The sequence below is a fragment of the Panicum virgatum genome, chromosome 9N (assembly GCF_016808335.1).
Source record: "Panicum virgatum strain AP13 chromosome 9N, P.virgatum_v5, whole genome shotgun sequence".
NCBI classification, from domain to species: Eukaryota; Viridiplantae; Streptophyta; class Magnoliopsida; order Poales; family Poaceae; genus Panicum; species Panicum virgatum.
Genome location: NC_053153.1, coordinates 16,086,817 through 16,139,413, shown reverse-complemented (window position 1 = coordinate 16,139,413; position 52,597 = coordinate 16,086,817). Strand labels below are relative to the sequence as shown.

Below are 52,597 nucleotides of genomic sequence, written 5' to 3'. Positions count from 1 at the left end.
CCGGTTCGGGTCAAAATGTCGAAGACATGAGTCAGTGTGAAAGTTGGCTTTGTTGACTATTGCTATGCTCACATGGAAAACACTACCACCGAATGCAGACATATATACTAGTAAACTTTGGGACTCGATTTTTTAGAGAGAGAGAGAGAGAGCATGAGAGAGAATGTGTATTTTAAGATGGTAGATTTGGACAGGGCATCTTTCTGTTTTGATACTAGTGCAAGAGTAAACATTACCTAACTCAAATGCATTTTGTCTTCGGAAAAGGGCATTTCTCGTCCACTTGGCTGACTTCAAACCTAATGCAACTGCGCAAGCACGTCCGTTTATCTAGATGGATCAGGATCACATCATTTTCTCGGGCCTAAAAGAGAGAAGTTTGAACCTATGTACATATGGTTATTATAGACTTACAATATAGAATTCTCCATGGCTTTTTGTGGGAATTAAATGTTTTGTACAAAAACTTTGGTATTTATCTGGATTTTTTGTTTTATGATGATGTGTCTAGTTTTTTTTTTGTTTGCGATGCTTCTACATTATAAGTTTGATATAAATTCAAAAAAAAACTTATTTTTTTCAATATATAAACCCTTAATATAATAATTAGGATGGAAATGCTTGTCAAAAGGAAATTCTAATCATGTGGGGTGTGGGGCTCCATTGTATAGAATTATCGTGATAATAGAATTATATGTGTCAATGGTTATACTATAACATGCTCTCTCAGTTATTTTGGCTTTTTTAGATTTATAGTATGTATTATGCATTTAAATATAGATAGGAGAAACTATGTATCTAGAAAAAAATAAAATGATCTATAATTTGGAACGAGATGAGTATAAGATTTGTTCCACATTTTTTTCTATGCAAATGAAATGCTTTTTAGTGAACTTGCGTAAAAGTCAGAAGTCTCAAATACGAAATTTTTTCTTGATAATATACTACATTTGTTCATGGTGGTTCGACATTCTAAGTTTTTTGTTCCAAGAATGTTCGAGATTCTAAGTTTTGATCTAAAAAATTATTTCTAGGACAAAACAAACAGAGTACTGCATTTATCTCCATTTTTTTTGCAAATGAAATGCCTTTTATGTGAACTTGTGTAAAATACAGAAGTCTCAAACTTTATAGTAATGCCCAGACGCCATTTTGTTTATTGATAACTACTACATTTTGCTTGTGGTGGTTTCGCATTCTTTGATTTTTCTTCCCAAGAATGTTCGACATTCTAAGTTGGATCTAAAAATTATTTCTAGGACAAAACAAACAGAGTACTACTTGATGGATGCTCTATTATGATTGGGATATAAAATCCTTAGTATGACAATTAAGACTGGAATGCTTGTCGGGAGGAAATCCCCAAACAGCCTGTGGCGTGCGGGGCTCCGCTGATACGCTGTAAAGCATGGCCGCGGCAATAATACGACTCTATATATACATATATCTATATCCATATGATTGGTAAAGATGCGTTATTCGCTGCGTTCGGCTGGTATAGAGGCTTCCAGCGCTACAGTGATTTCCTCTCATACCACTCCAGTCACCAGCTCCAGCCAGCCCAACAGTATTTTTCTCTCACACCATTCCAGCTCCAGCCTGCATGTAAACGAGTACGTGTCCGTAGGCCCCGTGGATCCTGTAGCTTGCAACTTGCAGGCGTGAAGCATCCACCACGTACGGGAGCTGCTGAAAGGTCAAAGGAAAAGGACAGGGACCTGCACCTGGGCTGGAATCTCACACGCATTTTCCCTCCGGCCTTGGCAACCGGTGAAATTTCACCGGAAGGTTTTCTTTTTCCTTTGTTTCTGTTTTCATTCATTGTAGCGACGCCGGCGTGCGCCGACGCGACCTTCTCCCGTTCAAATCGCTTTTAGGATACTCGTGAAAAATGCTTGTAAATACAATGTACGCGTGTGTTACCTTGCTTACTTGTCATGCTTCAGTGTTTTCTCGCACTCGGTCACGGATCACAGGTACCACTCATTCTGATCAACATTTCTGCTCGGAAAAAAGGTTGGTGATCTTCACGAGTGAAATAAAACTGACAGAAAGATCATTGCTTCCGCGTATGTCCCAGGCTCACGGCCACTTGGCTTCAATTCATACACACGCTCCGAATCAAATCATTCACTTCACCAAAGTTCATGCATCATGGGTAAAAAAAGCTTCCGAAGCTAAACTGTCTTCTGTTACACAAGCTACGGGCCAACAGCTCAAGTACTCGCTGCTAATCCTCCTCCAGGTTGATGGCATCCTTGAACTTGCCATACAGTATCTTCTTCAGCTCGGCCATCTGGGCGAGGATGGATTCCTTCTCCTCCTCCAGCCTCTCCAGCTTCTTCGCCGCGTCCTCTTTCATCTGCTCCAGCCTAGTCTCAACATCGTCCCTTGGCATGTGGGCAAACACTTCCCCAATCTGGAAGCGTACCACATCTTCATCTGACAAGATGAGCTCGTTCCCAGCATCATCAAGGTTTTCATTTGCTTCCTGCAACGCAGGGTAAACAAGAAAATGGCATTTATGGTTCAGGTGTTCTAGGACTGTTTTGGGACTTGCTTCAAACAAAGGAATTCTCATAGGAAATACCGCGAAAATCTTGGAAGTTTTTGCATTATAAAACTTTCGGCAGGAGCTGACATAACAAATTAGCTGTACAGATAAAAATAGAAGCACTAGTCCACCATGTTCTGAAGTGATGTGAAATAAGGTTCTAATTTCTCTGCTACCACTTACCGATAGTTACTTCTTGTGAAACGAAGTAAAAAGAAAATATGAAACATTGTGATATTTGTGACCAGTACCGACTTTTACTACCAAAAAACAAAAACATTCTACTTATCATGGATTTAGATCTCATCTGTGAAATCTATAGAAAGGAAATACTTCAAGTAAACTGGAGAATATAGCCAAACACCTAATCTGTATACATTTACCAACATGTAACAATGACCTATCCACAGGACGACGCAAACTAATCACCATGACAGCCCATTCACAGCAATTTCTTAGCATAATATCTCTCGCGATAACCAGTTCAGAAGACAACAGGCATGGTTACACATGCTACCTCAATTGCTGAAAACTCTCCTCTGCTTGGGATACTAAATCACCAACCTTTAATGCAACCATTACGACATGGAGCAACCAAAATCAAATCAACTGATTTTAAGAAACTTGATATGCAGTCATCAACTATAGAAATTCTTCAGCAACCAAAATCAAATCAACTGATTTTAAGAAACTTGATATGCAGTCATCAACTATAGAAATTCTTCAGCCATCCGCAAGTCAACATGGAATCTTTATTGCAATTGTCAAGAATGTGCAAAATAAAGATCTATACCCACCCCAAAAAAAAATCTCATTTGAAAGTTCTCTGGCACTAGGCAGAATGTATTTGCAAAGGAACTTTGCAAAGGAACTTCTGTTGCTGAATAGGCAAGATATGTGCAAGAGCATGAGTTGAAGAAAGTAGTATTCATCATTATGTACTATGTAGTAACTACAATTAGCAACAACTGTTTCTATGAGGTGGAAGCGCTAAAGCACACCAATTAGAATCTAAAGCCACAGTGGGGTTGGCAAAGGTGATTGAAATGTCAAAAGAAAAGATATAAGCAGTCCCTCCAGAATCAGGATCACCCAAAAAATTACCTAGAATTTAAATTCAGCATTTTCCCCTAACTTCCTGGGCAATACCTCAAAACTACCCAAGGTTTTTCTATTTATGTGACTGAGAAGAGTGCCATGGAAAAGCTAAACTCTTTCTGTAACAAAATCCATCACGCAAGTAAAATTATAGCCAAGTACGCCCATCAAACAACCATAGATAACATAATGACATTGCTATTTGGTAATGACATAAATATTCATGGAATTCAGATGCATAGATGAGTGAATCACAAAACAAGTTCAATTCTCAGAAAATGACTGTCCAATGCGAATGAGACTCCTCCGACATTTTCTTTTCAAGAAAAGTGAATTGTACATCACAAACAGACCAACATAAACCCAAGAACCTAGAAACCCATTGCATTGGTACCTCACTACTTGTTAAAAGAGTAAATCTGCTCAGAGGCTACAGTTGGCCCTCCCATTTCAGCCTCACTTTAGACAGGCCAGTTAATGCAAATAGCAAGAGATGATGCATGAAGAAGAAGAAAAATGGCACGAGATCTACCTTGGCGAGCTTGATCTCGTCCTGGAGCTCGTGGAGGCGGTTGTTGAGGCGGCCGAAGCGGTTGATGTTCTGTTGGTCCTCCCACGTCACCTGCGCCTCCGTGCCGTCCCCCTGCGGAACCAATCCCCCAGCGCAACGACGAATCAGGCGGGCGTGGATACGAAGGAGAACAGAGCAAATTGCAGGCAGGATTAGGCCTAGGGAGGGGATGCAGGGTTGGGGGCCTAGGGTTTGGCCCCCCGTCACTCTACCTGCTGCATCTTCGAGTCGCCTGGGGTCGCACCGGCCGGAGATCAGACCTTCAGAAGCGAGGTCGTGGTCTTCCGCCGGGGTTCGGAGTAGCAGTCGGCAGTCGCCGCGAGATTTGGTCGGGGCTCCAGGCCTCCAGCACTTAGCCGAATGGGGGAGAAGGGTTTTGAGCATGGTTTTAAATAGCGGTTTATGATAAATAGCGGTATATATTTTTTTTAGGCTAAGAGGATATAGCGGAGGCTATAACAAACTAGAGTAAAGTACATCAGCGGTCATCAAACTTAGAAGGGTGTGTCATATACGTCCATCAACTCCGAAAGTGCATTTCTGGGTCCCTAAACTTTTTAAGTCGTTCAGCGAGCTATGACAAATAACGGTTTATTATTAAATCATGAAAAATACAAATAATAGATGCACAAAAATACAGTAATTAGCGAATTTCATAAACATAAATATGTTTCTAGAGCTATGGCAACATTATTTAAGTTGATAATGCAATAAAAATCATACAATCAAATATTTATTTGTTGAAAAGACCAAAACAATAGCACTAAGCTAAGAATAAAGACTATAACGGAGCTAAAGTTATGCTATTTAGCGCAGCTATAGTCCAATTTATCGCTTATAGCCGCCATAGCGGCACTAGTGCAAAATAGTGTAGTGGGAACTCTCTAAAAAGCTATAGCGGGGCAATAGCGAGGCTATAGCCCGCTATTTAAAACCATAGTTTTGAGGGGGGCGAAAATGACAAAGAAAGATAAATTAATAGGACAAGAAATTTAAATTTACCTTTAGATTCCACTTATAAGTATTTTTCGGTTCAACTCAAAATTTAATTTTAGATTAGTGAGTTAAAAATTATCGATGCTTGCAAAATATTCCATACTAGATATATATAAATTGATTGAAAAAGAAATAGCACGCGATCATAATAAAAGATATCATAAAACACTTTGGCTAACTTGCCGTTAGCAAAAAGCTAATTAACCAATACAAAATTAAATTACATGTATGTTAAACAATTAAAAAGGCGTGTTTGGAACGGAGATACACCGATTGTTGAAAGCTTTGGACAAAATGGGCTAGATTTTTTGCAACAATAGTAGATTCACCGTGATCCATGTTCTTACAAATGTCAAACCATTTGACGAATTTAATCTCCTAAGACTAGCATTTTCTAGTCTATTGAAACAAAAATTAAATCTTGCAAGTGGCGGATTACATCCAACATTTTCTTTCCTATTCATCTCATATGGCGGATTAAATCTTTTGGAAAACTTTCGAGTTTCAAACATTTTAAGAATAATTAAAATACTTTGGATGGATTTTTTGAAACTATTTTCAAGTATCCCTAGGAAATAGGATATTTAACTATAATACAAGGATTCTAGTGGATTTGGAAGAAACAATGTTGGTGTTAATTTTATTCTAAAAAGTTGGTAGCCGAATTTCTACGGGAGAGTAGAAAAATTATACTACCATCTGCCTACATATGTAACTCCTTCTGATTCAAGATTTTCTGTTTCTGAACACTAGGAGAAAAAGGAGGATTTTGGGTTTCTGGTCCTAGGATGAAAAGGAAGAAAACAGATACCCAATATGATTTTAGGAGGAATGTTTGGTAATAGTCTTGGTCCTCTATGCTCTTTTTTGGTGTTCTTAGTTCAATTCATCTTCTTTTATTCTTTTAAACAAGAATTTAATAAGAATTGCTGTGAGGGTACGATGAAGGCGTTGTCCAAATGAGGCCTTGTTTAGATTCAAAATTAAAACTTCCAAAAGTGTCAAATCGAATATTATGGTTTTTGCATGGAGAACTAAATACAGACAAAATAAAAAAACTAATTGCACAGTTTGCTTGTAAATTTGGAGATGATTGTAATGAGCCTAATTAGGCCGTAATTAGACACTAAACTGCTACAATAACACATACTCTAATGATGAATTAATTAGACTTAATAAATTTATCTCGTAGTTTACAGACGGATTATGTAATTTATTTTGTAATTAGTCCATGTTTAATACTTTAAATGTGTCGAAATATCCGATTTGACATTTTACTTTACTACATCTAAACAAGGCCTAAATTTGTAAGACAAGAACCAAGAAGAGAGGTGATGGCTTTGCCGTGGTATTGCATTAGAGAGTTGACGACAAGCAAGGTGGGAACACATAGTTGCAAGCAACAAACATGAAGGGGGAAAAAGGGGAAACGAAAGAAACGAATGTGCTGGAATCATGCCCCGGGAGGGGCGGACAGATGCTGGTGCAGCCCAGATGGGGGGCATAATGCAATATCTAGACTCTTTAGAGCAATTTCAGTAGAGCTATTAAATTTGGGTGAACAAACTTCTATTTAAAAGTCTATTTTTAAATTTTGCTGACTCATATATGGCCCTCCACTCCAGCTGGGCTGAGTAATCAGGCTTCCAATTTTTTAACCTGACAATTGGCCCCCACCTGTCATTCTTTTCCCCTCCCCTGCCCGTCCGAGCCCAGCCGCGTGCCTTCCCCCCGCGCCGCCGACGCGCGCGCCGCCGCCCGCTCGACCCCGCACGGCCCGCCTCTCCTGCCGGCGCCACCTCTCCTGCCCGGCGCCACCTGGGCTCCCTGCAGGTGGAGACCGAGATCTCCATCCGGGCCGCCGCCGGCGACGATGCGCAGCAGTTCTTGCGGACGCCGGCTCCGCGGACGCCTTCGACAACCACTACTTCCAGAACCTGCTGAAGCAGAAGGGCCTGCTCTCCTCCGACCAGGGCCTCTTCTTCGGCGCCGACGCCGGCGCCACCAAGGCGCTCGTGCAGGCCTACAACGCCAACCCCCAGCGCTTCCTCTGCGACTTCGGCCGCTCCATGGTCAAGATGGGCAACATCCGCCCGCTCAGCGGCTCCGCCGCCAGATCCGCAAGAACTGCCCCGCCGTCAACTGATCTGCAAGAACTGTTGCGCACGTGTGATCGTTTGGGCCGCTCCCCAGGGAGGTCGCCAGGGCCGGCGCGGGCGGCGCGCTGCGGTTCACGCACCGGCTCCTCTCCAGCCGCATGCTTCTCCATCTTTGCCGGCAAAACTTAGTTCCAGTTGTAGAATTGCTTCACTTAATCTCACTTAATCTCACTAGAATTTCTTCTAGGTGCTTAATATGCCAATATCTGCTGTAAAAATTTCTTATTTACTTGCCTGGAATTTTATTCTTATACACAGGATGAATTTAAGTTGGCGTTTGATTTGCTGGTAGCTGAAACATCATTTGAGGGCTGCTTACAATAGATGTTCTAGGAGAATCACTACCTGGTTGTTCATCTTTAGGCAAATGCATGGCACCCCCTATAATCCGAACCTGATATAAACATGAATACCTTATACCTTTATGCACAATCTTTGAGAAGACTTGGTTGCTCAAGAAAAAAAAAAAGAATAACACGTACCCTTTGAGCTGCCATGTTTTGTTCATGTCTAACATTTGTGTTCATTCTGTTATAAGAATAAAATTTCCCTTGCCATGTATATATTATGTGTATATTCTGACAAATATTTCTTTTTTGTTCATTGCAACAGCAACTGTGTTTTCTCATGAAGCTATTCTTGCCATGTCCTTCCTGCTGAAAGACCTCAAGTACCATCAACAACTACCAAGAAAGGGAGAGCTGCAGAAGGAAATAAGACTTAGTGTGCGGGCTGATCCAGCTGTTGCATGTAAATATTAGATGTAGCACCCAAAACAATGTGTTCTGTGAAGTATACTAGCAGAGTGGCCACTTGCAATGAAATAATTTGTCAAACACTCACACTACAGATTATGCAATTCTGAACATGCACTATAGCCTTTCTGATGCCTGCAAGTTCTGAATGCAATTATGCTAATGTTATGTTACCTGCAAGTTCTGAACAGATTTTGTTCAGATTTTATACAGATTTAATCACTGCAGCCTTCCCAATGGTAGACTGCGCACAGATGTTCTCCTGGTTGGTCCAGGAACTCAGTTTTCAGTAGGTTTTGGTATAGATCTCGTTTCTGCGTATTCTGAACTCACTTCAGCTAGCAGAATTCAGAGATTTCAGAGAAAACAGTTTTCACTTCTGAATAATGATGGCGTGCATCTCCTGAATTGGGCTGAACATCATGCACTCTACTTGTCATGTACTCACAATATATGTATCAAGTAAATGTTACAGGAATAAAAGTGTGGGGTTACACAACTCTCAGCTGATCAGAGTATCAAACAACCCGGCAGTTGAACTGTTGTTGATCTGAAAATTCTGAGATACTGTGTTGCAGGCTTGAAAAAACTGGAAAAACTGTTACTGTATTTGTGTCCATACTGTGAAAATCATGTTGTGTCACCTCATTGTTCTGCTGGTGCGCCTCATGCTGCTCAGTCGAGTATGGGGATGACAGATGCATCTCACTCTCATGTGTCTCACTCCAGTTCAGTTCAACATAGCTACAATCCTGTAGAATATGCCAACTATTATTATAGCTATCCACAAGCTGCAAATGATTCTTCTGTCCACCAAGGAGCACACCAACATCCAGGTGCAGCTTATCAGCCTTTTACTTCATTTCAAAATTCAGGGTCTTACATTGATCCGACAAGTAACACATATTATAAGAACAACACATGGGATTCTGGAAGCTCAGGGAATAATTATTCCAAGGGCCATATGCCGCCAGTCACATGCTGATAAGAATTTCAAACAATAGTACTGAACAAAATCTGAACATTCAGTATTTGGAACATCTGAACAGACAGCCAAGGACATTCAGAATCTGAACAAAATCCATAAAATCTCTAAACATTCAGCTTACAAACAATAGTACTGAACTAATTCTAAGGTAGAGGAGCTCCTCCTACTTCATAGCTCCATTCGGATGAGGCCACGAGCCATTAGGTCCTTGATGGCCCTCCGTGCCAGGGAGCCATTGATCTGCAAGTCAAGGGCAGCGTAGTATCCTGCTCAGAGGATGTTCAAGAATCTCCCGTTCCTTCGCTGCGTATCCTGCTCAGAGGATGTCCAAGAATCTCCCTGACGGCGGCGTAGTATCGGCCGGCGCAGCTGCTCGGACGGCCGGTGGCGGCGGCGCCTCGGCCGGCCGGCAGCGCCTCGGCCGGCCGGCAGCGCCTCGGCCTCTGTAGTATCTGTCTGCCTGTCTACGCCAAGCTGTGGGGGAGAACTGGAGGAGAGAGCTAGAGGCGGAGGTGGAGGGAGGTGGAGGAGGGCGACGATGAAGAGCGATAGGGACGGGGCGGTGCGGGGTGGGGGTGGGCCGGCGGATGCCCGCTGCTGGTGCGGCGAGGCGGATCGCGATGGCGACGGCCTCGGCGGCGGCGGGAGCGGGCGCCGCACCGGGCGACGGCGGCGAGATCGGGCGCTGCAAGGTCAGGGACGGAGCTGTCGCACATATGGGTGGGCATAAAACCCCAAACCCGAAGTCCGAACCCGAAAAACCCGAGCCCGAACCCGAAATACCCGAACCCGAAAAACCCGAAACCTAATTCGGGTTCCAACCCACGGTACCCGAAATTATTACGGGTAATTCGGGTATTGGGCCACGGTACCCGAAAAACCCGAAAAACATCCCAGCCCAAGTTTATTTCATTGCAGTTTCAGCCCAGCCCATCAAGCTCCACCCTAACCCTAGGCAGCCCATCAGCCGCCCAGCCCAGCACACCCCATGCCACGCACTGCACCCCCCCATACCAGACCCCGCGCCGGCGCCGCCCCAGCCCCCAGACCAGACCCCTACGCCAGCCCCAGTAGTGCAGGCCCCTAACCCTAGGCGGCGACCGGCGAAGCCCCTTCTCCCCGTCGCCGCCAGCCCCCGTCTCCCCGTCTCCAGGAGCGAGTCCGCGCCCACCGGATCCGCCTCCTCCACGCCCCCGGCTCTTGCAGTCCCGTCGGCGGCGGCGGCAGGTGGCCAGGAGCTCGAGTCCGCGGCCGCCGGCGCCGGATCTGCCTCCTCTCACGCCCCCGGCTCCCGCTTCAGGCTCCCGCAGTCCATGGGCGGCGGAGGGTGGGGCCTCGGGCCTTCGGCGGCGGCGGCGGCAGTCGAGTCCGGGCGCGTCTCCTCCGCCACGCGCTCCACACCTGCAGCCTCCAGGCTCCAGTCCTCCCCTCGCGTGGTCCGTGGAGCTCGACGCCAACGCCCCGCCGCGCATCTCATCCTCGTCTCGAGGAGGAGGTGGCCGAGGTGCCGACCGCGCCACCGCCCAGGGGCCCGCCAACTGCCACCGTGGCGCCGGCCGCTGCCGCGGCGCCCTCCGTCCAGGCGCTCCCCGGCCGCCGCCACGGCGCCCTCCGCCCATGTTCCTGCCGCACCTCCTGCAGTCCCTGGCGGCGCATCACGACGGTACACCAAAGCCAGCACCCACCGGCTACCGCAAAAGCGAGTGTGCGACGGCCGACGGCGGCGCCGACCTTACCCCCGCCTCCTTGTCGATCTACAGGCCAGCAGGCAGCAGCGGCTTCTTCTTTTTCGGGTATTTCGGGTATACCCGAACCCGAACCCGAATTTTCGGATACCCGAATTGTCGGGTTCTTCTTTTTTCAAACAAATTTCGGGTAGCAATTTCTAAAACCCGAAATTTCTAAAACCCGAATTACCCGACCCGAAATTTTCGGGTTACCCGAATGCCCAGGCCTAGTCGCACAGGTCGGGGACGGAGGAAAAAAAATCTGTGGGCTCACACTTAGGCAGCACAAATAGAGGGCCATTAAATTAGGGGAGTGGGAGGAGAAATTTGAAAGATCTACCAAAATGGCAGCCCATTTGTTCTCCCTGCTGGAGATCAAATTTTTGTACCCACCGATCAAATATGGAGATAGAAACATATTTAGTCACCCTGCTGGAGTTGCTCTTATACAACTCTTAACTATTTAAGATGTTGAATCGAGCTTTTTTTTTAAAAAAAACTAAAGATCGAACTTATGCAACTCTTAACTATTTAAGATGTTTTTTTATAAGAATCCTTAAGATGTTGGATGTGGATTATATCTAGACTGATCGGTTTTTTTTCTCTCTCTCTTTCTAAGAGTATCTCAATAGTCCTCTTTCCCCGATAAACTACTATTGTTAGGAAAAAGTTGTGCTCCAGCAGTTTCCTGATACATCTTCCTTTCCGCCAGTAACTATCGGTTTGTCCTAATATTTTACCCCAACTTCTTTCAATAAATGAAAAAATCATGCTCTCCTAATATGTTATTGCATTGGGATAAGATTATTGAGAGACTGTAAAAATATCTCTCCTAATAATCCATGAAAACAGTATTGGGACATTTAATAATATCTTTTTGGGAAGTGTTTATTAGTGAGCTGCTGGAGATACTCTAATTCCGCACCATGTCTTCTACTACGCCTTTTTCGAATGCATATGACAAACTTCTACGAATGCGCACGGTAAACTTCTAGGCAGCCTCGTTCAGTACCACCATAAGCCGGGCATATTGGGCACAATTATTGTCTGAAAAAGAGTTTGGCATATTGGGCACAATTATTGTCTGAAAAAGAGTTTGAAGACACATCTAGTACACGAAAACAAACCAAATCGTATCTGGTCAATTCTTTACTTTTGACAGTACCTAGCAAACTGGCTGTGAAACCAAGGCCAGTGACAGCTCCAGAAACAAAGAAAATGATGTATGCATTGATCCGAACAATAGACCATCGACAAGTTTTAAAATGAATCTAGGGGGTTACAATTTTGTGTTACAATAATTCACGGTACAGCTGAAAGGAACTTTGCAATCAACTCTAGTCATCTCTTACAAGCAAAGGCTACAAGTTTCTCTCTCTATATAATTTATGTCCAACCAAAACATCAATGATACCTACAAGTATCAATCACAACTTTCTATCTATACCACTATCGATGTATAATAAATAAGAAAAAGACATCCTAAAGGAATCGAACAACATATACTATAACATCAAAGAATACATGAATGTGACACCAAGGGCTGGCTCTCTGAGCCAGCCAGCCACTGCATATTGTAAGGCTGTCAGGGAGACTTATCTTTAATGACCTATTGGAAGGGGCCAACAAATGGCTTCATATTGGGGGGGGGGGGGGGTGGCGGTTGAATTTTTGCACGGTGCCTTCACAATGCAGGAGCCATTGGCCGCCCATATGTCAGCACCATTACAAACTCTTTTGCGGAGGAGCTGGTCATGGTCTGAGTTGTCTGTGTTGCTCTTCCCTTCAGCCACAGCTCAACTAAATTCCGAAGAGGTTGCGCAGGGTTCACTATCTGCTCGCAACACTTTATTTCCACCTGTAAGAAATATATTAAGAACTATTCAGACTATTACTAATGACTGGTAGATCCTACAGCAGTCCTCCACAAAGCCCAACTGAATAGAAGAGTAACATTGCAGGTATATTAAAAAGAATTGAAGGATATGTCTACAAGGTGAAAATTATCGTGCTAAAGTACATCGGTAAGCTACAAAGAACAGCTTAAGATATGCAGTGCCATGTATGATTTGCACCTGGGGGAAAAACATGAGGGAAGCTAATATTTTTCAAGTTTCGCTTATCATTCCAGATAGCCCTTAAAGCATCTAGACCCCAAACTTAGAACTTATCCATATGATGCCCCTTAATAGAGGATGCCATTTTGACTAGTTCAATTGACTGTTCAAATTGAAAAAAAAGTATCCCATATAAAGTATGAAGCAATTGTTTCGCCTCAATATGACAACCATGTTGTCAAAATATACTGATAACTCAAATCCCAGTCAAGCATTGGTATTTCTTGAATCTTAATAGGAGAAGAATTAAGTATACACAAGCAGTTGGCCAGCAATGCACGAGACACTTGGGACTCATATCTCACCTCAGACTCACTTGGAAGGCTGAGCTTCTGCACAAGGTACTTTTGGATAGATGAAGTGGGTACATTTCCATCTCTGTGGTAATACAATTAGCATATCAGACTTAATGAGAAATAATAGTATATCAATTCACAAAATAACACAAAACCCAGTTATCAATATCATAAACACATGATGCTACAGAACTGAATATGATCATGTAATTGTACTGCTGAAGGCATACCATTCACATTTACAAATAGGTAAAAACAATGCAAGTAATTTAATTTCACTATCAGCATATGCTGCATCTATAAATGAACATCAGGTATCAAGAAATGGTGGAAACAAGAATAGTCTGAATATTCAAGTCCACCTTAGGACCAGCATTTACATATGCCCCCATAGGCTTATAGATAAAAGTTTATGAACAAAATGTTCTTCATTTTCTGTTGATTGTGCTGCTTATAGCACATCTTACTGCAATGTGTAAAAATTCTTTTCTTTCTTTTTTTTGTAACCCAATTTCCCTATAGGGTCCCTGTAAAGGTATCAATGCAAATGTATTTGTCATATAACCTATGAAGTATCCATGTGCTTATTTTTCCTTCTAACAAAAGTTCCTAAATTTTCTCTCTAGAGTTTTGTTATTGATTCTCGTTAATGTATCCACTAACAGTCAGCTGTAATAAATAAACAAGAACTTGACTCATGAGTATGGAAAGATCAAGGGCATTAAGTTGTTTATGCATCTTAAGAAAAAGCTGAGTACAGTTGAGCTCACTTTATTCGCAAGTAGTGGGAAGGTATCTGTGGTAAAGGTGGATCTCCTTGCCTGAAAGTAATTAGAGCACAAGAAGATAAGAAAGAACTGTGTTGCTATTTACTATTTACTTGCTGGATGTTAAGACAAAAGGATTCCATGACGGATTGGTAATGCTTACTGGTCGAACGAGGCAATCAATGAAAACCATATGGAACTGAACTTCTTCTCATTCTGTGCAGCTGCAGCGTCAGGCTTTGCATCCGCTGGAGCTTGAACCTCTCTCCTCCTCCTCCTCCGAGTAGGACCCTGACCTCTCCTTTTTGGCAGCACAGGTGTCACGGGAACATCTTTCTTGTCATCCTCAATTTTGGACTTCTGCAGATTCTCCCTTGCTTTTGTTTTGCTAGCATATGTGCTACTGGGAGAGCCATTGAGTTGATCTCCCTTAACAACTGGATTCTGTGAACTTGACCTAAAGGACTTTGTCCTGTTCGCAGCTTCAACTAAACAATTTAAAGGCTGCCAAAGCTCAGCCTTGTCTGCCAACTCCTTACTATCACTCTCGGTATCTTTATTGGAGGATTGGTTAGATGCCTCCGCATTTGATGGTATCTGCAGCCACAAGGATCAAGTTACATCTAGATGCATATTCCTCTAGCTATTGCACCTTTCGGAAGTTTAAGATGCAAAATCATGACTTCACAGCTAGGTCTGTTGTAACTAGCTACTAGCATGAGATGCAGCTGATACGGATCATAAGGAGTGTGTTGTTTACCTGTCTTCTTGTTTGCAGTGCTTTGTTTGAATTAGCGGGCAAACTTGAACTGTGAGAATGACTGTCACAACTGTCAAATTCCTTTTTCACAGGATCTTCAGTAATTGGACCAAGGCCATGCAAGGCAGAAGCAGCAGCTGCAGAAGCTTTCCTGGCAACTGCTCTTGTTCGCCGTCCAGTCAAGCCTGTTGATTTTACTTTAGGTGTATTGACAACTAGTGAAGAGATAGACCTCTCTTTCCTTTTAGTGGGAAGTGAAATAGGAGATGCAACTTCTTCTGCCTTAATCTTCTTTCTTTTGAATGGAAAAAGTTTTGATCTTACATCTTGTAAACTATGGTCAGCTCTGAAAATCACAAAATCCAAAAAGCAAAGAAGATTAGACTCTACAGAAGATAAAGAAAAGAAAGAATTATTTTATATTAGAGTATTATGTGCAGTGTGGGTTTCTGTTTCAAATCATACAGGCGAAATAGGGGTCTATGTCAAACTACATCCGCAAAATGAAATGAAATATGGGAGAAATATAAAGTGCAGTGGTATCCTATATTCCTATGGAATGTGGAAGACATATAATAAATAAAATTAACGATTTGCATCTTTTTTGCATCCCTCAGGATATGACATGGAAACAAGAGTCAAATCACAGGATATGACATGGAAACAATAGTCAAGTCACTCTATGATTAGGATTCCTGCAAACTTAATCATTGCAGTAAAAAATTGGAGTGCTGTCATACAGGAATAAGTGGATAAAATGTACAGAATCATGAGTACATGTATACCTAAGCTTCTCAGTAGGAGTGCAGCCAAGATCAATTTTACATACTGGGCAGCATTCTACTTCCTCATCACTGAACTTCTGGTATATGCACTTTCTGCAAACTGCAGCCGAATGCAAAGATTAGATCTTTACTTTGTTTAGAAAAAAACAACTTTGAGATTAAAAGGAATCAGCTATGCTATTTCCACAGCAAGTGAAATTATGACACTTAACGCTCCAACTGTTGAAGTGAGTGATTGGATCTTCAACAATGTTAATTCCCACTGTTCAAACGTGTAGAGATAATAAGTTCACCATCCATGAATTCGGCTTGGTTATCCATAGAGCTAAAGCTAGTTACTTTCCTGGATGACTGACTGGCTAGAGGCTTTGTAATCTTTTCTACTTTTCTCTCTTGTAATTCTGATTCCAAATAATCTACATTAATCAGTAGGGCCCTGCCCCTCCTGTTTTCATCAAAAAGGAACAAGCTCCAGCTGCTTTTGTTGCTGTATTGTACATAGGATGGGTCAGAAACCTACATGTTAAATAAACATTTCTTTTTTTTTTGGGTGGGGTGGGGGGCAGAATCTATGGTGGTAGTCATCAGTGTTGAACTCCATTAAAATGGAATCACAAAACCAGCAGCAGTGTAGGAACAGCCACGTAGCACATACTCAAGGTGTTCCAGTATGTAACTAAAGACGGCTTGCATTAGGTAAGATGAACAGACACAATTCTTCAGATGATTTCAACGAAAATACCAATTAAACAAGCAGGTTTGACACCAAACTAGCACATTCCAGCAAAGATCCACGTTTGTAATCATAAGGTACCATCTTCCTGTACCTATTGCACACTTGCTCTGCTTCCTCTGCTTTTTACGAGCACCGTCTTACCACTAGCTACCACAGACTGCACAATGGCAAATCCTAGTGACCAAATTACAGAGACACTACGTATGACACTGCCATTGCAGAGGATATAGCCATATAGGGGACACGCCGGGAGTTGGAACACGATCATCTCACACGAATCGCACGTGTAACAAAGCTGAGTAGTGGATATTGTAGGTCGATGCAAGAACACTGTCGAGGAAAAGAAAACATATGCAGCTTTCCAGAATCTCAGATAGAATGTTTAGCTAATAGAAATGAGGAAGAAATGTAGGGAGAGCTGCTGCCATTTGCGTGCCCCGAGAACAAATAAGATGTCACCCAAACAGTCAGTGGTACGAAGCTTGAAGAAGAAGGAGCTAGTCAACCACGGCAAGCAAACCCGAAAGGAATGAAACTAAGTCATACAGAATCACGTCGATGAGCTGCGCAGGAAGCGGCGATTCTCGTGACCCGGAAATTCGCGACCCCGTCCCCGTGTACGTAGAGGCTAGCTACTGCGATGAACAGAGCTATAACTGACGTGAAACTTTAAGGGGACGCAAGAACAGAGTCCTCCCCAGCGGAGCCCACGTGACGTGAAGGCAGGCCCACCACCAATTCCTCCCCGGCGCGGTCGTGGGGCGGCGCACGTCCCGGCGGCGGCGGCGGGTCAGAACCCCCACCACGTCCGGGAGCGGCGCGGCGCCCCGGGGGGGGGGGGGGGGGGGCGGGGGGGTGCGGGCGACGTGCGCGGACGGGCCGGATCCTAAGGCTCCGGGACGTGGGATTCGCGATGTTACGTGGAGACTGGAGAGGAGCAGATAGGTCGGGTCGGGAGGGACTCACATGTGTGGAGGCACTCGGAGATGGTGGTGGCGTCGCGGAGGAGGCGGCGGCAGAGCGGGCACGTCATGCAGCGCGCGAGCAGGTCCCGCTTGACCATGACGAGGCCCCGCGGCCCCGCGGGCGCGGGCGCCGTCGCGGCGGGGGAGGAGGAGGAGAACGCGGCGGGCCCGCCGCGGCGCCGCCTCTTCCTCCCCCTGGCGCCCCTCCTCCCCTTGTCCTCCTCCTCCTCCTCTGCTGGTGCCGCCGCCGGCGCCGGCACCGCGGGGGGGTCCGGCTCGACCGCGGCGTCGTCAGCGCCGGGCGCGGGGTCCGGCGGCGGCGCGGGCGCGGGCGACGGGGGATTGTCCGGCGAGGTGGGCCCGGGCTGCATGGCGCATGCGGTTGGTAGTCGGCGCGGGGCGGGGGCGGGGAGGAGAGATCGAGGAGGAGGATGGGGAGGCGGAGACCCAAGCAAGCAAGGGAAATGCGCTGCGCTGCGTGCTGCGGGGAGAGAGAGCGACAAGGGAAAAGGTGGGCACGCAGGGCAAGCCAAGTAGCCGCAGCGCAGGCAGGAGGCCTTCCTTCACGTTGCGAGCCCCGCCGGGCAACGTGGCCGCGGTTGCAAGGCCTCGTTGTTTATTTCCTTCCTCCCGTCCCTCTACTGTATCTTCTGCATCTACAGCTACTCGCTTGTTGTCCATCGATGGGATCACCTTAATGCGGCTCAAGTATAAGGCGAGATCTGCACTACTTCCTATATTAAATATTAATAAACAAGACAACCGACGGCCGCTAGGTATTCACGTAGCTGCAGCGGGTGGAGAATTTGGAGATGGTGGGGCGACCGGCGACGTGGTAGCGGCTGCAGCAGGTGCATCGCGCACAGCGACTGACCGGTCGAGATTTATGGTGGCCGCGTATGTACGCGGCCTGTACATGTACGTGAACGCCCGTACCCGCGCTGCCGCGGCCGGCACGTAGTACAGCACAGCAACCCGTTGGGCGTTTGGCGCAAGGTGCGCAACGGCGTGCATGCCGCTGCGTGCGATTCTATGCTGCGGTGCGGGATCTGGTCAGGTCAGACGGAATCCGCGCGGCGTGCCAGCCAGGCGGCCTGATCAGGTTCGGAGGTCAGGAGCAGCAGAGCGCAGAGGATCCCCCGCCCCTGTCGTCCCGTACGGGCCGTGCAGCTAGCAGCCGCCGCCCGCCGGACCGGGTCGTGGGTCTTGTGGCGTCGGACGGATCCGCACCGCCAGCGCGCCCTGTGCTCGATGAAGCCGAGCTGGTACGGAATTGAACCGGGATAGGTGGAACCAGTCAACCAGATCGATGTAGCGCGGCACGACTACGTTGTTCGAGGACAATTCCGTTCCGCTTCCAAGCAGGGCAACATGATGATAGCCTAGCCTGGCGAAGCCAAAGTGCCAAACCTGCCAAGGATAATATAGATGCCTCACGTATACAGGAGCAGCACGATACGGAGCAGCAGCGGCAGCTGGAGGACTACGGTTTCCGATCCCGCGCGCTAGGCATTGGTTTGTCCCTGTCGTCGCCGCACTGTTGTTTACCAGCGTGCTCATCATCACGCGTGCTCCGATCCTCAGGTTCGTCCGGTGCGGTTGGCTACATCATCCACCGTATACAGCAGCAGGGGGTGGCTGTGCGCTTCGCGTGCACGCGGCGTCTTCGTCGTGCTCGCCGGAACAGCGCGCGAACGTTGCCGCGTACGAGATCGATCGGCAGCGTGCTGCGGGGACCGTTTTTTTTTTTCAAAGAGAGAGAGAGAGAGCCAGAGAGGGGAACCCGCTACAGCTAGCTTGCTACGTTAGGATACGTAGTCTTGTGCAGGCACGGCAGCCCCGCCGGCCGGCGAACGTGCTCGTACGTTCAGATCGACACGCCGTGCCAGCCAGAGACGGGAGGAGGACAGGAACAGGACAGCCCTCGCGTGCGCGGGACGCCAGAGACGATTTTCGGCGAGGGGAAAACGGCGGCGACATGTGCACACGCGCCGCCGCCGCCGCCGCCTTGCCCTTCGTGTGCAAGTCCGGTACAGCGGTAGCCATCCACCGGCCTGCCACGACTTAAGCACCGAGAAGAGTCCAACTTGAAGCACGCCCTGCACGACGCACGGACGCAGTGCTGTTTGGCCAGAAGCATCATCGGAAGTCTGAGATGGCCATCAACGAACTCGGAGGCATGTTAGAACCAGTCAGTCTTCTTTAGTTGGTATTTAACTATGTGAAAATATTTTTTGTTGATTGAGCGGTATGGTAATGAAAATTTAGCATTAACACTACTTAGCAATTGGCATTAACTTCTCCCTCATCATTACTGCTAGTTATAAAACTAATTGCATAAGCTGGGGCTAATTCTTGAGACGGGTCTAAGCCTAATTAAGATATTATTAGCGCTTACTGTAGCACAGCATGAGCAAATCATGGACTAATTAGTCTTAATGAATTCGTCTCACAAATTAGCTTTCATTTATAAAATTATTTTTATAATTAGTCTATGTTTAATTTTTCTAATTAGTATCCAAATATCAGATATGACAAGACTAAAAGTTTAGTCTAGGAATCCAAATAGCCCTTGGCTAAAGCATAAATAGAGTGGCAGTAGCTGGCTAGTACATGACCAAAACGGACGGAGGCACGCCACGGCGGGAGGGTGGGGATACGTGCTCATCTTTGGACCTCACGCTGTTCGCAAATTCATCTTCTAAAAAAATATTCCATTCTGATCATCGATATTCCCTCCTCTATATCCAGTTCTCCCGCACCCATCAATACTATATATCTCCCTCTATACCAACTACAACATGTGGGACCCATGCGTTATTTTTTTCAGCTCCATGACCCCTCTCTCTCCCTGCCGCCGCTCGCTCATAGCCCCTCATTTTCGCGCCCCCCTCCACTGGCGCCGCCGCAAGGCGGAGCTGCGGCGCGAGGCGGTGAAGACGCGCAGGCGCCGGCGGAGGCACAGCCGTAGGTGGAGGCGGAGGCGTGGATGCAGCGGGGCTACATGAGGCGGAGCTGCGGGGCGGCGCGAGAGGTCGGAGCTGGAGCTGCCAGCAGGCGGGCATGAAACGGAGGTCGAGGGGCCGGTGAGCACATGAGCAACGATAGCGGTGGAGGCAAGGGTGGAGGAGTGATGCCCTCGTCCTCCCCGGTGGCCATCCCTCCCACGCCGGCCACCCTTCCGTGCCGCCCTCTTCTCTTCCCCGCTGCCACCCTCGGCTCCTCCCTCCCCTGCCGCCCTCTGCTCCTCCCTCCCCTGCCGCCCTCTGCTCCTCCCGCACGCCCTTCTTCTTCTCCGAATCGGCGGGCGGCTCTCCTCCCACGCGACGGCCTCGGCCCTACTCGCCGCGCCCCCCTCCTCATTCGACGCGACCCGCGCCTCGCCTCGCCCCGCCGTGCCCTACGGAGCCGCCCCGCCGCTCCGCTTGGCCGCGCTCCGCCGCTATGTGGCCCATGGCCGGCGAGCTGGCACGGCTCCGGCGGCCAGTGGCAGCCTCCCCCTCTCTCTGGCGAGCTGCGTCCCTCCCTGTCTCCAGCGAGTTCCATGGGCAGGCGCGAGGAAATGGTGGTTGGTGGGCCCCGCACGATAGCATACGCCTGGAGTGCGATGGGAATAGCGGAATGGAGGGCGTCTGCTTGCGTAGCGGACCCTGGTGCAGACGTTTTTCCGCTAAATGCATCCTAAAGGATGGGGGTACTAGATGCCTTACCGCACCCGGTGCAGACAGCAGCCTCAGAACCTCATGCAAGCACAAGGTGCCCGCGCCGCGGTGGCGACCGGCGAGGAGCGTTGGCCATGTCGCATGGTTCGGCGATCGTACCCCGGGCGCAGCAAATTATCGCGGGCGGCCGATGTGTCAGGCACACAAGGCGGGATGTGATGAGTCTCCTATCTGTCGCCCAACACCGGTCGCGCACGCCTGGTGCTTTGCTCGAAAAACGTCGGGAGATTATTGTAGGTCCATGTATACTTATGTGGATAGCGGGGGCCACAGTGTACTTTGGTATTTCCTCCGTCTCTAAATAACTGTAGTCGTAAAATTTATGCAACATTTGTATCTTCAAATAAATTTATTAAAAAATAGATTAAAAAATGTTTGTAATGATACTAATTATATATCATAAATATATTAATATACTTAATATATATTTAGTTAAAGTTATTTCTCAAGTAAAAAACAATAGATATTTAGTTGAGTAAATTGATTCCTTGATTAACAAGGTTGAGCTTTGTTTTTACCCTTTTTTCAATTGAATTTGGTCATTTGGACCAAAATCGAAATTTATTTTGATTTTCCGCCCTTTCGTTAGGTCCGTCCAGAGCTGCCGTTATCCCTTCAAGTCAGCACATGTAAAAAGACCACACCGACAGACCTAACGGAATGGTTCAAGAACCAAAATGAGTTTCGATTTTGGGTCAGATAACCAAATTCAAATAAATAACAAAACTTAACCTTTTTTAGGATCAATAAAAAAATAAGAAAAGGTAATAGGTACCTGTCGCCGTCACGCCGTACGTGCGCCGGCGGCCCCCCGCGGATCCGCTGCTGCGGCGGCTCGCTGTCGCTCTCGTCCGCGGTCCGCCAGACCGCCACGCCACGCCCCCGCGGTTGGTCAGTGCAGGGCCGCCCGGCGCCCGCCCCAGACCCACGACAATTACGCGTAACCACGGCGTACGTACCTGCTGAAACCAAGCGCCTCCGAGAAATGTAGTGATGTTTTCTCAAAAAAAAAAGAGAGAGAGAGAGAATGTAGTGATTTGTCCCAGAGGTTTAAGGTGTCACGCCTAAACGCTCCATCAATTCCTGGATGGGTCAACTAACGGCGCGTTTATCTGCGTTTTTTAGGAGGGTGTCACTAGCAAGAGGAGGGAGGAGCAGCAAGCATCTGCACGCACATAGTATGTGTCAGCATGTTCCAGTGGGCCTCGGCCCATAAAGATACCCTCAACACTTTCGGCCCCGTTCAATAAAGCGGCCCAATCATAGCGTCCACCCTTTGACCTTTGCTGTGCCGGGTTGCTGCTGCACATCACGATTAATAATGTTCTCTGCTTTGCAGCTGACTAATCTGTCTGTACTTAGCGCTTAATTGGCCGAGCTCCGTCGCTCTATTTTCGAGCTTCTAGAACAAATGGTTGGCCTTAATATTTAGCGTTTGGTAGGTCGAGTTCCATTATTTTCGGGGAACATGTGGCGGCCGTCAGAGAAACGCTCAGGAATGCTGCACCGCCTCTACCCTGAACAGGCGGCGATCAGAACAGGCACGAGCTTGGCTGTCGTCGACGAAGTTATTGAACTCTTCAGGAATGACGAAGTATGTGGCTGTACGCAGTAGAGTGACTCTTGATCAATATTTTTAGCAAAGAAATTAAAGACCCTCACAGGTCGCAAGTACACGTACAGTAATATGTTCTCTCTTATCCCGGAAGAAAAGGGAGCGACTCTTAGATTTTACCGTATCGGCTAATGACACGTGTGCCGCCGTGGGCTGATCGTCATGCGGCCAATTTGAGTTTTGCTACTTTCATGGGCCGTCTTGGGCTTCCGTATCTGGCGTGCGCAACATCAGTGTGCAGCCAATAATTTGCCTTGCCCTCACTCGCCAGTGGATAGCTCTGTTGTAACCAATCTAAAAAAATTTGCTATACTTATCAACCCAACCTAAATAGTTAATTCCTAACTCTAACCAAACCTATCTCATTACAGGTGGATAATCCATAAAAATTCATGGATTCTACTACATATCGGCATGCTAATGGGTAACCATGAAAACAGATAGAAAAAATCACATTCCGTCCTATCCCGTCCCATCTTATATGTATTTCTATATCTATCTCGCTCATTTCAGTATTTACGGAAAATGTAGAAATGAGATGAAAATAGAAAGGATGTATCCCGCCCATATTTACGGGATCCCATTTTTATCCGAGATGATCCTGCATTAGTCCCGTATTTATAAAATATGAAAAAGATTTATTAGGCATACTATATAATCTCTCTCCTATTCCTCAACATCAATGCACTCCGCGTTTTAAATATAGGAAACACGAAGACTTAATCATATATTTTTAAGACCATAGCTTTCACTAAAGAGCATGTAGTATTATATTCACGCGAGACAATAATGCATTCCTATAATTTCCGGCTCCCGTCGATTTCTATAACCCGTATATCCTGTTCCCATTTTCCCATCTCAATTATTCTGCTCCAGCTCTCGTTTCCCGTAATAAAATACGTAAGCGAAAATAGTTAAGGATCCTATCCATTTTCATCTCTACTAATGCGGCTACCCACCCCTTACCCACCTCACCCCAATGCTTATGCAAATCAAATGTCAATCCACCCCCAACCGAATAGCTCAACTAAATAGCCCACCCATCCTGTCTCATTTGATGCTTATACCCTTGGGTATGGCTAGACCTATTAATTAGAATCCACAGCCCATACTTAACTATATATAGAGAAATTTAGTGGCTTCGCTCTTGACACAGGGTCTATATATAGTTCTAGCCATACTGTTCTACACAGAGTAGCTGCCCATCATATTGAGTCATCTCAAATTTCAGTCAATTTCTATAAAATTTTATAGTGTGAAAACGAGGTTTTATTTTCAAGGTCCGGTTCTTGATGTGGGGTCTACATGTAGTTCTAGCCATACTGCTACACACAGTGAGCTGCCAGTCATACTGAGCCATCACCATAATTTTTTTTTCAAAAAAATTATAGTATGAAGGTGAGATTTTATTTCCAAAGTCCGGCTCTTCACTTGAGATCCACATATACTTCTAGCTACACTGCTTTGTAGAGAGTAGCCGCCAGTCATACTGAGTCATCTCCAATAAATTTCAATCAAATTCGTTAAAATTTATCGTGTGAATGCGAGGTTTTATTTCCAGGATCCGGCTCTTGACCAGGAGCGCGTGTAATCCTAGCCACACTGCTTTGCATAGAGTAGTTGCCAATTATACTGAGTCATCTCCAATAAATGTCAATCAATTTCAATAAAATTTGTGAAGTCTCTTATATCTAATTAGGAATTGTTCGGATGGTAGGACAAAGGGAAAAACAGGACTGTCCGTGAACTACATTTCTGTTAGAACATTGTATTACGTTCCCAATATATACTACGGTTGATTGTGGTAAAAGGTTTGGATCTGAAAAAGAAGAAAACAAAACAACAAAGATTGCATGTTCGTAAATGAGTTCTGTCATTTTAAAGGTTAACATTTTTTGCTGCTTTTGTTTTGTTAAGAAAATAGTTTGTAAATTGCAAACCGAGGTATCTCGGTGGGTCTGTGCTATGAAGCGTGTTCCTCTATGCGCGATGACTTTATAGGCTTAACGATCTCACACAGTTTTCAAACATGACATGCATGATTTATTAAACCAGGATCTTCTTTTCCTTCATCATTGCTAAGATGCTCTCATTTTTTACGGCAGTATTTACATTACAAAACACTTGAAGTCTAAATGCATTTATAAATTGATATGCTTAAGATGCTTCCTACGCTGACCATGAGCGCCACCCCGATACGGGCGCGGCGAAGCGCGCTGCTCTTCCTAGTAACAATAACCCACGGAGGATCAGAGTGCATGCGCACGGACCTAGCTCGGGTCTAATTGTTGCTGTAGTTGACGCCGATCCTCCGCCCCTGATCACCACCGACTCCGCCGCGCGCGGCGCATGCAGTGCAGTGTGCAGCTCAGGACGACCACGAGCAGCGCGATGAAAGCGGAATGGCACTGGCGGAGGCTGGGGGAAGAATGAAGCTGGGACCCATTACTACAGAGTCGGGAAACTCATGTTATTCCGATTTCCCAACCAAGACTGCCAGGTCGGGTTAAAAGTGGTGCCCTTTTGTCCCGGGTCTGTCAACCGGGACAAAAAACACTATTTTATCCCGGTTGTTAGCTGGCGCACCCTTTTATCCCGTGTTACCAACCGGGACAAAAGGTCTATTTTTTTCCTGTTTCTCCTTTTTCAATTATTTTTCTATTTCAATTATATTTTTGCATTTTAATTAAACTTATGTATTGGAATTCAGTGTGTAAGATCTCCACTAATATATACATATATATTTACTTATATAATATTTGTCCTAGATAGTTTCCATATATAAACATATATATACACATATAAACATACATACACATATATATTTACATAGATATATTATCATATATTTACATACACACATATATATTTACATAGGTATATTCGTTCTTAATTACACATATATGCGTATATTATCATATTTGCTATGATTGTCAATGTGAGATTGTCCATCATAGTAGAATTCACCTTTTGGATCGATGACTTACTCAACAATAAATCTGGATAATTGTTCTTAAATCGTCATAATATTTTCCTCCGGTATTAGTTTATTGCGTATCTCCTCGACCTATGAAAAAGGAGGATAATTAATTTTAACTAATTAAAATACGAGTTCAAACATTAACAAGTTTTTTACTTACTTCCTCCTCCCAATCTGCCAAGGCCCTTGAAGGACCTACCAGACCGTGGATGTTCTCGCATACATAGTACGCGCATAAATTAGTGTCTTGTTTCTACCTCATACACTTTAAGAGAGAAGAATTTATCAGGTATTTACATGAATATATAATAAAACTAATGAAACGTGCAAAAAATCATCCAAGTGCGTACCGCAAAATCTGTCTTGATCTTTAATTTCTTGTCGAATTTGCCTGGATTATTTTTAGCGACTTTTTTCCAAACCCTGTGCATGATTAGAACAATTATAGTCAAGTAACAAAGTGATTCAAAGTATCGGTCATCGAGGGAGTAGTGGTAGAATTACTTTTTCATCATGTTAAGAAGATCACTGTATTGTTTTGGAGGTCTCCTTAATAAGTCCATAACCGCCATCATGCTAATGTCGACAAGTATGAGCATTAGGACCCAGTGTTCACTGCAAGATTATACGGAATAGTTAGGGTTTAAACAATTCGATGATACAGAATAGAAAGAGTTAGACGGTAGGAATCACTCACGCAAAGTTGTAAGAAAACAATATCATTTGCTTGTTGTGATGAACGCTTAAGTACTTGAACAAGTTTTAGAATATCTCATCGGAATTGTCACGTAGAAGCCTCCAATTGCAAGTAATTGGGTCGATGAAGCCGATGTGAGAGTATCCCTTTCTCCTGCAAGTTTGTATCTCCATTCTACATGATACCGAATAAATCATGGGATCGGTATGTTGAGATCATGCAAAATAATACGTAAGAAGAGTAAAATACTTACAGAACCCACAAGTCGACCAAAGAGATGTCGAGGTCCTCTTGATGGAATAGTTGGTAAACTTCTTCCCAGTTTATCTATATAATGGCCTCCCACCGTAAGAAATCGTCATCTTTAATCTTTGCGCCCTGCATGAAGTTGCATTCGGCCATCGCACGCATGTAGTGCTGGTGCAGCTTATATATCTGCGTTGGAAGCACAGTGTAAGGATCACCGGGGTGCCCGACCCTAGAGGGGGAGGGGGTGAATAGGGTCGCTAATCGCTTTTTAACCTAGGGCTTAAACTTCTTGCATAAGATAAATCTAGCACGTCCTATACATGCTAGTTAATACTAAGGTTTATCTTTGCTACTCTCTACTTACCCCTGAAAACTTGCAACCTATAGCCAATCCTAATCAAATTAACTAGGAAAGTAAAGGCATGCAAGATAGAGTAAATGCGGAAACGTAATATGATAAGTAAAGAGGTAAGTGCAAGAGGGATGCAAACTCCCGAGTAGACACGGTCATGTAACGTGGTTCGGCACAAACGCCTACGTCCACGAGACACCGAGGCTCTTCCGATCACCGTCTTGCACTACGCCACCAAGGTGATGCCGGCAAGCAAAGGCAAGTGCCCACAAGACACTGAGTCTCGTGCACCGCCACCGTCTCTCTCGGTCACCCGGCCGAAATCCACTACGGAGCTTCTCCACCAAGGAGGGGGCCTCCTCTTCCCCCGCACAAAGTGTCGTTGCCACTCCACACCAAGCCGGAGGGTCCCACGATGGATCACAAGGATTGCTTGCCGCAGCAAGACTTCTCTTAAGGGAGCTCTCGCAAGAACTAATCCCTATTACAAGCACTAAGCACTCGCACAAGTGTGCTTAAGCCTATATGATGTTCAATGAAGTTCTAAGGTGGTTGGAGATGATCTTTGGCTCTTGTATGCTTCCTTGGTGTCCAGCACTCTTCAAATGGCCGGGGGATGCCATATATATAGGCCACCAAGTCTTGTAGCCGTTGCTCCAACGGTTACCAGAAACTCTGCGTATCATCGGATGAACCGATGCCTCTGACTGAGGTGGCGTTGGTTCTTCCGGTCACTCATAACCCGAAGTAGCCGTTGAACTCCTAACAGCTGACGCAGTGATCACCGGTTGAACCGATGCATCACCGGTTCATCCGGTGCTTAAGAATCTTCTCATGGGTGCTGACGTCATTGCACCGACGATATACTCCGATGCACCGTCGGTTGAACCGGTGCTGAAGAAACTTCTCCTGGGCACTTGACATCGTCTCTGGTACATAGTACGCCCAATGCACCGATGCCCTTTCTTGGACCGTCGGTTCAACCGGTGCCTATAGGCTGACTTGGCTTCAATTCTGATGCATCCGACCGAAGAGCTTTCAGGGCGCTGCCCTGAGACCCCGTAGGGGCGGCCCTTCGGGCCTTGCTACGCCTATCTTCTCTTTCTCTTTGTCATCACTTGAACCTAAAAGCCTGAGAATGATCATCTTAACAATCATATTAGTCCAAGTGTTGTGTTGTCATTTGATCACCAAAATCACTCGAAATGGCATAAATGGTGCCATGTTCGTTTCACACAGACACTACTTCGGGGGTACAAGAGATTTGCCCAGCTCATACGTCCATTTGACAACCACTTCGGCCTTTGGAATATCTTCTCCCCATGCAATCTGAGCTGCCGTCAGGTTTGCTTCTTTCAAAAATATAACAAAGTGTCGTTTCTTTTGGGCTCCGAGCTGTGGAACATCGGACGACGACGACTTTGATTGTCTCTTCTTTTTCTCAGTAGTTTTGATAATTGTGCGGTCATAGTCTGAAGGGGGATCTTTCGGAATGAATTTTCTCTTATTTTCTTCGCACATTCTCTTAAAAAATTTCAAATCTCCTGGATTTATCACTTTCTCGGGCTTCGGCTTCGGCTTGAAGTGCTCTTTAACTCTTTCTTGAGTTATTCGATCGCATTCTTCAAGGCTCATGTCCCAGGGTTTAATAGGAGCCCTCTTGGTTTTTTTTCTTCTTTTCCTTCTTTGGAGGCTCCTTAGCCGGTACAACTACCTTCTTTGCCGGCGGCTGTTTCTGTTTCTTTGCCGGCGGCGGAGGGGGTGATCAAGGAAGTGACGGTGACACTTGAGTGTTAATCGGCGCATGAGATGATGGTGATGGAAAATGTGCTGGTGAACCTTGCTGAGGCAGTGCTGCCCTTGGGGAGTTTTGCGGAGATGACTGCCTTGGAGAGGCATGCTGAGATGCCGGTCTTAGTGTTTGATCATCCGACTTTAGGACGATGTAGCGCTTATCCCATAGGATGTAGCCATGAATGGCTTCTGCTAGTCTCCTCTCCCCATCTCCTCTAGGAATATCAAGCTCGAGCGTCTCCCAACCCTGGCACACCTGCTCCACGCCAACTCTTGTGTATCCTGCCGGAATTTGCTGCCCGTGGTACACGTCACCTGGTTGGGTTGGCATGGGGGTACCGGACGCAACAGTGAACATTAAGTTCTTAATGGCAGTCTGCAGGTCACAAGGTGTACGCTGGGTGATCTCATCTGCTAGAAATCGCTGTGGGGCCGTCGCTTCAACTGCGGCCTAGATCCTCATTGTCTCGATGGCGATGTCTGTGGAAGCGCAGCTGCTTTTCCGCCGAGACAGATGATCGGCTGCGACATTAGGCTCTGGAGGCACCGATTGCGCTTGCTGTTGCTGGCTCATTGCTATGGCCACTTGGCGTTGAACATCTTCCTCCAGTCTTTGATCGTGTGACATGAGCTGTTCCTCTAGCCTTCGCAAGTGCTTCCGCTCATCATTTTTTCTTCTTTGCCGACTTCTATATGATTCAATATAATCCCTGAACCCATACTTCCACAGAACCACGCCTTTTCCTCTTGTGCGGCCCGGATGTTCTGGATTCCCAAGGGCATAAGTCAACTTATCCCTCTCTCTATCCGGCTGGAATGTTCCCTTGGCCGCTGCTTGTGTGGCCTCATGTAGTCTCTGGGCTGCTAGCTGGATTTTTGGCCCCAGTCAATGGGTCCAAGCTTCCCCCGTGACCATAAAACTATGTCCTTGACCTTTCAGACCAGTTCATGGTTGCAGGTTCGATGCCTCTGTCAAGCAAATCCTGCTCCATCTTCAACCATTTGGGTATTGCAAGCTTATAACCTCCTTGCCTAGAGTGTGATGGTACACTTTCTTCGAGGCATTTTCTTTGTCCTTCTGCACCTTCTGAAGTCCAAGCTCTAAAGACTTATATTGCACAAATGCATCCCAGTGACCCCTGAGCTTTTCGAGCTCGCCGGTAAACATGGGCGTGGTCCCGGTCTTGGTATATTTCTTCGTCAAAATTTTCTTGAATGATTGCAGCTGTTCGGCCATCTTGCTCAGAGTCCATCGCTTGCATATCTCTTCTGATTCAGCTGGAACCATGAAGTTCTTCTTAAGCTCCAGCCAGCACCATTCTTTTTCTCTTTCGGGTACCATATTCCGTTCCTCGCTTGGATTGGAATAGCCTAAAGCTGATCGGGGTGTGGTCTCTGGCAATACATCCGGATTGTCTTACGAATTTTTTGGCGGCAGCTTCTAGAGCGATCGGTTCACCATCTGGACCAACTTCCGTTATAATGTACCGCCCTTCCAGTTTCTTTGTCGGGCCTCGCTTCGTCTTTTTCTGCTGCGATGATTGTCCAGACGGCTATAAAAAACATTCATATATTTATATAGTATTCATATAGATTAAGATGAAAATATGATTTTCAATACAAATAAATATGTACATTAGCACTTTGTTCACCAGCAGCGTCATCTTGCTCTGCAGCAACGTCATCCTGAATGGATGGTGCCTCAATTCCGTCACCGAACATATTCAAATACATGTCGATATTGCTGCCATCATCAGCTTGTTCGGGGGCATCTCCTTGTGCACCACCACCTTCGGCAATCATATTAAACAGGAACCGTTTGTCTTCCGCGTCTGTTTGTTGTCGCGGGTCCATCGTAACTAAAAATTAATAAAAATAAAACCCTTAAGAAAATTCTCTAAAAAATGCACATATTTGCGAGGATTGGATCGAAATTCGTTTAGATGGACGAGGTCGAGAAGGGGACTACGTTTGGATCGTACAACATTTACATGGACGTTTAGATGGAAAATACTCTAACCATTCCATCGGAAACATGTTGGTAACGGTTGGAAACGGCCTTAGGAACCGGTTTTCCAAACGGTCGGGATCGGTGAAGAGACAGCGAGAGAGCGTTGAACGAATGTGTGTGTGTGTGTGCGCGTTGGTGAGTGAGTGAGTGAGCTCGAGAATTAATATAAATGACACATTTGAATTAAGAATGAAGAATACATGTAATTAAAGTCTTGGATTGACATAATTAAATAATAAATATATGATAAATTAAAGGCTTTGAATGACATAATTAAATAATAAATACATGATAAATTAAAGTCTTTGAATGACATAATTAAATAATGAATACATGATAATTAAAGTCTTTGAATGACATAATTAAATAATGAATACATCATAATAGAAATTCTCTCTAATTCTCTATTTCCTTCTCTATTTCTCTCTAAATTCTCTCTAATTCTCACTATATCTCTATAATTAAAGAAAACACTATGTCCATAATTGAATTCTAATAATATATCTATAAATCAATTCTACTTAATATATATTTGTTTACTATTTTCTACTATTTTTTATGATTCTTCAACAATTTGCTATGATTTTCTACAATTTCCTAACTATTATCTATTTTTTTACCTATTCTCTATAATTTTTTTAACTATTTTCTATAATTTTCTACCTATTTTATACAATTTTCTACCTATTTTCTACAAACTCCTATCTATTTTTGTCTTTTTCTAACATAATAAAAAAAGCTGACGTCAGCACATAGTAGTGCTGACGTCAGCAAATGGCTTACGTCCTTGGGCGGCGCCGGCGGTGGTGCGTGGCGTGGGGTCGGCGAGGCGGCGGCCGAGAGGGGCAGCGCGCTGGCGGTCAAGGTCGCGGCGGCACGGCGGCGGTCGAGGGCGGGGGGCCGGCACGGCGGCAGGCGAGGGCGGGACCGGCGAGCTCGGGCGGCTGGTGGAGGTCGAGGGCAGGGGCCGGCACGGCGGCAGGCGAGGTCGGGGCCGGCGAGCTCGGGGCGACACGGCGGCGCGCGGGTGGAGGACGATGGCGCTCGGGGCAGTGCTCGGCGACGACGACGCTCGGGGACGACGGCGCGATAGGGTGGCGAAGCTCGGGCGGTGCGTCCTCTGGCTGTGGTGGTCGGTGGTGAGCAGGAGGCGGTTCGGATCAGGGGGACGACGGCGCGCCGACGCAGACAGTGGTGGAGCCACGGGGTATGCCACTTGGGCCGCGGCATACCCTGTGGGCCAGTAGATGACTGTGTTTGAAAAAATCTTCCGCTTCCTATTCTCCTAGAGAGGGTATGAGGCACGACCGCGCTGGACACCAGCCGCTTGCGGCCAGCAGCTTTCCATCCCCTGCGCCGCATAGCATCCGCCGCCGCCGTCCAGAGATAAAGACCAGGGCTCAAGCGAACCAGTCCGCGGCTCCAGACTCCAAGGCAAATTGCCAAATTCGTGTGAACGTGTCTGATTTTTTACTCATTGTTTCGTGCCTGATTGCCTCTTTTGTGCATGTACCCATTGTCTGTTCTTGCAAAGGCTTTAGGTAAAAATAAATAGGAGATAGTGTGGTTAGATGATTGTTTTATCATACTCGTTAAATAGGACATTTTCATCAAAGTGATAAAGGTGAAATAATAGAGACTTGTATGAAGATGAATCATCTTTGAACTATTTTATATGTGTAAGCTTCCTTTATGCACATTTTAGATCTATATATTTTATAGCTCTTAATTGTTGAATTTAAGACTTCACATGTTATTTATACTAATTTTTAGTAGATTTTGATTTGTTTATAGAGTATACCATTTCTATATGAGTTATACCGAATTGTATATGAAAAAATGGTCACGGCATACCCTATATTAAAACTCTAGATCCGCCACTGGGCGCAGATCAAGAAAAGCACGAAGTATTGGGGGAACAGAGGGCGAGGAAGAAGCTGAGTTATAGGGGGGGCTTTTGTCCCGGGTGGAGCCACGACCCGGGACAAAAGGCCCTTTCGTCCCGGGTGGTGGCTTCGCCCGGGACAAAAGGTGTTTTTAGGCGGGCCGGAAAAATTACCAGTCCGCGGCCAACCTTTAGTCCCGGGTGGATCTACCACCGGGGACAAAATGAGCCCGTTTTTTCTCATTCCCGCCAAATATCTCTTTTTTATTTGTTTCTTTTTACTTCTCTTTTAAAATAGGCTTTCATTTGTTAATTCAGTTAAAAAAATTATGGTTCCAAAAATTATGGAACAAATTTTTTATCTCTGTATAGGCTTGATACACGCAACAAAAATGTTTAATTTTCATTCAAGTGATTGGGTCAACGAAATATCTAACTTTTTTGAAATCATATTTTTTATTTTGTCCATGCAAAAATATATTAGGTGAATAAATTTTTTCAAACTTTTGTTTTTCGACAGAAAGTGGGTTCTATCACGATATTAACGTTTAAAAAGTGAGTTTTACATAAAACTAAGCAATTTCATGACATTAATGAGTAGTGTGTGAGTTTGTGAGATAGTGTGTGTTAGTGAGAGAGTATAGTGTGCTAATGTGATTGTAATTTCATGAAATAAATAAAATTAGATGAGTAATCCATATTATTGTATGAAAATTATATTTGAGTCTGATAATAATTAAGTGACAACTATAAAAAATGATATATATAACACATAAAGGATAATATATAATAAAAGTATTCGAATTGTCATTACTTTTCTATAGAATAATAGAAAATAATTCAAGTATATGAAAGATTAGCGGTAACAGACTTTCTCTTGACAAATGTCCCATGATTATGATCATGGCGCAAGTATGGAGCATCATCATTGGCTAGCAGGATACATGGATCAGCATTTACTTCGAAAGGTGGAATGACAACAAAATTATTATATTCTTCTGACAAGTCTGTCTTGTCCTCCACTCCAACGATATTTCTCTTCCCTGATAGAACTATGTGTCGCTTAGGCTCATCCTTTTGCTTGTTTATCCCCTTCTTTGGTTTGCTGGACATGTTTTTAATGTAGAAAACCCGAGCGACATCCTGGGGTTAGGACAAACGGCTCGTCTCTATACCCAAGATTGTTGAGATCAACTATTGCCATCCCATACTCATCTTTTATTACCACTCCTCCAGATAGCTTAACCCATTGGCAATGAAATAGAGGCACCTTGAAATTGGGACCGTAATCCAACTCCATATCTCTTCAATGTAGCCGTAATATGTGTCATTTTTTCTATTATTGTCTGTGGCATCCATATGGACATCGCTATTTTGGTTCGTACTCTTTTTATCTTGGGCTATCGTATAAAATGTGTTTCCATTTATCTCGTACCCTTGGTATGTTAAGATATTCCAAGATGGTCCCCTAGCCAATAAGAACAGTTGTTCACTTATATTCCAAGTTATGCATTAGATGCTTCTGCAACCAGCTGCCGAAAGTGTTCATGTGCTCACGTGTAATCCATGCCTTAGACTTTTCCGGGAATTCGGAGAGCAGAATCTTCTTGTGTTCTTCGATATACGGGTCAACCAAGGATGATTGTTGAAGAACCACATAATGCGCTTTCTTGAAGGAGAAATCATCTATGCAGACATAAGACTTCTTTTCTAATGTACCCTTTCTATTTAGTCTCCCCTCATATCGCGATTCAGGGACTCCAATCGGTTTAAGGTCATCAATAAAGTCAACACAAAAGTCAATGACCTCCTCAGTTCCGTAGGCACTGGCGATGCTTTCTTCTGGACGAGTTCGATTACGAACACATTTCTTGAGTACCCCCATGAACCTTTCAAATGGGAACATGTTGTGTAGAAATACTGGTCCGAGGATATCAATCTCTTTCACAAGATGCACTAGAAGATATGTTATAATGTTGAAAAAAGATGGTGGAAATATCAGCTCAAAGCCAACAAGGCATTGCACCACATCGTTTTGCAGGTTTATCAAATTGTCCGGGTCAATTACCTTCTGAGAAACTGCGTTGAGGAAGGCATATAGCTTCACGATGGTTAATCGGATGTTATCAGGCAGAAGTCCCCGCAACACAACCGGAAGAAGTTCGGTCATAAGCACATGGCAGTCATAGGACTTGAGATTTGTAAATTTCTTCTTTGCCAAATTTAGGATTCCTTTTATATTGGATGAGTATCCAGATGGAACCTTTATACTGCTCAAGCAGTCAAACATGCTTTTTTTCCTTGCTAAGAGTATAGCTGGCAGGACTTAAGTATTCTCGTCTATTATCTCGCTGTTGTGGATGTAAGGCATCTCGTTCTTCCATACGTTGCAATTCTTGACGTGCTTCTAGTGTATCTTTTGTCTTTCCGTAAACTCTCAAGAATGCTATCAGGTTGACGCAAAGATTCTTCGTGAGGTGCATCACATCAATTGCATGATGAACATCTAAGACTTTCCCAATACGGTAGCTCCCAAAATATAGATTTCTTCTTCCACATGGGCGCCATTCCGTTTTCGTTCGGAACAGGTTGGCTACCAGGTCCATTCCAAAAATAACTTCTATATCTTTTACCATGTCGAAGACGTCTTTACCACTACGGTGCATCGGCTTTGTTCGGTGGTCCGCTTGGCCTTTGAAATGCTTGCCCTTCTTTCGTACCAGATGCCTGATGGGAAGAAACCGACGATGACCCATATATACAACTTTCTTATAGTGAGCCTGTAGCAAAAATGGTCTCTCATGCCATATTTTAATATAATGTTTTGGCGATTGATGACACACACAACACTTGGACTAATATGATTGTTAAGATGAACATTCCCAGACTTTTTAGGTTCAAGTGATGACAAAGAGAAGATAGGCGTAGCTAGGCCCGAAGGGCCGCCCCTACGGGGGTTCCGCCCCTCGCGGGTCTCAGGGCAGCGCCCTGAAAGCTCTTCGGTTCAGGAGCACCGGAAGAACCGACGCCAGGGCATCGGAGCATCCGGTGGTAGTCGGAAGAACCGACGCCATGACACTTTGGTGCAGAAGGGAATCGAAGCCAAGTCAGCGTATAGGCACCGGTTGAACCGACGGTCCAAAATAGGGCATCGGTGCATTGGGTGTCCTTTGTACCAGAGACGATGTCAAGTGCCCAGGAGAAGTTTCTTCAGCACCGGTTCAACCGACGGTGCATCGGAGCATACCATCGGTGCAATGACGTCAGCGCCCGGGAGAATATCCTTCAGCACCGGTTGAACCGGTGAGGCATCGGTGCATAGCATCGGTTCAACCGGTGGTCACTGCGTCAGCTGTTAGGAGTTCAACGGCTACTTCGGTTTATGAGTGACCGGAAGAACCGACGCTACCCCTGCCAGAGGCATCTGTTCTTCCGGTGATACGCAGATTTACAGCTGACCGTTGGAGCAACGGCTACAAGACTTGGTGGCCTATATATACGCCTCACCCCGTCCATTTGAAGTGTGCTGGAGTTGCTGAACATTCTACTACACTTGAAGAACATCTCCAACCACCTTAGAGCTTCATTATACATCATATAGGACTTAAGCACACTTGTGAGAGTGCTTAGTGCTTGTAATAGGGATTAGTTCTTGCGAGAGCTCCCTTGAGAGAAGCCTTGCTGCGGCAAGCAACTTGTGATCCGTCATGTGACCCTCCGTCTTGGTGTGGAGTGGCAATGACACTTTGTGCGGGGGAAGAGGAGGCCCCTTCCTTGGTGGAGAAGCTCCGTAGTGGATTTCGGCCGGGTGACCGAGAGAGACGGTGGCGGTGCACGAGACTCGGTGTCTTGTGGGCATTTGCCTTTGCTTGCCGGCATCGCCATTGGTGGCGTAGTGCAAGACGGTGATCGGAAGAGCCTCGGTGTCCCGTGGACGTAGGCGTTTATGCCGAACCACGTTACATGACCGTGTCTACTCGGGAGTTTGCATCCCTCTTGCACTTACCTCTTTACTTACCATATTACGTTTCCGCACTTACTCTTTGTTGTGTGCCTTTAGTTTCCTAGTTAGTTTGATTAGGATTGGCTATAGGTTGCAAGTTTTTAGGGGTAAGTAGAGAGTTGCATAGATAAACCTCAGTTATAACTAGCATGTATAGGACGTGTTAGGTTTATCTTATGCAAGTAGTTTGAGCCCTAGGTTAAAAAGCGTTTAGCGACCCTATTCACCCCCTCCCCCTCTAGGGTCGGACACCCCGGTGATCCTTACAGAGCCAACTATATATTATCGGTATCATCTAAACAGTGTGTGCATGCTTTGTATCTCTTATTCGAATGTCCTGACAAGTTACTAAGAGCAGGCCAGTCATTGATCGTTACGAACAGCAATGCTCGTAGGTTGAAGTTTTTCTATTTGTATTCATCCCACATCCGTACACCTTCATCGCCCCAGAGCAATAAGAGTTCTTCGACCAATGGTCTTAGGTACATATCAATGTCATTTCTGGGCTGCTTTGGGTCCGGGATAAGTACTGGCATCATGATAAACTTCTGTTTCATGCAGAGCCGTGGTGGAAGATTTTACATGCAAAGAGTCACAGGCCAAGTGCTATGACCACTGCTCATCTCACCAAAAGGATTAATGCCATCTGTACTCAAACCGAACCTTATGTTTCTCGTATCCAATTTAAATTCAGGGTATATTCTATCTATTTTTCTCCACTGCGACCCATCAGCGGGGTGTCTCAACATCGAGTCTTGCTTGCGTTCCTCTTTGTGCCATCGCATCAACTTAGCATTATCTTTATTTCTAAACAGACGCTTCAAACGTGGTATTATAGGCGAATACCACATGACCTTAGCAGGAACTCTCTTTCGGGGATGCTCCCCTTCGACATCGCCAGGATCATCTTTTCTGATCTTGTAACACAATGCACTGCATACGGGGCATGCATCCAAATTCTCGTACTCGTCTCAGTAGAGGATGCAGTCGTTTGGGCATGCATGTATCTTTTGCACTTCTAATTTTATAGGGCAAACAAATTATTTGGCTTCATACGTTGTGGTAGGCAATTCGTTGTCCTTAGGAAGCATTTTTTAACAAGTTTCAGTAATTCACCAAATTCCTTGTCGGATACACCATTTGTCTCCTTCCATTGCAGCAATTCCAAGGTGGTGCCAAACTTCTTCAATCCATTTTCACAGTCTGGGTACAACAACTTACGGTGGTCCTCTAACATCTTCTGGAAGTTCAACCTCTCCGTTTCACTCTCACAGTCGCCCCGCACATTGTGCAGTGCCTGCCCCAGATCGTCGCTAGGATCAACTTCTGCTACATCTACTTTGGCTCTTCCATGGGAATATCGTCATCGAATGCACCGAATCCAGCATTCCCGGAAAAGTGGTCGTCAAAATCTTCCTTTTCATTGTCTTTCATGGTAACCCCCTGTCCTCCGTGCTTCGTCCAACAAACATACTTCTCCATGAAACTATTTGCGAAAATGTGACTTTGTAGAATTCTTGAAGAGGAGTAATCCTTGTTATTCTTGCAATTAACACACGGGCAGCACATAAAACTATCCTGCTTATTTGCCTCAGTCATAGAAAAAAAATAATGCAGGCCTTCAATGAATTCGTTAGAATGTCGGTCAGCATTGTACATCCATTGCCGGTCCATCTGCATTTTAAAGGAATCAATTTGAATTCTTTACACGTATCAAATAAATAAAATATATCAAACCTAAATTAAACTAAATGTAACATAACATGAATAATTAAAAGATCTGCAATATCCATCATAAATCATGATTAATTAAAAGAAGTACTTAATCCATTAGAGAACTTACCAAAGGAGTACTCAACATGCAACTTAAAAATTCGCACAACAACACATATGTTTTCAACCGTCCTTGCGTGGGAACGCAGAATGCTCTGACGGATTTCTTGCTGGCGTAGAAGAAGATGGCGGAGCTGAAACCTCCGAGTTTGGTGGTGACGAACCGTAACACCGCAACAAATCTTCAAGATCAAACAGAGGTTCCTCGCCCCTTGCCACACATTCTTTATATTCTTTTTCCAAATAACGGAGCCCTGCTCTATGAAAAGCGCTAGGTTTCTTGCACCGACGATCTACTGGAGTTGTGCCCTGCTCTCCGGAAGGACAACGATCACCCCCACCGGCGCCACTCCCCCCAGCTGCTGAAGCTATATTTTACTGGAAAATACTTTTATTTTTCACAAAATTATAAATTCTTACAATTACAATACAAATATTATTTACTATTACAATTACAATGATCAGATTAATTACTCTTGCAAATAACAATAAAAACATATAAAAAAGACGAAATCTCTAATTAATTGAAAGAAATCTCTATAACTCCTAATTATTTTGACACCCTTCAGTTCCAGGAGAACACTCTTTTCAATATCCAGAAACCCTCTAGAAGAAAAAAAACTTTATTTCAGAAAATATATATGTCGGTAACCTCGACCCTACGGTGATGACACTGCCTTTCGGTGGGACACGGTGCTGTACAAGTACGTCACCAATAGGCCAGCCGCAACACCAACATTTACGGTTGATAGGAACACAACACTTGGCACAAACAGCATGCTCGTTAATATGCTTTCAGTACAACAACGACCACACTGACTGTTCCAAATGCTGTGTTCGTATTAACCGCAAGTGCTGGTGTTGCGACCAGCCCATTGGTGACGTCCTTATAACGCATCGTGTATCCTCGAAATGTAGTGACATCACCGTTGAATGGAGATTAATGACGTATACTTGTTTCGAAATAAAGATTTTTTAAGCTTCTAAATGGTTTCAGTATGAGCATGAACGAATATATCACTAGAGTGTCAAAATAATCCATTCATAATAAAAAATTCTAATATACTCATTTCATTAATTCATTCATTAATACAAAAATCAACTATCCACAATATGGTTATATATACAAGTAAATCACATGAAGTGTCTACACTGATTCTAAAAATTTCTACTATCCACGTACTCATCTAAATCTAAAAAAAATCACACCTACATATGCAATCTAAATGTCCAAGAAATGAGCTACACATTTTCTATATTTCTAAAGCATGAAATGAGCTACACAAGCAATGAAAGAAGAGAAAAACAAACCCCAAACTTTTAAAGCCGATGGATGGACGTGTGAATCAAAGATCTTCACAAATATGATGAAGAAATGAGCAAGAACTCCCCTCTCCCGAGCCAAAAACAGCAAAAACAAGTGAGCTGAATGACTCGGACGGGGGAGAGGAAAGGGGATAAGGGGGCCAGGGCCTCCCCTTTTGTCCTGGTTGGTGGCTCCAACCGGGATAAATGAGGTGTCTTTGGTCTCGGTTGGTGCCTCCAACTGGAACAAAAGACTCTTGTCCCCTCGCTGACCCAGCTAGCTGTTGGACTCGGGATAAAAGCCACTTATTATCTTGGGTCCAAAAACAGCCGGGATAAATGGTCTAGAGTAAAGGGCTGTTCTATATAGTAGTGACCGGAGGTGGGCTGCGTTGCTGTGTCTGCTTGTGCACGGAACGACGCGCGCAGCAGCTCGCTAGCAGCAGCGTCTGCGTTGCAATCAGAGTGTTACTGGTATATCGAGACACACCACTCGGTTCTTATCTCGGATGGTTCGGGTCCTCGCAGTAATATAACACCTACAATTTTGTAGAATGCATTAATATCACCTTTTATCTATAGTTGCCATGAAATCGAAATATTCGAGCTATCTAATCGTAGTTTGTAAAATTCAACTTTTATTGAAATTGAATTGACCAAGGTCCCAATTCTGAGCTCATTAGCCTCACGAGCCGAACCATTTTTTTTGATACTATGTGGTAGCTACAGTGAAACCAATTAGCGCGGGCGCGCCAAGGGGAGAGGCTTTTACTTTTCAAAGAAAAGGGGAGAGGGTTTTAGAATAGTCCCCCTGCAGCACCTAAATGATGATATAAACTATAGGTTCTCCCTACGGTAGTTGACTCCTAAGTCCTAACCAATGGCCCAGTGACCATCAGGATTCTCTGCCTCTCCAACACACAAAAGATGCTAGATAGGTTACCATATTCCAATTCCAATGTGGACTTGATAAAAAAACAAAACTTTTTTACTCGTAGACACATCTCCACCAAGGGAGAGGCAAATTTTAAAGGGTCAGTTGGATCCATGCCACTACAATTTCACAAAGTTGGATTTCATGTTGAAATCCATGCCATTGAGTGGCATGATTTTCAACGTGAAACCCAATTTCACGGAGTTGTGGTGGTATGAATCGAATTTTCCCAATTTTAAAAGCGGATTCAGAATCTCTCTTCTTCGTACTTCCACGGACAAAAGGAATTGTCAGCGTGGGCCCAACAGGGCATCATCGTTGACGTTCAATACGTGCGCGCGCGCCTGGGGGGAAGGAGGACCGAAACGCGGTACAACTACAAGTACCCCGAACCACGAGTCGTGTGCAGAGAAGCCAAAGATTTCCGTTTAGCCGGGATGACGCCGTTTCACACACGTTCGGCCCAAAACCGCCCGAAACGAAGTCAAATTCGGCAGGAATTCCCCACCACCGCCCCGGATCGGAATAGCTATATATCGTGCGCGCGACAAAAGTCCCACTCATCGCCTGAAGTGGCCCACGTATGGCCCATCACCTCCTTCAACTCCGGTGAGATTCCGGTAAACTCCGGCTTGGTTAGGGTTCCGAGTTAGGGGTTCGGGTTGCTGGGGGGCGGCTGCTTACCACTGGCCATAGAGGGAGGGCCGGCAGCGGCAGGCCGGCCCGGCGGAGGAGGCGAACGCGGGGGCGGCGAGGCTGGCGGCGAGGGCGCCACCGGCCGGGCGGTGGGAGATGGCGGTTGGGCCGGCGCCAGAGCGGGGGAATCGACGGCAACGGCGGTGGTGGATGAAGACAACGGTGGCAGGAGGAGGCGGCGGCGGTGGGGGTGGGATGGTGACCGGCGCGGGTGGACTAGGATCCCGCCGGAGCTCCGCGCCGGTGGTGGGGTGGAGGCGGGGCTGGGCGGCGGCACCAACCATCACCTGGAGCCATAGCTAGCTGCGCCCGCCCCGGATCGCGTCGCGTCAAAACAGCAGCTCCGAGCAAATTCCGGGCGGCCCCGACCGCGAGGCACTTGCAACTCACGTCTGGAGCCTCTCCTTTCCTCTTTTTTTTTTTTCCTCGCTGCGCACCCCGTGCATGCGAGGGAGAGGGGGAGAGAGGCGTCGTGGCCGGCGCGGCGCGTGGTAAACCAAACCAAATCCTCCTCCGCTCCGCTCCGCCCCACGGCCATCCGCCCCGGTCGCCTCTCCTCTCCCCGAGCCACGGAAAATGGCGCCAACCCCTCCCCAATCTCCCGCGCGGCCCGGCCCCCGCCGCTATTCCCCCCTCGCCTGACCTGGCCCGACCGCGCCCCCCCCAAACCCTAACCCCCGCGGCGGCCGGCCATGGCGTCGCAGCCCAGGCCGCCGCCGCCGCCGCGCCCCAAGACGCGGGGCAACTACAACTGCGGCCGCTGCGGCCAGCCCAAGAAGGGCCACGTCTGCGTCGCCCCCATCCCCGTCGCGGCCTCCCCGTCCGGGGCCGCCCCGTCCCCGTCGCCCTCCACCTCGTCGGGGGCCGCCAGCGCCAGCGGGGATCAGAGGCTCCGCCGCGCCCTCTCGTTCGACGAGGCGGGGACCCCGTCCTCGCCCGAGAAGAAGCCCAAGGTGGAGGCGGACGCGGAGATGGACGTGGCCGGCGGCGAGGAGGAGGAGGACGTGGTGATGGAGGTGGGCGGCCGCCCGGTGCCCAGGGAGGTCATGGCGGAGGTGCTGCGCCGGCTCGGGCCCCGCGGGGTCATGGCCGCCGCGGGGGTCAGCCGCGGCTGGCGGGACTGCGCGGGCCGGGTCTGGCGGGCGGCCGACGAGCTCCGCCTCCGCGTCCTCGCCGCCTCGGGCGCCGGCCTCCTCGGCGCGCTGCTACCGCGGTGCCCCGCGCTCTCGCGCCTGCAGCTCCGAATGGAAAGGTGAGCCGCCCCGGGGCAAATCTGAACGAATCCAATCCGCGACGGTGGGAGTGGGATTCTTTCGGCGCGATCTGGGCTCACCGCCGTGAGATCGATGACGCTGGTGACTTTATCGCGCGCAATTTCTCGTTAGGATAATTCAATTTTGGTTCAGATAAAAGTACAATATGAATGATTAGAATATGGGTTATTTCTCGCTGACTTACATAGTAGTAAAAGGGGTGTCCGATCTGAAGTCTGGTGCTGCTAACTTGGTCTCCAATTGGCATGACAGGACAAGGTGGGATGGTCTGTACGAAATATTTATGTCTGATGTAATAAAGGTGTAGGATTTCTGTTAATATAATGAGGCCTAGTAAACACGTACATCCTCATGGCTTCTATAGAAGACCATGCAACCATTTGGAAAAAAATGCTGTCCGCTTGTCATGTTTTGGATATGTGAACTTGCTCACCCCTTAGTGTTTCCGTCATGAGATAAGATCTTGGTGCCCCTGATCATATTTGAGGATTGGCCAGGTCGTTATGGCAATGCCAGATTTCAGATAGGGAAGCTTGTTGAGAAATGGTGTGGAGTTGCCTGACTCTTTTGGATAATCTTGTGGTGATGCTGAATGATGCATATGCAGACCTTTCATCAGCGCCTTAGGTTGGGAGTGTATTTAGCTCACACCTATTCCACTAGTATATGATGATATGGTGCATATGAATATCATCAGTGTTAGAGAAAAATGTGCAACTTTAGAGTGCAACATACAATGTGGCTTATACCTTACGATAATCTGCGCTTTTCAGTACACGACTCCAAACTAGTGCAGTAATGTTAAAAACACTTGTACTTGGTGTCAATGACACTATGAGTAAGGTACTAAGGTTCTTGCAAATAGGTTCATTCTTCGTAGAATACTTTGTCCAAGGTTTCACTTTGTATCATTTTCAATTGGCTCCCAAATGCAAATGCAGATCCAGACATCCAGACTTGCACTTGTGGTATTACACTATTACTTTCTGAATTACAATGAACCACGGTCAAGCTTATCTACAATACCGAAGAGGGAAACCAATAATCTTATGTTATTTTGATTTGATCATAGTGAGATAGTTAACCTACCTATGCTGTTATATGTTTTCTTACTGACAAAATAAGTAATACTTCTAACATGTTTCTTATTCTTTTATGTTTTCTGCAGTGATGTTGATGCCACTACACTGGCATGTCTTGCATTTTCCTGCCCAAGTTTAAATACTCTTGAGATTACCATGGCTGCCAATGCAGTCAACAGGATGACTGGGTATGTTATGCTTGGTTGTACTTTAAATAATTAGTATCGAATGTGGCCTATGTATTTTCCAATGCTTGTTCCTCAGCTAAAATTTCATAATAATAACAAAAATTCGGTCTGCGAGGGGCAAGCCCCCCCCCCCCTCGAGCATTAGAATAAGGTCTTCTCACGCAGACCGAGAAAATCCTCGAACCCCTGCCCACCCTTACATAGGTGTACTGTTGCCCGTGCCGTTTCCCCGTGGGAGAGCGGGCCTGACCTTCCATGTGCTTTGGCGTGGAGGTAGGCGAGGGGATTTTTTTAACCCCAGCCTATTCATTCCCACGGGGAGTTGAACCCAGAATCTGGGGAGGTGCTACTTGCGCCCATCTAACCAAGTCAGCTAGAGGGTCGTTCGCACAAAACAATAGCAAGGCTCTTAAACAATTGAATACTATCAAGCAGAGATCATATGTAGCTTTCTTGCATAAACCTGTCTAGTTGTGGTTATCCTACTGCACTAGTCATCTTGGTATATATTGCTTTGTAAATGGTTATATTTGTGAAACATGTAAGGAAAATGTGGTTTACTTTTGAACTTCCAGCACCTATTTAAGCTAAGTTGATTTTATTTTGTGCACAGAGAGGATCTAGGTCGTTTTGTTTCGGCGAAGTCTTCTCTGTCAGTCCTCAAAATTGGTGGTTGCTCTAATTTGGATTTTATTAATCTATGCTCTTCAAGCCTTTCGGTTCTTTGGCTGTCAGATCTTTGTTCCCTTTCAAAATCGGTAATACTGTGTTCTAATGCTATTCACAGTGATAGAAAATTTATTTTCCTCATTAATCCATTGGACGACACATTTCTTACAGGTCATGAACTGTCCTAATATGAGTGAACTCTCACTTTGCTTCGCACAACAAAGTAATGATTATACTGATATGGTTACTTTGATGGATGGCATTGGTCGTACATGCCCTAACTTAAACAAAATGCACATATCGTCAAATCAATTATCCAATGAAGCTGTATTTGCTCTAGAGAGTGCTAATCTCAGGTATCTTTCTGTACAGACTGCACCCTTCTATCCAGCTCTCTCTGATTACCAGATCATTTAGCTGTAACATGCTAAGCTCATCAATATTCTAGTACTGTATTTTTTCAACTTTCTAATTTTTAATCTTGTTATAACTTTATCAGGGGACTGTCAATGCTATCTTTGATTCTAGGTTCAAAAATAACTGATGCAGCTGTTGCATCTATTGTTCGATTTTGCACAAGCTTGGAGTTGCTTGATTTGAGTGGGTAAGCTCCATTTCTTCACCTCATAACTAAAATGAAATTGTTGAAGCTGCTGTTTTATTTCCCAGCAGAAATTACTTACAATTAGCTGATGTGATTATCTGTTTTGATTATACTCCAGATCTAGCATCAGTGATAATGGTGTTGGGATGATATGCAAGGCGTTCCCTCATACTTTGTCAAGGCTGCTCCTTGCCCTCTGCCCAAATGTGACTACACGTAAGGCCCCAATTTCTTTCTGCGGTCTATTCGTACTGCCCCATTGAAGATGAATGAGTTCAGTGGTCACCATACGCGTTCCCCCGGTGTAACAACCATTCCTTATATGATTTTCTAGGTGGGATCCAGTTAGCTACGGCACAGTTGCCACATCTTCAACTCATGGACTGTGGAATGAGCCTATGTGCTAATTTGAACAATGACAAAGAAGGGCCATGTTTAGGTGAAATCAATGGAGGCATTAGAATCATTCGAAAGTTGTGCACCTTAAAAAAGCAACCTGTTCTTCAGAAGCTTATTATAAAGCATTGTAATTTGAAGAAGCTCAGTCTGTGGGGTTGTTCAGCGATTGATGTAAGTATTGGAATTTTATCTGCATTGGTACATCCTAATGCTTATGTAAAGTCTAAACTAATTTCACTTATGGCAGGCTCTCTATGTAAATTGTCCACAATTAAATGATCTCAATCTCAACTCTTGCACAAATTTACATCCAGGTATCATTGCCTTTGAGTTTTCTTTAGGCTGTCAAGCATGTAAAATAGTATCTATCATTTTTTTACAATCAGAATTGCTTGTCACAGAACGTCTGCTTCTTCAGTGCCCAAATTTGAAGAATGTCCATGCAGCTGGATGCCAAGACATGTTGATTGGAGCAATCAGAAATCAGGTATTCCTTGACACTGTCAGCCAAACATGTTTAACTAGGCAATCATTTGATTTGTTAGTATTTCAATTCTCAAGTACTAGAAATGAGGCGGCAAATGATTATGGGTATTAAAGCTAAGAGGTGCATCTTGAGAATCATGCCATGGGAGTAGTGATGTGTGAAATGTTTGTGAACGAAAGCATTGCTAATTTGCTATACGTGCAACCGTTTGAGTACAACTCAAGATCCGGTGGTTAAAATGATTTGGGGTGGGAAGCTCATAAATGCACTGGACTGTTTAGATGCACAGATTTACATGAGTTGTACTCAACTTGTTGCATTCAAAGCATTTCCCACATGCGACCATGCATCTAAACCATACAAAATATTAAATATCGGGGGAGTACCAATATAATGAACCTATTTCTCATGGCCAACGGATCTTCCTACTGGTCATCTTCCTAGCTATTCACTGGTTTTAGTATTGCATGAGCTTGAAGATGCATTACTATTTGATGAGCATATTTAAGTTGTTACTGCCAGGCAGAACATAATTTTCTGTATGAAGACACGTTAGGTGGATAATATTTTTGAGCTTCTTATAGTCAGGGGAAGTCAAATAAGGCACTGAGTTGAACTGACACGAAAGTTTTATTGGCAATTGGTAAAATGTGGTGACTCATTTCTAATTTGTTGGGAAAATTAATTCATTCTGGCTTTTGATTTTTGCCCTCCAGACACTGATAACCTGCAAGCCACAAAACCTAAACAAGCAATTTTTGTGAGCTGGAGTCTAGCATGGAGTGAGCTGCGTTGGAGCTGAAAGTATACCAGGCTTTGCTATAAGCCTATAGGCATTCTGTAACTTAGACACCATTAGTTTGGCATTGGTTCCTGTATGATGTAACTGTAGTGTCGTATGTAGCGTGTACTGATGTTGTAAGTTAATTCTTTCAACACACTAAAATAAGTCATTCTGCTTCCATAGAAAAACATCTTTATAGGCTTCATTGGCTCAGTTCCAGGAAACTTCACTGGGCATCAACCTCAACAACCCACATCCTGGATAGGCAGGTTGTAATGTAGCACCACATGTACACCCTAACCCTAGCTACACTTTTGAGTTAATTCTCCTGTTTGGTTTGTTCTAGATTCCTTGATCTACCGTGACCGGTGCTATCCACCTTTTGTGACTTCTTGTTATCACCCAGGCATTGCCGTCTTTCAAACTGATGTCTGTGCGTGGCCACGAGTCACCTCAGGGCAAGCTACACTTGTGATGAGGTGGCTCTGCCATCCATGGATGTATGGACATTACTGCTGATTTATACTTTGTTGAACTGTTAAGCATGAAAAGTAAAATATTTGGTTTATTTTTTTACCAATTGCCCTTAAAAAGTTTAGATTGAGCATTTGTAGATGGAAGAACCCTTTTGTTGTAAACTGAAATGGAGACCATATAAAATACTGTTTACTAGTTCTGCTCTTTAAGAGAGCATTATATTGTTGATAGAGATAGTCTTAGTTACAGTTTGAAATTTGATCCTGAGATAGACCTAGTTAATGTTTGAATTTCTTGCTGGTTACGTAACAGAAAACTTCAGCCAAAGTATAGCTTGGTTGTGTGTTCTAGGAAGAAAAATTATAGTTTGGTTCAGTGATTTCAAGAGTGAAACAAAGAGACAAGCAACTAAACCTAGAGGCTACAATGCAAGACTCCTATTGATCTCATCCACAAAATTAACTGACATAATTATGAAATTTGTCCAATTTTCCTTTTCTAGTTTGACGTGAGCCATCTATTCATTACAAAAAATAGATTAGACCCTTTGTCTTCTGTTTTTTTTCCAATGTACTGCCAAATTTTGCCAGGTTCTGAATGAGTTCGCTGCAGCTGACTCATCTCTTCCATGCAAGCGGCTAGCGGACGGCTCAAAACGTGTTCAACTCCCCCAATTCCTACAACATCAGGTAAAACTCTCGTCTTTCAGAGCTGTGCCTGCCCCCAAAGTCCCCTAACAGTTGTGGTAAGGCATTGTCTAGTAAATAACTCTTGTATTTCTTTCAGCCGTCGGAGGATGGCAAGTTGTTTGAATCGAGCCAGACCCAGTGCACCATGCATCTTGACATCGCCAGAGCCAGTTAGCTGAGCAATTGTACACATTAATTCTTTGTGTAATTACTGCATTGCCTCAGAACCTATAGTGTTTGTTGTATAAGTTGCTAACTGTTGTGTAGGACTTGCATGAATTCCACATCATCTGTTTCTTGTAGAGCAATAATTTGTAACAATGACCTTGTATTCTATTGGGAGCAATAATGATCCTGGACCGTTTGGTGTGTCAGAGCAACTCCAGCAGGGTCTCTATTTGAGTGACTAAAACCATATTTTAGTCTTTTTGCTCAAATTTTCATCTCTAATAGGGCCTCTACTTGGATGACTAAAATGAGTGAGTGACTAAATTCTCTCCCACCCCCTCAATGTGGTCACTTTCTACTTAGGCTACCAAAAGTAGGGCTCACTATTTTTTTCTCTTTTAGTCTATTTAGAAGTCTATTTAGTCGGTGCTGTTGGAGTGGAGACTATATTTTAGATGACTAAACTTAGAAAGTGAGTGACTAAAATGAGTTTTAGAGCAACTCTAGTAGGGAGAGCAAATGTGCTGCCATATGATGATTTAGTCGGTGGACACAAAAATTAATCTCTAACGGAGGGAGCAAATGAGTTGCCATTTTAGTAGGACTGCCAAATTTCTCCCCTCACCCCCAATTTGGTGGCTCTCTATTTGGACTGCCAAATATGAGCCCCACCAATTTTTTTTTTCATTTCGTTGGTGCCTGATTCCGATCCCGATCGAGCGGCCGGTGACCGGCGAGCTTTGGCTCCTCTGTTTGAGGTTTGACGCCAAGCTTGCCGGCCGCGCTTCGCCTCTTCGCCACCCCCACTCTGGCTGGCTCGTCCTCCCCGGCTCTGCTTCGCGCAAAAGCTCTGTCCTTTCTTGCTCTCCCCCTGTCCCCGTCCCCTCCACGGCTCTCCCCGTCGTGACTGCTCCGCATTGCGTCGCCGCGCCATGAGCACCTGCTACGGCAGCGGGTGCATCATCCCCGCATCATGTTTCCTGCGCCGTCGTCCGGGACCTGGGGCGCGACGCCGACGCCGACGCCTTCTGGGCCGCCGCGCCCCGCCTCTACGACTTCTCCCAGCAGCAGCAGCCGGAGGAGCAGGTGCCGTCGGCCCCGGCCCTGGCCGCGCGGCGCTCGTCTTCGCCGCCAGCTCCTCTGCTTGCCACACCGCCGACACCGTCACCGAGCCCTCGACGCCGCCGACACCGTCACCGAGCCCTCGCTGCCGGCAGTCCGTTCCCTGGCCGAGTCCTCCCCCTGGCAACTCACGCTCCAGTTGTCCGCACCCCAGGTCGCCCTCCCTCCCTCGCTGTCCGCCTATAAAAGGCCACCGGAGTCCTGCCTTGCGCACGAGCCCAGCACGCCGACCTCCATTAGCGCCGCCCATAGCCTCCACTGCGCGGAGTCGCCACCCTAGCTCTCCACCGCCCAATTCGACCCCTGAGCCAGTTTCCCCACTTACCACCAAAGCTTCCTGGCCTGACCGCCCCAACATCACCTCGCCGGAGCACCCCCACAGCCGCGTGCCATCCCCGCCAGAGCTGCTGCTCCGTGGAGCACCCTCATCCACCCCTCCTTCGCCCGAATAAACACTGCAGCTAGCTTCTCCTCGGCTAGGTGAAGCTCATAGGCCTGGACGTGCCCCCAATCCTCGCCGAAGCGCCGCCGCAGTCGCTCCTTGTCGCCGCCCCATCCGCCTCACCGCCGACGAGCCCCTTCCCGAACTCCTCCGCCCCAACCTAGATAACCCAGAAGTGCGCAATAGACTCCTGATGCTCCTCCGCCCCCGTGCCCTCGTAGCCGACGAGCTCTCTCGCCAGATTATGGGGAGCAGGAGCGACGAGAGCGCCGAGAAGGGGAAGAGGCGGACCTTGGGTCGAGGTTGGCGCTGACGTCGGAGATGACAGGTGGGGCCAGTTGTTAGGTTGAAAAATGAAGCCTACTTACTCAGCTCTGTTGGAGTGGAGGCTCATGTTTGGGTGAGGAAAATTCAGAAGTAGGCTTCTAAATGGATATTTGCTCACCTAAATTTAGCAGCCCTACTGGAGTTACTCTTAGTCACTCAAATTTAGTCACTCTACTAGAGTTGCTCTTACAGCTATATTCCTTTTTTTCAGATGATGATGCTAAATCGCATGGCCCGGCTTTGTTAATTTGTTAGGTTTGGTAGCGTTAGTCTTTTATGCTTTGTCTACTATATATAGCACTAATGGTTATTTCTCTATGACACGGTTCCTCCTGCATCTTATATAGAAATAATAATGACATACCAACTTTTGTTTCCAAATACTTGTCACTTTTGACTCTTTTTCTTGTTTTAAAATACTTGACACTTTGTATTTTTTAAGTACATTTTTCGATTTTGCTCTTGTGTGAATGCTATTGGAATGTTCTAGAATTATATTGTTCTCATGTGAAGCTAACTTTATAAGGGTATTTTAGTCATTTTATCTAAAAAGTCGATTGTCTTGGGACCTGTGCATTGGTCAAATTGACACGTATTCAAAAAATACAAACACACGTGAGAGCAAGGCTAATGATTTAGCCTGCTGCTGGCTGCAAGAACCTTTGGAGCTCATCTCTCAGCCACTTGTATAATGGTTTAGCTTTCCACCATAAATACATGGCCCACTTGTCTATCTCACAAAATGTCATGGTTCTTGTGTCGAAACTGGCTCTAAGTTAACAGCTCACTTCCCCTCTCTCTCTTTCTCTCTCCCCCACCTTAGCATTTAGTTTGCTTTTAGCCCACCATAATACTTGGTCAAATGGTCCGTGCACCTGGACTCACAAACACACACTCGTCGCCGAGTGTTTTTTTTCTTACACCGCAAATCGCCGACTATTTTTCTTTTTCGCCGCAAATCACAAATCTCAAGCCGCTGATTCACAGCACTCACGAATCAATTGATGAAACATCTAAATAATAATAATGTACCATCCACAAATCATGTGTTGCAAACCTAGACATCGGAAATCCCTCGTCCTTCCTTGCTGTATATCAACGACAAGCACATGGTCGTCGCTGCCACTCCTTCCTGCCCGACCATGCCATTGCCGCATGTACTACACTGTAGGGCCGGGAAACCGCTGCCTCACTTACAGCAGTAGTCAGTAGAGGAGGTCGTGGGCGTCTAATCACGACCGTTAGCAATACCTCACCATCAGCACATGGTGGTACCCAAGCGGCCAAGCCGACCGTCTCTGGTGAGTGGTGACGGGCACGCATCAACTATGCCGATGTGGATGGCGGATGGGTTGTGCCCACGTCCGATTTTGTTAAGACTTTATTTAGATGAAAGAGAATCTTTTAACATTTGAAGTATTAAACATAGACTAATTATAAAACTAATTATAGAACTCGTCAGTAAACTACGAGACGAATTTATTAAAACTAATTAATCTGTCATTAGAATATGTTTATTGTAGCAATTTAGTGTCTAATTATGACCCAAGGTTCATTAGATTTGTCTTGTAATTTACAAGCAAGTTTTTTTATTTCATCTGGATTTAATACTTTATGCATGTTCCGCACACATTCGATGTAATAGTTTTGGAATTTTGAATTTTGCATCTAAACCAGGCCTAACTGAGCCGGACGCTTCCAACAAAACATTTAGGCCAGATTTGTTTTTTTCAGTCTCAGTCATAAGTCCTCTCATATTGCATGTTTAAACATCAATTAGGAGTACCAAACATAGATTTATTACCAAACTAATTTCATAAGTTGTGACTTAATCATGAGATGAATCTATTAAGTCTAATTAGTCCATAATTTGACCAGTAATTGCTACAGTACCATCCGCTAATTGTGCATCGTAGAGTATGTCTATGCCAAATACTGAGCAGCGCACCAGGCCAGCTTGAGAAAATTCGGTTGTTAATTTACACTGGCAGCTGGCATCTGCTCGCGTGACTGATTACATGTATGAACAACAGTTAGATAGCAACTGTCTATATAAGTTCATGTAAGCAAAATAAGCTGATGTGGTCATTATTATGAGAAAAAGAGTATGTTACTATCTACTATCTCGTCTATTGCTCTGGCTTTCTGGCTACATATTAAATATCATATAGACAGCTAAAATAGTAACAACTCGCTAAACTGTTGTAAATCTATCTAATTAGTTGTCTGTGTATTGAATAGATAGCAGTTATCTAAATTGTCGATTGTTAGCCACTGGCAGCTAGCGTCTGCTCGCGTGGCTGATCCGTTTAGTCCGGAGACGACGACGGAGCGAGAGAAGTTGTATTAATTGGATGGATGCATGTGCTCTTCCGAGTTAATTAATTGAGATCTTTCCCATTTACATCTCATCGACAAAGACAAAGGATTTGACTTTTGCATACATTTGGACTGCAGACTCTTCACCGATCGCGGTCCACGAAAATGCTTCCTATTTTTTTATTTATACATAGCGTATCAAGCTTATCTTAAATC

At 45.5% G+C, this 52,597-nt stretch overlaps 3 protein-coding genes across 32 annotated transcripts; 1 reads left to right on the top strand and 2 right to left on the bottom strand.

Annotated features, from left to right (window-relative positions):
* Positions 1-2,034: 2,034 nt before the first annotated feature.
* On the bottom strand, positions 2,035-4,602 carry LOC120692093 (probable prefoldin subunit 4). Its single transcript, XM_039975307.1, has 3 exons — positions 4,436-4,602; positions 4,185-4,295; positions 2,035-2,491 (listed from the first exon to the last, which is right to left on the bottom strand). The coding sequence occupies exons 1-3, from the start codon at positions 4,442-4,444 to the stop codon at positions 2,231-2,233; spliced, it is 381 nt and encodes a 126-aa protein (XP_039831241.1). The 5' UTR covers positions 4,445-4,602; the 3' UTR covers positions 2,035-2,230.
* Positions 4,603-12,054: 7,452 nt separating this feature from the next.
* LOC120691927 (E3 ubiquitin protein ligase DRIP2-like) lies at positions 12,055-17,749 on the bottom strand. The gene is made up of 7 exons (XM_039975132.1): positions 17,276-17,749; positions 15,574-15,673; positions 14,789-15,134; positions 14,192-14,625; positions 14,032-14,082; positions 13,271-13,343; positions 12,055-12,706 (listed from the first exon to the last, which is right to left on the bottom strand). The coding sequence occupies exons 1-7, from the start codon at positions 17,643-17,645 to the stop codon at positions 12,533-12,535; spliced, it is 1,548 nt and encodes a 515-aa protein (XP_039831066.1). The 5' UTR covers positions 17,646-17,749; the 3' UTR covers positions 12,055-12,532.
* Positions 17,750-41,768: 24,019 nt separating this feature from the next.
* On the top strand, positions 41,769-48,383 carry LOC120689609 (F-box/LRR-repeat protein 17-like). 30 transcript variants are annotated; one of them, XR_005681346.1, is made up of 13 exons: positions 41,769-42,602; positions 43,793-43,894; positions 44,508-44,652; positions 44,735-44,919; positions 45,063-45,167; positions 45,286-45,383; positions 45,502-45,737; positions 45,814-45,880; positions 45,985-46,053; positions 47,021-47,106; positions 47,244-47,337; positions 47,905-48,003; positions 48,101-48,383. XR_005681346.1 is itself a non-coding variant. In XM_039971938.1 (11 exons), the coding sequence occupies exons 1-11, from the start codon at positions 42,043-42,045 to the stop codon at positions 47,928-47,930; spliced, it is 1,665 nt and encodes a 554-aa protein (XP_039827872.1). In that variant the 5' UTR covers positions 41,770-42,042; the 3' UTR covers positions 47,931-47,945. The 30 variants fall into 30 exon arrangements, 16 of the variants coding, with proteins under 16 accessions (XP_039827872.1, XP_039827871.1, XP_039827873.1 ...); XR_005681345.1 differs by having other exon boundaries at positions 47,244-47,355; XR_005681347.1 differs by having other exon boundaries at positions 47,244-47,355; positions 47,927-48,003; positions 48,101-48,140.
* Positions 48,384-52,597: the final 4,214 nt, after the last annotated feature.

Coding starts and splice junctions, on each gene's coding strand:
- LOC120692093 (XM_039975307.1), bottom strand. Junction 2,492..4,184: donor ACGAGATCAAGCTCGCCAAG/GTAGATCTCGTG, acceptor CCTGCGTTGCAG/GAAGCAAATGAAAACCTTGA.
- LOC120691927 (XM_039975132.1), bottom strand. CDS start 17,645: ATGCAGCCCGGGCCCACCTCGCCGGACAATCCCCCGTCGCCCGCGCCC. Junction 15,135..15,573: donor ACTCCTACTGAGAAGCTTAG/GTATACATGTAC, acceptor TGTGATTTTCAG/AGCTGACCATAGTTTACAAG. Junction 14,626..14,788: donor CACTGCAAACAAGAAGACAG/GTAAACAACACA, acceptor TTGTGGCTGCAG/ATACCATCAAATGCGGAGGC.
- LOC120689609 (XM_039971931.1), top strand. CDS start 42,043: ATGGCGTCGCAGCCCAGGCCGCCGCCGCCGCCGCGCCCCAAGACGCGG. Junction 45,168..45,285: donor GAGTTGCTTGATTTGAGTGG/GTAAGCTCCATT, acceptor ATTATACTCCAG/ATCTAGCATCAGTGATAATG. Junction 48,004..48,100: donor CCCAATTCCTACAACATCAG/GTAAAACTCTCG, acceptor TATTTCTTTCAG/CCGTCGGAGGATGGCAAGTT.